Source organism: Gossypium hirsutum, chromosome D12, assembly GCF_007990345.1.
Source record: "Gossypium hirsutum isolate 1008001.06 chromosome D12, Gossypium_hirsutum_v2.1, whole genome shotgun sequence".
NCBI lineage: Eukaryota > Viridiplantae > Streptophyta > Magnoliopsida > Malvales > Malvaceae > Gossypium > Gossypium hirsutum.
The window spans coordinates 52112326-52184414 of record NC_053448.1 but is presented as its reverse complement, the minus strand read 5'-3'; the positions used below and the strand labels follow the sequence as shown (position 1 = coordinate 52184414).

The 72089-nt window shown below is 34.7% G+C and overlaps 2 protein-coding genes across 4 annotated transcripts; both read left to right on the top strand.

Moving 5' to 3' along the window:
* The first annotated feature begins 43819 nt into the window (after positions 1-43819).
* On the top strand, positions 43820-45959 carry LOC107946489 (protein NUCLEAR FUSION DEFECTIVE 4). The gene is made up of 2 exons (XM_016880837.2): positions 43820-44497; positions 44632-45959. The coding sequence occupies exons 1-2, from the start codon at positions 44018-44020 to the stop codon at positions 45742-45744; spliced, it is 1593 nt and encodes a 530-aa protein (XP_016736326.2). The 5' UTR covers positions 43820-44017; the 3' UTR covers positions 45745-45959.
* Positions 45960-47264: 1305 nt separating this feature from the next.
* Positions 47265-55338, top strand: LOC107946488 (DDT domain-containing protein DDR4). 3 transcript variants are annotated; one of them, XM_041107056.1, is made up of 12 exons: positions 47265-48139; positions 48243-48353; positions 50122-50208; positions 50302-50339; positions 50417-50498; positions 51085-51191; positions 51352-51508; positions 53139-53231; positions 53335-53458; positions 53722-53764; positions 53881-54063; positions 54139-55338. In XM_041107056.1, exons 1-12 carry the CDS (start codon positions 47717-47719, stop codon positions 54869-54871), a joined length of 2181 nt encoding a protein of 726 aa, XP_040962990.1. In that variant the 5' UTR covers positions 47265-47716; the 3' UTR covers positions 54872-55338. The 3 variants fall into 3 exon arrangements, with proteins under 3 accessions (XP_040962990.1, XP_040962992.1, XP_040962991.1); XM_041107058.1 differs by having other exon boundaries at positions 48000-48139; positions 48220-48353; XM_041107057.1 differs by lacking the exons at positions 47265-48139; positions 48243-48353 and adding an exon at positions 49982-50006.
* The last annotated feature ends 16751 nt before the right edge of the window (positions 55339-72089 follow it).

Sequence of the window (72089 nt, the reverse complement as noted above, 5' to 3'; positions counted from 1 at the left end):
TAGTTACAAGTAAAGTTTATCGTGGATTAAATCCTTATTAGGTTGATTTATGATTTTAATATTATACGCGATTGTTTTAGTTTTATTTGAACTAAAATATGAATATCAAATTTTGTCTATGATCGGTCATCTTTGTAAATGATCAATTTAAAACTATTTAGGCCCACTTATTTTTGTAAATATAATTATTTTAATTTAATATTTAGTAAGTATAGGTAACTTCTGTAAGGCCCAAATTTTGCCCGGGCCTATTATGGCCCCAAAGCCCAAAGAGAACAACCCAAGCCCAATTAACAATACTAGCCCAAGGCCCAACGAACTAAAAAATTTTACAACAAAAAAACCCTAGCAGGAGCCTTCAGTGCCGCACGCTCTAGCCTAGTCCCCTCGACGCCGCAACCACCACCGGCCTATCACCACCACGCGTCTGACACCTGCAAAGAGAAACCAACAAGGCAGAAAACAACAAACAGACAATCCAAATCACAAAACAACAAAAATGGATATTAGGAGTTGTTTAGATCAGCTTTAAAAGCCAAAAATCTGGTGTTTTGTAACTCTTCTTCCCTTTTTACGAAACTAAGAAATAAAAATAAAAAACTAAGGTGATTCGAGACCTTCATTTTTCTGTTTTCCTTTGCATGCGATTTTCTTTTTGTTATTATTATTATTATTATTATTATTTTAAAATATTTTCGAAATATAAAAAGGAAACGGGAATCATACCTGAATCGACCCTTAGATCCGTCGTTATCGGTCCTTCGCCACCGTCTAACTCGGGCTTAGGGAAGGGCTAGGGCCTTTTCTTTATCTCCTTGTTCCCCCGTCTAAGATTTTGGTCTTTGGACGCGTTGATCGGAGACGTCCTCGTGCGGCGCCGGCCGTCGGCCACGGTGGCGCGAGCGTCGGCCCTGTTGGCCGGATTTGGGAGAAACCGAGAGAGACCTCACTCTATCTGTTTTTTCTAAACAACTAAAGGAAATGAATTTTCTTTTATTTCTTTTGTTATTTATATAAGCTACAACACGGCGTCATTTTGGGCCTTAGTATTGGTGGCCAAAACGGCGCCGTTTTAGATTTGACCCGAAGACCCGACCCAACGGGTGCTGAGGATCCGCGTGTTTCCTTGGGGACATTTGCGCATTTAGTCCCTCGCTTTTGTGAACATGTTCAATGTAGTTTTTGTCTATTTTTGATTTCGGCTCTAAATTTTATTTACATTGTAATTTGGTCCTAGAACCATGCGCATGCACCAGTATTGTAAACGGCGTCGTTTTGTGCCGAATGAAAACGGTTATTTTTGCGGTTAGTCCCTCCGCTTTTAATTCAGTTCTTAATGGCGTCCTTTTTAGTTTTAAATTTTCCCATGTAATTTTGTTAACATTTCATTTTCGTTCCATTTAAAGCGGTGCGTGTAAGGGTCAGGGATTAATTTCCCGATTAGCCCCCGCATCGTTGCGCGTGTTCCAATCGACTCCTATTTTTTTATATTTCAAATCTAACCCACTGATTTTATTTAAACTCCAATTCGGTCCTTAATAAATTTAAGTTCAAATTTCATTTTTTTTTAAAAACGGTTACTAATTTTATTTTATTTATTTATTTTATTTGATATTCGTTTAATTATTTGTTTTAAATTTCCAATTAAGCTTATATGCCTTTTATTTATTTATTATTCATTTGCTTTATGTTTATTGGTTGACGTGTATTATTTGTGCCTTTATTCTCGCTATCTATTTATTTAATAATGTCAAATGCTTCCAAAATTTAGATCTATTAGTATTATGTGCATTGTCGTTGTTAAGTTCGTAGTATTATACATGCCATTGTATTATTATTATTCATGCACATTGATACTAGAACTTTTAAATATTAAAACATTTGAATTTTACGATGTATGTTAGGCCTTTGTTTCAAATGCATGTTGTATTATTATTAATAGCCATGTACAATTCCTTTTGCATATTAAATGATTTCTCTAAAAAACCTAATAAATTAAATGCGTTTTTTTTTTAACTTTTCACTATTCTTTTACCTAAACTCGTAACAAATCTCAAAATAAGGCAATATTTCGCATTTGAAAATTCGACAAAACGTGTCCTAACGTGCTGGGTTTCGATTTTTCGTTCGACCCAATAGTCAAATATCCTTTTAAAATTTTAAAATAATAAAGGCAATATTCCGTATTTGGAAATTCGGGAAGTCGTGCCCTAACTTACTGGGTTTCGATTTTTCTCGCGTTGAACCTAAATAACCGAATATCCTTTTAAAATTGAAATAAATGAGGTTTAAATAAGAAAATAAAAGGCAAGCTTACTCTAAAAAATACGAGGTGTGGTGTCTTAACTTACTGGATGTGACATCTTGTTACTTCGAGATAAGAAGGCATTTTCCATTTGGATTTATTCGAGTAATTTTAAAATAACATATATAAAGAAGGATCGTATTTTTAAATTATTTACGAGTTTTTAATTTTCGACACACAGACACTAATTAATCAACTAGGTACCAATTTTGGGCGTTACGAGGGTGCTAATCCTTCCTCGTACGTAACCGACTCCCGAACCCATCTTTCTGAATTTCGTAGACCAAAAAGCGTAATTTTAATAAATCAAACTGTTTATTAAAAATAGTAATTTTCTAAGGTGACCCGATCACACCTCATCAAAAAGGATTGGTGCCCACTTTCGTTTTTTTTCCAAAATCCAAGTCGACCCCATTTCATCAAAAAAATGGTGTCAACAACTTCTTTTACCATTATATATTTTTAAATAACCTATCGTATTTTTCAATCTTTACATTATAGTACAGTATAATTAATAAAAATATATATTATAAACTTGAAAATGGATCATGTTAAGTCACTCTTAAATTTTAAATATTAAAGTTCGAGCGTAACCCATATTTCGAACAAACTTATTTTTTTATTTAAATTCATTTTTAGTTTGTTTGTCTAAATATTCTGAAATTTCAAACAAATATTTAAGCGTGGGTGGGTAACCTAACCTTTAATGAGGTATAAGTATGGTTGGGTTTTTTTTTTTTTTTTGAGTGGGGGAGAATGATGAAAACATATTCTATAAGAGAGGGGGGTGACATTGAAATTTTTAGTTTATCCATTATTTATTTTTAACGGAAAAGGTATTATCATCCTTAAAATTTGATGAAAATTTCAAATATTTTCATGACTTGGATGATACCATGTGTCTTCTTAAAAAGCAAGTGCTAAGTTTTGTATGATAAACTGGCATATATGGTGGGTGCGAAACGAACTCATGGAACAATGGTGAGGTTCCTTTTTCGATTATTTTATCACGATCACCTATTTATTTATAGGAGTGACAAGCAACAAGAAGCGGTATTCAAACTTATGGTGATCCGATGAGAAATGGTCTCTCTGTTGAAGGACTGAGTGCAGGAATAGGTGTGCGGGAATGCTTGATTGATGCTGCATTGTTCGCGCAGGAAGCCAAGTGTGGTGCCGATGTTGTGATAAAAAAAACGGATGTGTCTTTTCTAAAGCCCCTTTCTTCGGTCTCCAAGCGATGGCATTAAGGTGCGAATTGCAATGGATAATTTGGAATCTACAAGGAGTTGTTACCATTTTTGAACTAAATTATATAAATTGTTACTCCACTATTAGAAAATTTATTATTAAATCACTCAACTTTAAAAATTATAAAATAATAATTTAATTTATCATTTTATTTTATTTTAGTTCAAAATCATTAAAATACCAATACTAAAATGACATGTAGTTTTTATACTTTAATTTTTTTCGCATAATTTTAATTTCATTTTATATTTTACATAAAAAAACCTGATTTTAAACTTAAAACCCAAAACGCTCCTTTGGGTGAAGCTCCAACTTATCTACTTTAAACAAATTGACTCACAAGTCAAAACTATATCCACTTATTTAGATTAGCTCATAAGAGAACCCATTAAAGCAAATCTAACTATTGTCTTATTTCACTGAAAGAGTCCAGACAAATCGTTTAAATGGAAACGAGAAAAAAACTACCTTCTTTCTGTCAGTGAGCAAGTATCTTCCATGAGCATTAAGGGTCAGGACCATACGAGTCCACTCAGAAAACCAACTGACCTTTACAATCGTAAACAGTGAAGCCATTGTTGGTGAAGAAAAGCGAAGTTTTAAGCACAGTTAGATGTTTCTCTTTTTCGTATACATAATCACCATCCACCTCCCAGGCCCGATCCTTGGGTAGTTTGGGAGTAGAGTTGTCCAGGGTCCAAGGTCGGAAAGGGCCCAAAAAATTATTTCTTCAAAAGTGAAAAGAACTCTTCATCTTCTAAGCTTTTTGATACGTTACAGACAGAAAAAAACAGGGGAGTTCATTGCAGCAGGAAAAAAAAAGAAAAAAAAAAAGAGACTTTCAATTCTTCCCCTTCATCTCCAACTCCTTGACTTCTCAAACCTCTTTTGGTTACTAAATTTCAACTCCTACCATTAAAGCTAAAAACAATTTCATCCCCTCCCAAAATCAACCATTACTAGCATTGTTGCAGGTATAATTCATTAATTCTCCCTCCTTCCTCTTTGTAACTTGCAGATTTAAACAGAGCACATCACTTTGTTAGTTTGTTATGCCATCAGCATATGGTCATTATTCATGTTATTTCTGGGCAATTTACAAATAAAAGCCTTCTTTTTAAATTTACCGAAATGGGCCCAGTATTTTAATTTTTACCGGAATGAGCCCTTTTCCCCGAAATCACGTCCACGTCAGCGCGATGTCAGGGGACGTTCCAGGAAATCACGGCCACGTCAGCGCGCTTTGCTGACATGGCAACAAATTGCGTCCTCTGGAGCGCGATGTGTCTACGTCAGCAAAGCGCGCTGACGTTGCCGCGATCTGCCCTGCGCGTGAACAGTGCAACGGTCAAATTTTTGGTCATTGCCCCCTCCCAACGGTAAAAAAAAAACTATAAATACCACTCCACCCGTTTGTTTTTTTTCACAAACTAATCCTCTCTCAAATTTCCTCTCAATTTGCTCTCAAATTCCTTCAAAATTTATATCAAATCCATATTTAATTTCAATTTGCTCTCAAGTTCTTCTTAAATTTCTCTTAAATCCCTATTTTTAAATAATTTTAAATAATTTTATTTTTTTCAAATTTTTTTATACCGTAAAATTTTGTACGATTTCAGCAATGGCCAGAGAATTGAATCCTCTTGATAATCATCACATATCGGTGGAACAAATGAAAATGGTAAGCGTTAAATATTATTTAAGAATTTTTTATTTATGTATTTTTAGATAATTGTTAATTTATTATTTGTTATAAAAGTCTATAGATTGGGTATTAGAATGCAATATCCGGAATATGCATGCTCCTCCATCACCGTTGGTAGAGATCTACCTGCGGGAAGTGGGTTTTTGGCACGTGGCGATGGTAGGCCGGGGATGCAAGGTGGAACCGAAACTAATCAGTGCGTTGATCGAGAGGTGGAGACCCGAGATGCACACATTCCATCTTCCATGTAGAGAGTGCACTGTCACTTTGGAAGACGTTAGCCTGCAATTGGGATTCCCGGTGGATGGGTACCCAATCACGGGGTCTGCCCAATCTAGCGATTGGCTAGCGGTGTGCTACGAGCTTCTGGGCGCTATCCAGGAGAAAATAGACGGAGGTAAGATCGAGATAGGCTGGTTGCGAGACACATTCCCGGATCCGGATGAAGATTCAACAGAAATAGAAAGAATCCGATATGCTAGGGTATACATTCTTTAGTTAATTGGAGATTATCTAATGCCGGACTTGTCACGGAGCCGCGTACATCTAAGATGGCTGCTGAAACTCGTTGATTTTAGAGCAACCAGTGAATTGAGTTAGGGGTCTGCCGTATTGGCCACATTATATCAGGAGATGTGCGGGGGGACGTGACCGAGAAAAGTAAAAATCGGAGGCTGCCTATTACTACTGCAGTCATGGGCACGGTTTCGCTTTTCATTTCTACGTCCTCGAGTGGACTACCCATATACATTCCCACTTATAAATGAGGTAAATTTTATATTAGAATTTACAATTATTATGTAGACATTTAAAAATAAAAGTATGCTGAAATTTTATTTAATTAGGTGGAACCATCCGACAAGTCATGCTCGATTACCTACGGAACTTGAAGATATACGGCTTCTGTTAGACCAACAGTCGGAAGTGTAACAGCCCGATTTTGGGCCTAGTCGGAATAGTGGTTTCGGGACCACAAATTCGACGAGGGAAAATATGGTTATTATTATATTTTTATGGTCTACAATTTCACGGAAAATTTTCGTAAAAATTTCGTTCGAAAATTTCGACGTTTGGGCACTCAATTTAGTCAAAAGGACTAAATTGTAAATAGTGCAAAAGTTGAGTTCTATATGTAGAAGTATCTAATTGATATGAAATTTTAAATTGGAGGTCTTTATGTGGTAATTAGACCATTAGTTAGTTGATGGACAAAAATAGACATAAGAAATGAGAGAAATAGATTTTTTTTAAGTGGGGGCATATTAGTCATTTGGTAATAAAAAAAAATAAAATGGGAAAAAGATGACAAAAATCATCATCTTCCTCATTAGTTGCTGCCGAAATTTGAAGGAAGCCATAGCTAAGGTTTCTTTGCTTTCTCAAGCTCATAGTAAGTGCATCCTAGCCCCGTTTTTAATGTTCTTCGCATTTTTGGAATCCTCGTAACTCGGTTTAGCTTATTCTAGCAATAATTCGTGTTAGGGCTCATATTTGGAAAAATACCCATAGGTGAAATGTGTTTATTTTGCTGTTTTATGGTGGAATATGAAGCTATAAATTATGTTAAACAACTTTTGCTAAGCGATTTTAAGCGAAAACGGGTAAATAGGCATAATCGGTAAAAATAATTATTGTTCATAAGTGTATGTTAGAGTGAGAATTTGATGTTGCCATAGAAGGGAAAAATGTTCAGCATGTCATAAAACCTAAGAATAAGTGATGAAGTTTAATTTCCGAGCTTGGGGACAAAAGTGTAATTATGCAAAAGTTTGGGGGCAAAATTGTAATTTTTTAAAAAGTTGGATGGTGGATTATTTTAATGAATGTGAACATTAAATGAGTTAAATTTGCTATTATAGATCAAGAAAGACGTGAAGATTATCTCAAACGAGGAAAAGAAAAGATAGTGGAGTGAAGTGCAAAATTACGATATTTTGCACCGAGGTAAGTAAACACGTGACTTGATGTATTATTTTGACATTAATTGATATATGTTGAGATTTATTTGGAATTAAAATAAATGTTTGGCCATATCCTAAAAATGTTGTTAAATCGAGAAAGGTGGTAAAGGGTTGCAATATATGATTTATGGGTTGAACACTCGGAATAAGCCGAAGTATGTTGTACATAAAGGGGTTGCTGTGTGCTGATTCCCCGATTCATTGGTGGTGCTATGTGCGATATCCACCGTATCTTTGAAATGTGAAAGGGGGTTGCTATGTGCTGATTCCCCCGAGGGGTTGCTAAATGCTGATTCCCCAGTTCATTGGTGGTGCTAAGTGCGATATCCACCGTATCTCTGAAATAAAAAGGGGGTTGCTATGTGCTGATTCCCCCAAGGGGTTGCTATGTGCTGATTCCCCCAAGGGGTTGCTAAGTGCTGATTCCCCGATTAAGTGGTGGTGCTAAGTGCGAGATCCACTAATAACGGTTAACATTCCGAGTGCTCAACGAAAAAGTGTGGAAGGTGAATATTGCCATATGGTGGAAATTTTTATGGGGCAAATATTGAGTTGGATACTAAATCGATCCATGTATGAGATGGGAGAAAATATCAAAAACGAAAAAAAGAACGATTTAGTTATAAACTGTGTTGAACAACAGCAGATGGGTAACTTTGAAAAATCACCATAAATGGTGGAAAATGAATGGGAAGCTGAATAATATATGAAATTGAAGCTGAATGTGTCTATTTTCATATGAAATAAATAGAATAAGCAAAAGAGTTGTATTTTTGGAGATATCTGAATTTTACTGAAACAGGGCTGTATTGATTTCGGGATCCCCTGTTCTAACTTTGGAAAATCATCAAAAATTGTACAAAAATAATTATGGTGTGAAATTTATATTCCTGGATTCCTTATTGACTCTATTTTTAATAGAAACAAGCGAAACCATTTTTAAAATTTTGTACAGAGAGTTAAGTGAATTTTTTTGAGGAAGGGTCAGAACCGTTGGGCAGTGAAACAGGGGAAGTTTTAATGAATAAACTGTACTAATTGGCTGGGTAAAAAATTCTGAAATTTTTATGGTGAAATGGTATATGAGTCTAGTTTCAGGGAAAATTTACGAAACTCAATTTGGAGCCCTGTAGCTCCGGATAAAAATAAATTAGCGACTATGATGCAGAAAAACAGTTTGCTGGAAATTGCCTAAACAATGAAGTTATTCATGAATAAGTTTATATTTTGGTGTAGTTATGTGAGTAATTACTTATTTATCATGTGTTTACTTACTAAGCTATATGCTTACTCGATTTTATTTTTTTCCCTTGATTATAGTGACTTCCAACAACTCGGAAATTTGGAACGAAGTCAGACAATCATCCACACTATCCTTCACACTTGGGGTATTTTGCTACTATCGTTCCGGAAAATTATGGCATGTATAGACGACCTATGAAATATGGAATCATCATGTAAATATATGTTATGGTTTGATTTAAAATGTGGTGTTCATTAATAGTTAAATTGTGAGTATTATTATAAATGAGTTTGGTTAATATATATATATTGGATTGTGATTTAAATTTGCAGGAGGTTTAAGCAAAATTAAGCAGAAATGCTGTCGAAATTTTTTTAAAAAAAAAACTTAGTAATACCTTATACTCTGTTTCGAGCCGGAATACGAGTAAGGGGTGTTACATTTTAGTGGTATCAGAGCTACGGTTTAGTCGGTTCTCGGACCAATAAAATATGTGTGAAAGTCAGTCTATACATGCCATCAATATATTGTGATAGTGTGATGATTTCTGACAATTTAAAATTTTGTTTTATATAGTAAATGGATCCTAATCGAAGTATGGCAGATGATGTTGAAAGTAACACGCCGGTTCCCGCACAAGGGACCGCGCATGAAGAGAGTAGACATGAGACACATGGACAGGATGAGGCTCGAGAAGCCTTCCTCCGAATGATGAGTGATTGGTATACAGAATATGTCCGTGTAAATCCGAATGCTCCACCTCCTCCACCCCCTCCTATTCCTCCGCCGGTCCCCGTAGCTCCACGAAGTGCTGAATTGGTGAGATCAAGTAAACCACCCGTTGATAGAATTCGAAAGCATGGGGCTGAAGATTTCAGGGCCAATGTTGATGATGATCCGGAAAAAGCCGAGTTTTGGCTTGAAAATACTATCCAGGTATTTGATGAATTATCTTGTACTCCTGAGGAATGTTTGAAATGTGCTGTGTCTTTATTGAAGGATTCGGCACACCGTTGGTGGAAAACATTAATAACGGTTGTTCCAAAAGAAAGAGTTACTTGGGACTTCTTTCAGGAAGAATTCAGAAAAAAATATGTAAGCCAACGGTTTATTGATCAGAAGCGCAAAGAGTTTCTCGGATTGAAACAGGGCCGAATGTCAGTAGCAGAATATGAACGGGAGTTTGTCCGGCTTAGTAAATATGCCCAGGAATGTGTACCTACGGAGGCTATTATGTGTAAAAGATTTGAAGAGGGGCTAAATGAAGACATCAGATTACATGTTGGAATTTTAGAGTTAAAAGAATTTGTGGTATTAGTTGATCGTGCTTGCAAAGCTGAAGAGCTGAGTAGAGAAAAGAGAAGGGCAGAGATGGAAGCTCGAGATGTAACGAAGAGGTCAATGGGCAGAACATTTCAATCTCACCCGAAGAAGTTTAAAGGGATGGATCCACGACCAACCGGTTCAGTTGGGTATTCACGCAGAGACCGAGGGAGGTCATATTCCGGAACTACAACTCGAGCTACCTCAGTGGCAAGTGTGGGTAATGTAGGAAACACCAGACCTGAATGTCAACAGTGTGGCAGGCGACATACTGGTGAGTGTTGGGGATTTAAACGAGCTTGTTTCAGATGTGGTTCCCAAGAGCATTATGTAAAAGACTGCCCTGAGAGAATAGAAGAAGAAAGATTACAAAGAGCTGGATCGGGTGATGTTGTCAGTAGAGGCAGACCACCGAGAAATGTGGGAAGCAAAGCCAGTGGTAAGAGTGTGATAAAAGATGCAGCTGGAGGATCAGAAACTAGAGCGCCTGCCAGGACTTATGCTATACGCGCTCGAGAGGATGCCTCATCTCCCGATGTGATTACTGGTACATTTTCTCTTCATGATATTGATGTTATTGCTTTGATTGATCCCGGCTCTACTCATTCATATATATGCATGAATTTGGTGTCTAGTAAGAAATTGCCTGTTGAAAACACTGAATTTGTAGTTAAAGTATCAAATCCTTTAGGCAAATATGTCTTAGTCGATAAGGTTTGCAAGAATTGTCCCCTGATGATTCAAGGTCACTGTTTCCCGGCTAATTTGATGTTGTTACCATTTGATGAGTTTGATGTTATTTTGGGGATGGATTGGTTGATATTGCATGATGCCAAGGCAAATTGTAGACAGAAAATTCTTGAATTAAATTGTGAAAACGGTGAAATTCTCCGGGTTGAAACAAAGGAGCCGAATAAGTTGCCTATGGTGATTTCGCACATGTCTGCTCAGAAATACTTGAGAAAGGGATGTGAAGTTTATCTTGCTTATGTGCTGAACACGGATATTACTGGGTCGAAGCTTGAATCAGTGCCGGTAGTTTGTGAATTTCCAGATGTATTTCCAGAGGAATTGCCTGGGTTACCTCCGATTAGAGAAGTTGAGTTTTCTATTGATCTGTTACCTGGTACTGCACCGATTTCTATTGCACCGTATCGAATGGCTCCGACTGAGTTGAAGGAATTAAAAGCTCAGTTACAAGAGTTGACAGATAAAGGATTTGTGAGACCGAGTTTTTCTCCTTGGGGTGCTCCTGTGTTATTTGTGAAAAAAAAGACGGCTCTATGAGACTTTGTATTGACTATCGTCAGCTCAACAAGGTGACTATAAAGAACAAGTATCCTTTGCCGAGAATTGATGATTTATTTGATCAATTAAAAGGGGCAACAGTGTTTTCTAAGATTGATTTGAGGTCTGGTTACTATCAGTTAAGAGTTAAAGAGTCTGATGTGCCGAAAACCGCCTTTAGAACAAGGTATGGACACTATGAATTTCTGGTAATGCCTTTTGGGTTAACAAATGCTCCAGCTATTTTTTTGGACTTGATGAACCGAATTTTTCGGCCGTACTTGGATAAGTTCGTGGTGGTGTTCATAGATGATATTTTAATCTATTCTCGGGATGAATCTGAGCATGCAGAACATTTAAGAACTGTGTTGCAGATTCTGAGAGAAAAGAAATTGTATGCTAAATTCAGCAAAAGTGAGTTTTGGCTTCGTGAGGTTGGATTCTTGGGACATATAGTTTCAAGTGAAGGTATTCGGGTTGATCCAAGCAAAATTTCAGCAATTGTTGATTGGGAGCCACCAAAGAATGTGACATAAGTTAGAAGCTTTCTGGGCTTAGCTGGGTATTACAGACGCTTTGTCAAGGGATTTTCGATGATTGCTTCTCCTATGACTAAGTTACTGCAGAAGAATGTCAAGTTTGAATGGACCAATAAATGTCAACAGAGTTTTGAAAAGTTGAAGGCATTATTGACTGAGGCGCCAGTGTTGGTGCAACCTGAGTCCGGGAAGGAGTTTGTAATTTACAGTGATGCATCGTTGAATGGTCTTGGGTGTGTGTTAATGCAAGAGGGCAAAGTAATAGCTTATGCTTCGAGACAATTGAAACCGCATGAGAAGAATTATCCGACGCATGATTTAGAATTGGCTGCCATTGTTTTTGCTTTAAAAATTTGGCGTCATTATTTGTATGGTGAAAAGTGCCGAATCTTCACTGATCATAAGAGTTTGAAGTATTTGATGAGCCAAAAAGATTTGAATTTGCGGCAACGAAGATGGCTCGAGCTAATCAAAGACTATGAGCTAGTGATTGATTATCACCCCGGGAAAGCTAATGTGGTTGCTGATGCCTTGAGCAGAAAATCTTTATTTGCTTTGAGAGCTATGGGTACGATGTTAACTTTATCTGATGATGGCTCAATGTTGGTTGAATTGAGAGCTAGACCATTATTTCTTCAGCAAATTCGGGAATCTCAAAAGAATGACAGTAAATTGCAAGCCAAGAGAGCTCAGTGTGAAGCAGGTGTTGACTCAGATTTTCAAATTGGTTCAGATGATTGCTTGATGTTCCGGGATAGAGTATGTGTACCAAGAAATGATGAGTTAATTCAGACCATTTTATGTGAGGCACATAGTGGTGACTTGTCAGTTCATCCGGGTAGTGTGAAAATGTATAATGATTTGAAGAAGTTGTATTGGTGGCCAGGCATGAAAAAGGATATCTCGGAATTTGTATCAAAGTGTTTAATCTGTCAACAAGTGAAGGCTGAGCATCAAGTACCATCGGGTTTACTTCAACCGATAACGATTCCAGAGTGGAAGTGGGATAGTATTACGATGGATTTTGTGACAGGATTGCCTTTAACTCCAAAGAAGAAAGATGCTATTTGGGTAATTGTTGATAGATTGACAAAGTCGGCTCATTTTATTCCGATACGCATTGATTACTCACTTGACAGGTTGGCAGAATTATATGTTGCTGAAATAGTGAGATTACATGGGGTGCCTAAATCTATTATATCGGATAGAGATCCGAGATTTACTTCGAGGTTTTGGATAAAGTTGCAGGAAGCCTTGGGTACAAAATTGAATTTCAGTACTGCGTTTCATCCGCAAACTGACGGGCAATCGGAAAGAGTGATTCAAATTCTTGAAGATATGCTCCGGTGTTGTATTTTAGAATTGAAAGGCAGTTGGGAGAAATATCTACCATTGGTTGAATTTGCTTATAACAATAGCTATCAGTCAAGTATACGAATGGCACCGTATGAAGCATTATATGGGCATAAGTGTAGAACTCCTTTATATTGGACTGAGCTCGGTGAGAACTGGATTCATGGAGTCGACTTGGTGAAAGAAACTGAAGAAAAGGTGAAAATAATTCGTGACTGTTTAAAGGCTGCCTCAGATCGGCAAAAGTCGTATGCGGATTTAAAGAGAAAAGAAATTGAGTTTCAAGTAGGTGATAAGGTGCTCTTGAAGGTGTCTCCATGGAAGAAGATTCTGAGATTTGGTCGTAAAGGCAAACTAAGTCCACGATTTATTGGACCATATGAAGTTACCGAGAGAGTTGGCCCTGTAGCATATCGGTTAGCTTTACCACCGGAGTTGGAAAAGATACATAATGTGTTTCATGTGTCGATGTTGCGACGTTACCGTTCGGATCCTTCACATATAGTTTCCCCTACAGAGATTGAGGTCAGACCAGATATGACTTATGAGGAAGAACCAATAAAGATTTTGGCTCGGGAAGTCAAGCAGTTAAAGAATAAAAGTGTATCCTTAGTAAAAGTACTGTGGCAAAAACATGGGATGGAGGAAGCTACGTGGGAACCGGAGGAAATTATGAGGAAACAGTACCCAAATCTCTTTTCCGGTAAGATTTTCGGGGACGAAAATCCTTAAGGGGGGAGAGTTGTAACAGCCCGATTTTGGGCCTAGTCGGAATAGTGGTTTCGGGACCACAAATCCGACGAGGGAAAATATGGTTATTATTATATTTTTATGGTCTACAATTTCACGGAAAATTTTCGTAAAAATTTCGTTCGAAAATTTCTACGTTTGGGCACTCAATTTAGTCAAAAGGACTAAATTGTAAATAGTGCAAAAGTTGAGTTCTATATGTAGAAGTATCTAATTGATATGAAATTTTAAATTGGAGGTCTTTATGTGGTAATTAGACCATTAGTTAGTTGATGGACAAAAATAGACATAAGAAATGAGAGAAATAGATTTTTTTTAAGTGGGGGCATATTAGTCATTTGGTAATAAAAAAAATAAAATGGGAAAAAGATGACAAAAATCATCATCTTCCTCATTAGTTGCTGCCGAAATTTGAAGGAAGCCATAGCTAAGGTTTCTTTGCTTTCTCAAGCTCATAGTAAGTGCATCCTAGCCCCGTTTTTAATGTTCTTCGCATTTTTGGAATCCTCGTAACTCGGTTTAGCTTATTCTAGCAATAATTCGTGTTAGGGCTCATATTTGGAAAAATACCCATAGGTGAAATGTGTTTATTTTGCTGTTTTATGGTGGAATATGAAGCTATAAATTATGTTAAACAACTTTTGCTAAGCGATTTTAAGCGAAAACAGGTAAATAGGCATAATCGGTAAAAATAATTATTGTTCATAAGTGTATGTTAGAGTGAGAATTTGATGTTGCCATAGAAGGGAAAAATGTTCAGCATGTCATAAAACCTAAGAATAAGTGATGAAGTTTAATTTCCGAGCTTGGGGACAAAAGTGTAATTATGCAAAAGTTTGGGGGCAAAATTGTAATTTTTTAAAAAGTTGGGTGGTGGATTATTTTAATGAATGTGAACATTAAATGAGTTAAATTTGCTATTATAGATCAAGAAAGACGTGAAGATTATCTCAAACGAGGAAAAGAAAAGATAGTGGAGTGAAGTGCAAAATTACGATATTTTGCACCGAGGTAAGTAAACACGTGACTTGATGTATTATTTTGACATTAATTGATATATGTTGAGATTTATTTGGAATTAAAATAAATGTTTGGCCATATCCTAAAAATGTTGTTAAATCGAGAAAGGTGGTAAAGGGTTGCAATATATGATTTATGGGTTGAACACTCGGAATAAGCCGAAGTATGTTGTACATAAAGGGGTTGCTGTGTGCTGATTCCCCGATTCATTGGTGGTGCTATGTGCGATATCCACCGTATCTTTGAAATGTGAAAGGGGGTTGCTATGTGCTGATTCCCCCGAGGGGTTGCTAAGTGCTGATTCCCCAGTTCATTGGTGGTGCTAAGTGCGATATCCACCGTATCTCTGAAATAAAAAGGGGGTTGCTATGTGCTGATTCCCCCAAGGGGTTGCTAAGTGCTGATTCCCCGATTAAGTGGTGGTGCTAAGTGCGAGATCCACTAATAACGGTTAACATTCCGAGTGCTCAACGAAAAAGTGTGGAAGGTGAATATTGCCATATGGTGGAAATTTTTATGGGGCAAATATTGAGTTGGATACTAAATCGATCCATGTATGAGATGGGAGAAAATATCAAAAACGAAAAAAAGAACGATTTAGTTATAAACTGTGTTGAACAACAGCAGATGGGTAACTTTGAAAAATCACCATAAATGGTGGAAAATGAATGGGAAGCTGAATAATATATGAAATTGAAGCTGAATGTGTCTATTTTCATATGAAATAAATAGAATAAGCAAAAGAGTTGTATTTTTGGAGATATCTGAATTTTACTGAAACAGGGCTGGATTGATTTCGGGATCCCCTGTTCTAACTTTGGAAAATCACCAAAAATTGTACAAAAATAATTATGGTGTGAAATTTATATTCCTGGATTCCTTATTGAATCTATTTTTAATAGAAACAAGCGAAACCATTTTTAAAATTTTGTACAGAGAGTTAAGTGAATTTTTTTGAGGAAGGGTCAGAACCGTTGGGCAGTGAAACAGGGGAAGTTTTAATGAATAAACTGTACTAATTGGCTGGATAAAAAATTCTGAAATTTTAATTGTGAAATGGTATATGAGTCTAGTTTCAGGGAAAATTTACGAAACTCAATTTGGAGCCCTGTAGCTCCGGATAAAAATAAATTAGCGACTATGACGCAGAAAAACAGTTTGCTGGAAATTGCCTAAACAATGAAGTTATTCATGAATAAGTTTATATTTTGGTGTAGTTATGTGAGTAATTACTTATTTATCATGTGTTTACTTACTAAGCTATATGCTTACTCGATTTTATTTTTTTCCCTTGATTATAGTGACTTCCAACAACTCGGAAATTTGGAACGAAGTCAGACAATCATCCACACTATCCTTCACACTTGGGGTATTTTGCTACTATCGTTCCGGAAAATTATGGCATGTATAGACGACCTATGAAATATGGAATCATCATGTAAATATATGTTATGGTTTGATTTAAAATGTGGTGTTCATTAATAGTTAAATTGTGAGTATTATTATAAATGAGTTTGGTTAATATATATATATTGGATTGTGATTTAAATTTGCAGGAGGTTTAAGCAAAATTAAGCAGAAATGCTGTCGAAATTTTTTTTTAAAAAAAACTTAGTAATACCTCATACTCTGTTCCGAGCCGGAATACGAGTAAGGGGTGTTACAGGAAGCACATGTAAGTATTAAATAAAATTGATATTTCCATCATTTGCTAGTCGATTGGTAATTAGTAATTAGTAATTAGTAATTAGTATTATGTATATAACGAATATTTCTATAATGTTCATATAGTTTCAATGGACACCATACGAGGATCCGGCAATTCAAGCAGTAATTCCGGAAGAGTTCTTACAAAATTCACTAGCTTGGCATATGAAATTCGTGTTGATCAACTACGCAACCGTGGAGCCGCACTAGTCAGACAGAGTGCTACGACAGTTTGGATTCAGAGAACCGATTCCCGTGGATCCTAAGGTGTTTGACAATCAACACAAAGTCGACCTTTGGCAATTGAATTCAGATTGGACGAGATACTGGTCCGAGTATATGGAAATGTGGGAAGACCGGTATAAATATATACCTACTCGGGAACCAATCATCATTCTGGAGTTAGCGTGCGTTTCGGAATACATGCCATGGTTTAGTATCCATGGCAAGCCGTATATACTGACGCTAGAGGAGAGGCAGCGGCAAATACGTGTCCAAAGGGAAAGGTGCGGGCCTCTAAATCCAAGACGACAAGACGATGAAGACAGCCCCTCAACGAGGCCCAGACATTCACCCGGCTCATCATCAGCGGCCATACAATCACCAGGCCCAACGAGAGCACCGACACAGTCACCCGATGCCACAGTTCAACCGATGATACCCACGCAACCGCCTTTTCAGATGATGCTAGGTGCGTTTCCTAGCCCTTATATGTATCCTAACCCTTATATGTATCCTTTTTCGAGTCCTATGGCAGGTTGGAGCCAAATGCCCGGTTCAACTCCATTTCCTGTTATGCCGAGTGGGACTGCCGATGTATAGGCCAGAGGCTCACGAGGGATAGCAAGAGGGGCTGTCGGGGAGCTCTCCTTTTTACCAATCCCCACCAACGTATGGGTTTCAAACACCGTCGTTGTTCGTGATGCAAACACTTTCACATACACTATTCTTTGAAGGTGGATCATCGTCCCAAGTCCGACAACCAGATGCCGTACCGGAAGAACCAGAATCCCCGCTGGAAGAACAACAATCGCTGCCGGAAGCTAGACGAAGGAGGAATCCAGCGCGTAACCGTCGACCCCCGCCATGTGGCACTAAATCCCCCGAGCGTAGACATTGATTGCCGTATTTAAATTTATTTGTACAAATATTTTGAATATTTTGATATTATTTTATGTAATAAAATAGAAATTTTTTTCAGTTATTTTGATATTATTTTATGTAATAAAATAGAAGTTTATTTGATGTAATAAAATAGAAATTTTTTTGAGTTATTTTGATATTATTTGATGTAATAACATGAGCTTAATTAATTTGTACAAATATTTTGAATATTTATTTACAATTATCAATAAATAATTGAAAATATATAATTTATTTACAATTACATTCAACTATTCCGATTAGGGCATGAGCGGCTTGTATGGCCTGGATTCCTACACCATCCGTACAACTTCTGTTGACTGGCTGTTTCTCGGATATCCATATTGTTACGTATTTTAGTCAAGCAAGGTCGACCCTTTGGCTTACGACGTAATTCTCTATCCTGTAACAGCTTAAAAGGAGCAAGAGATACAGGCGACCACTTACGTTCATTTGGGACCGGTGGGAAAACGTGTCTCCAGACGCTGTACAAGTTTTCTAATTTGTACACTTCGTTCACATAGCTCATCGGATCCAGACGGAGATTCTGACAAGCTACAATAACATGAGCGCATGGATAACAAAGTGCATCAAACATCCCACAGTCATAAGTCCTATTTCGCAAGTGTACACGATATTGCCCGCCAACAACACCTTGGTGCGGTCTGTCAAACTCTGTCATGCGAAACCATAAATTGTCTCGATCGTGACACACTGTGTGCATGGTGTTTGCCATCGCCTTGGCCTTGTTAATTTCTTGAACTACCTTACTGCACCATACATGGCCTCCCTGCATCTGGCCTGCATAACTTGCTGCTCGCTTTGGAAATAGCGCCGCCAAACGAAAATATGTCTCTCGCACAACCGATGTTATCGGTAGATGGCGCGTTCCTTTAAGAACAGAATTTATGCATTCAGCCAGGTTCGACGTCATATGGCCATATCGTAGGCCGCCATCGTATGCTTGTGCCCACTGTTCGAAACGTATGTTACAAAGGTAGTCCGTCCTTTCTCCGTTAATTGAACGTAAAATTGCCAACATCTCGTGAAAACAGTCTTTATTTATTTCATACCCTGGTAATATAAGATCATAGCGAATAATTTATACCACTTCTACCAATAAAACTAATTCAAATTGACAAACGAAATAACAAAGATATAGACTAAATACTCATGTTGGTCACTTATCGTCGTTCGCTCTTAGATGGATATTGCCTGTAGTAGTTCGAAGCAACGTGTCTTAGGAAATATCTATGGTGTGTGCGCTGCCATAAGCTTCCCTGTCGATCAAATGCAGCTAGTATACCGACGCCTCGATCTGAAATAACACAGATATCAGGTTGGGGGCACACATGCCTCCTTAACCTAGAAAGAAAGAAATCCCAGTCATCAGACAACTCCCCTGGTGTTATTGCAAATGCAATTGGAAGAATTCTCCCACCGCCATCGTGTGCCACTGTAAGCAATATCCGATGAGTATACCTACCGAACATAAAGGTATCGTCAATTTGTACCAACGGCTTGCAGTATGGAAATGCGTCTCGGCATTGCTTAAAGGTCCAAAACAGGCGTTTGAACACTTGGCATCCACGTAGCAATCGGCCGTTGTAGTACGCATGTTCCGTTTTAAGGTCTGTGATAGCACTTGGGACGTATCTCTCTAGCACTTGACACCACAACCATATTTCATTATATGAGGCGTCCCACCCACTATACATCTTCTTCAACGCCTTTTGTTTAGCTATCCAAGCCTTGCGGTAAGAAGGCGTGTACCCTATTTGGCTACGAATATTGGCAATTAACACCGGCACTAAAGTCATAGGATCTGCTTTAACCGTGGTCAGTATCAAGCTAGCTAACATAGCTGAATCCATCTTGGGATGATATTATGAAACACCTATAAACCGAGTACATTAAATAATGCAACATTGCATAATAAAAGTATTAATCACAAACCGTCAATATTGTACCTACAGCACATGTATGTGGACCTTTGTACTTTTTAATCTCCCACAAACCTGTCCTTTTCCTTAACGAGGCGTAGATTTTCCATGAACATGTGCTGTCTTGGACCGCACACTTTGCCCTAAACTTATCAGATTTGGATTTAACGACGTGGTAGTTAACGTCGTTTTTGATGCTATGTTGTTTCAAAGCACCAATAAAAGTATCCTTGTTGGTAAACTGATTACCAACTTCAAATTCACCAGAATCTACACCCGAACTTGTACGATCACGCAACTGGTGTGGTAGATCTGAAAACTCTAACGCATCATCTGCAGATAGATCGACATTATGCATGTGGGCTGGAGGTGAGTATGCTCTGAATCGTGGATTTTCTTCTTCATCTGAACTCCTTTCAGCATCTTCAGATTCTGTTGGAATAGGCTCCAGTTCAGAAAATAAGCCAACTTCTGTACCATCCGGCCCGGGCTCTCGTGGTGGATCCACATCGGAGTCATCTTTTAACCCATAATCATCTGTAGCGTACGAGGTCCCCTCACCGGTTGACGTCGTAGGGAGTACATCATCCCTTTTTTTGGGCATTTGATAACGTTCCCAAATGGATGTAGATTGCCACCCACTAGAACTTGATGTCGTTCCCCAGTATGTATTTCCAGCATCAAACATCGAGCCACCGACGTACATGTCTCATCCACCGACAGAGTGTCTTGCAGGGGATGTGCATTCGACACCGCTACCAAACATGGGCTGTTTCGTATTTTGTAACCTGCTAATCGAGTGTCGGCTAGGGGTCGTGTATACATCTTAAACACCGGTCGCAAGTACATCATTTGGCGATGTAAATTGTACATATAACTCAATATAAGGTGCTCCACTAGCAAGATGAGTCTGCATCATTGCCTCCAAGCTACGGGCACCTTTTATGTTGAACGAGTCATATGTCACTGGATCAACAGAAGAACAAAATCGATACGTGATAGGCAAAACTTTCATTGGCGTCGTTTCGAAAATTTTGCCCCTAATTCTTTTACGAAGTTCTGTCAAATCTATGTTCTGGTTAAAAACCAGTCGCACCGTATTCTCTGACAAAAAAACAACACCATTCTCGATGTGGCAAACCTCACCATCGTAGTAAATAGCTGCACTAATACGTTCACTCATATTTGAAACTCTAACCTTCTTAGCCTCTCTAAATTTTTTCTGCTGTGACTTATGCATTCTGAGAACATTTTTTCCTCATTTATAGCTTCAGCCCAAGCATGCTACTGTAGCAAAAGCGCGTCCACGTGGACGCGATTTCACAAATTCTTCTCATAAAACATCCTGGTAGAAGCGATTTTATACCATTTGCTCAGAAACGTCAACTCAAAATTATTTCTTCCAGAACCAACTATAGCAAAAGCGCGTCCACGAGGGCGCGATTTTAGAAATTCTTCTCAAATAGCATCCTGCTTGAAGCGTTTTTTGTACTATTTTCTCAGAAACGTCAACTCGAGATAATTTTTTCAGGACCTACTGTAGCAAAAGCACGTCCACGTGGGCGTGATTTAACAAATTCTTCTCATAAAGCATCCTGGTAGAAGCGATTTTATACTATTTGCTCAGAAACGTCAACTCAAAATTATTTCTTCCAGGACCAACTGTAGCAAAAACGCATCCAGGAGGGCACGATTTCACAAATTATTCACGTCCACGTAATTTAATTTTAATTAATTAATTAATTTCTCTCCGAAGCCCTAAAAATCTGAAAAATCCTAAAAAACCTAACGTGGGAAACATCGCGAAATCGCGTCCACGTCAGCGCGCTTTGCTGACGTGGACACAAATCGCGCTTTCAAGGCCGCGCTTTGTTCCCATGTCAGCAAATCGCGCTGACGTGGACGCGATTTGCTAACATATCCCCTAACATCGCGCTGACATGGACGTGATTTAAGGGAAAAGAGCTCATTCCGGTATATAATAAAATATTGGGCCCATTTCGGTAAATTAAAAAAAATGGCTTTTTTTGGTATTTTGGCCGTTATTTCTGTCATTGATTTTAATGCATTTTAGCTATCTTGAATTCTGGGTTTTCAACACAGTAATACAAGCTATCGTATTTTGGTTGATGTATTAAGAAGTAACTAACAATTTGCTATTTTATGGGATTTCTTGGAAGAAATTAGAGATGGTAAAATGAAACCCGAAAATTTTCTGGCTTGTTTTTAAAAGCTTATTACCCTTCTTTTCCCTCTACTTCTACCTCTACCTCTACAGCTTTTTATGATGACGATGATGATGATGGTTGTCACTTCTAAGCTACAACTTGGGGTTCATAAAACCTATTGAACTTGAAACCAAGCGTCAAGTTTTGGACGGAGTTCTTATGTTTATATACTATTATTTTCAAATAAAAAAATTGAAACTATGGAACGTTATGAAATTTTGAAAGATATCGGGTCAGGGAACTTTGGTGTGGCTAAACTGGTTAGAGATAAATGGATAAGAGAGCTCTTTGATGTTAAGTTCATTGAGAGATGGCAGAAGGTTATTATCTTCATACCCTTTTTATTGTTTGTTGAATCTTTTCGATTTCTTTCTTTTTTCCCCCTGCTTTACTTCTCTTATAAGTGTTGAATTTAGTTGTGAGATTTTTTTACATTTCTGATAATATTAGGATGGTATAAGTGTTGAATCTTACTAGCTTTGCAATTGTCTGTTGAATCTAGTACCAAATTTGTTCACTTACAATTATATTATCAAAAAGCTTTGCAAGAATGATAAAATTGATGAAGCTTACCAGCTTCTAACTGAGATGATTGAGAGGAATATTAATCCAGATACATGGAGTTACAATGTGATCTTGGCTTATCATTGCGAACATTCTGAGGTTAATAGAGCTCCTAGATTAATTTCAAAAATGCAGAAAAATGATTGGTTGCCAGATAAACACACTTACAATATGACATCAGTTTCACTTAATTTTTTACTTAGAGGCTATGTTTTTGTTACTCATTAAATTTTTTATTTGCATTTCATTTAATTTTTTAGTTAATTAATGCGTCTATTTGTAATTGATTATTATAATTATATTTACAGAATTTTAGTGACTCGATTTGACTTTTGGAATTAACAAATGTGAAAGCAGTATTCAACTTGGAATTCTTCTATCAGCTACTATTGTTTTATTTTCTTGCGTTACTCGAGTGTCTGATTTATCTTTTATATATAATGTTGCCTAAAAAGCATTTATTTGGAAGTGAAAAAAGAAAAAACAGAAAACATGCTGAAGAGTTAAAAAAATCACAGCAATATGCTATTGATAAATTTATTTTTTAAAAAGTAGTTTTAATGAAAATTTGAATCAATCAAATGAAGGTTTGAATAATGATGTCAATGAGAATGGTGGAATTAATCATCTAAATGAGCCTAATGATATTCCAAATGTATCCAATATTAAAAATCTTGGTCCTAATGAAGAACAAACAATTCCTCCTGATATTGGCATTGATGAAGAACAAACAATTCTTTATTTGGATATTTATGATATTAGAAATTGGGCTAATCTTGATAACAAAATAAGAGACATTTTAGTTGAAAATGGGCCTATAAGAGAAATGAATCTTGATTTTCCTCTCGATAATAATAATAGACATTTTTCTTATGCTTATTTTTCTAGGAAGTTGAGCAGTGGTAAGAGTAGCGATAGAAAATTGTTGGTTTATTCCAAACATGTTGACAAAGTGTTTTGTTTTTGTTGTAAGTTATTTAAATCTATTAGTAACAAAAGTTTGTTAGAGGGTTTAAGTAATTGGAGGCATAGTAGTGACAGACTCAAACAACATGAAAATAGTGCTGAGCATATGACTAATATGAATACTTAGAATGAAATGAGAATAAGGTTGGATGAAAATAAAACAATTGATAAAAGCTTGCAAGAACAGCTTATGAAAGAGAAAGAGCGATGGAGGCAAGTTTTGCTAGGAATATTTTCAACTGTGAAATGTCTTGCTACTCATAATTTGGCTTTTCGAGGATCCACTAAAAAACTCTATCAAGATAGCAATGGTAATTTCTAGGGATTGATTGAAATGATTGTGAAATTCGAAGTGATAAACAAGTTCATGTTAGACCCATTCAAAATTGTGAAATTTATTATCATTACCTTGGACATAAAATTCAAAATGAATTGATCTCCCTTTTGGCTGATAGTGTTAAAAGTTCTATAATTAAGATCATCAAAGAGGCGAAATATTTTTCTATAATTCTTAATTGTACCCCTGATATTAGTCATAAAAAAACAAATGACTCTAATAGTACGATGTGTGAATATGTCAACTAATAAAATAAAAATTGAGGAGTACTTTTTAGAGTTTTTGAAGGTAGGTGATACATCTAAATTGAGACTTTCTAATGAATTACAAGATGTTTTGAAGTCTCTTGATCTTAATGTTGATGATGTAAGGGGTCAGGGTTATGATAATGGTTTCAATATAAAAGGGAAGCACCAAGGTGCTCAAAAGTGATTTCTTGAAATAAACCCGAGAGCATTATATATGCCTTGTGCTTGTCGCAGTCTGAATCTTACTTTTAGTGATATGACACATTCTTTGTAACACCCCTAACTCGTATACATTATCGGAACAGGGTTACGGAGCATTACCAGAGTTTACAGATCATATAACAGGCATTTCATATAATTTAACATTCATATCAGAAACCAAGAAAAATCAATCATATTGTCCCTTACATGAGCCTTCGAGGCCCAAAATACACATTAGAAACAAATCGGGACTAAACTGGGTACTCAATTTTTTTTTCAAAAAGTATTAAAATTTTTCAAAGGTGCAGGGGACACATGCCCATGTGGTCAGGCCGTGTGGCTCACACGGTCAAGAGACACGCCCCTTGTCTTAGGCTGTGTAGGTATTCGAATTAGGGACACACGGTCATGTCTCAGGCTGTGTCCAAACTTGGGAGCTCTCTGAATTAGGTCATACAGCCAAGCCACACGCCTGTGTGCTAGGCCGTGTGAGCACACTGACTTGCATGAATAAGGTGCAAGGGTCATACGGCCAAGCCACACGCCCGTGTGCTAAGCCGTGTGAGCATTCTGTTTTGTGAAAATCTAAGATGTAGGGGACACACGACCGTATCACTTGGCCGTGTGTTACACACAGCTGAGACACACACCCGTGTCTCTGCTCGTGTGGATGAAAATAGGTCATTTCTAAGCCACATTTCTCACCTATTTTGGCATCAACCTAAGCACAACATTATAATATATCAACAAGCCACAACAAAGCAACCAAAACAAGCCAAAATCATGTCTTAAACATGACATATTAACACATATATCCAAATATCCAAACTTACCAAATTAACCAAATACACATATATGCATATTTTACCAAATATACTATCTCAAACCAATCATCAATATGCCTATATGTTTTTCCATTATTTAACCATTTCAAACACATATCAAACATGTTACGACTGTATATACATATCAAAATATATCAATCACAAGCCATACCAATAGCTAGTTTCAACCAAACATTTACATGCCACCATTGGCAAAAATTTTGCCTATACATGTCATTATAACCAAAATTGATTTACTATATATATATCGAAATGGGCTGACGGATAGTGTGAGGTATCTTCGACTAGCTTCTAACCTTAACGAGCTTCTGAGTTACTATAAAATAGAGAAAATAAAATAGAGTAAGCTTTTAAGCTTAGTAAGTTCGTATAGCATGAAATTTAACTTACCATTTATTCTCATTCTAGATAAGCAAACTAAACATGCTCAAACTAATTTGGCCAAAGGCCTAACACATATTCTCAACATGTTAGCCATGTAAACACATATAATAATCCATAAACATGGATGAACATAATCACCAAGCATGTTTCATATACATGCATATCCCATTTCATGGTTCAATATATCAAGTAAATATCAATTCCATGTATTTCAGGTATATACAGATAATATTTCATTTCGTACTCAAATTGTTTCATATCAGAATTTTACCCGTTGAATCATTTATAAAATCAATGGATACATGGGTAGCACACACGAAGTCTACAAAACTGTAATCTGTCAATTCATATACATGTATACTCATACGAGCATGTAAACAGGAAGCTTTTCTGAGCCATGTAACGGGAAGCTCATGTGAGCCATGTAACGGAAAGCTCATAAGAGCCGTAATCGGGAAGCTCATGCTAGCCAATATCGAGAAGCTCTAGAGAGCCATTAATCGAGAAGCTCATGAGAGCCAATTATCAGGAAGCTCGTGAGAGCCAAATAACAGAAAGCAAAAGAGAGCCATATATCGGGATGCTCATAAGAGTTATGGTGAGTCCGCAACACATGCAGGACCACAACCAATTGGAACCCTTAATGACAATGTCATTTTTATCCATTGAATTTCTTAGGTTCAAATGGGACTTAGTACTTGTCAGATATCTTCAGATATGTGATCAATACTTATACATGACAATTATACATTTCACATACATATAATTCAATTTAGGCTCCGTTTGGTAACATGTAAAAGCTTTTTCGTAAAAGCTTTTCACACTTTTCTGATGTTTGGTTGGCTAAAAATGATTTTCTATGGTAAAATATTTTACAAAACACGGGAAAATGAGGTTTTTTTCTTAGGAAAATGTCTTACCCTTTTGAATTCGGTAAGATATTTTTCAAAAAATGACGCATTCTTCTCCCCTTTCCCCTTCCTTTTGGGTTGTAAATCAGTTTGGTCAATGACCTTTTTCGGTTCCTCCTTCACCCAGGTAAAGCTCCTTCTCCTTCTTCCGTTCTTCATTTTCTCTTCCAGGTAAAAGTCCGTCGCATATCTTCTCTTCTCAGCATATTCTGTTTCATTTCCTCTCTTTCTATTAGGGGTGAGCAAAACTCGATTCAACTCGAAAAAATAAAAAAAATTCGAATTTCGAGTTAAATGAATCGAGTTATTCGAGTTAATCAAGTTATTCGAATCAACTCGAATTTTTTTCGAATTTTGAGTTCGAATCGAGTTGAGTTTTCGAATTCGAATAACTTGAATAATTTGAACATCAAACAATAATATTTTACATTTTTACCCTAAACTCCCAAACTTTTTTACTTTTCCCTCAAAACTTTTACTCCTTCCCACTTTCTCCCTACAACTTTTATTCCCCTCCTCTCCCAACCCCCCAATCTACCCAAAATCCATTTCCCACAAAAATTTTACTCTTCCATTTACTTTTTCTCAAAATTTTACTCCCAAAAACCCTCAAAACCTTTTATTTTCCCCCAAAATTTTTACTCCCTTCCACTTTTCCCCTAAAACTTTTATTCTCTTCCCATCCCACCTCCCATCTACCCCAAACCCTCCCCCTCCAATTTTTTTTTAATATTTTCCCTCCAAAATTTTACTCCCCCTTTTCCCTCAACCTTTTATTCCCCAAAACCTTTTATTTTCCCCCTAAACATTTACTTCTCACCCTTTACTCTCAAATAAAAAATCAAAATTATCTAAAAAAAAATCACTAAACATAAATAGTAATAATTTTATTTATATACACCATTTATATTATTAAATTAAATTTCACATTTTATATTATTTATATTATTGAATTGTTTAGTCATATTGAATATTTATATTAAAATTGAATTCTTAATTATGCCATAAAATACTCGTGTTAAAATTTTATATTGGTATCAATTTCACATTTTATTTTTAAAATAACTTTTATTAAAAAATCATATTTTTATATTTAATATATTTTTAATTCCAAAATACATAGTGACAAGAATCTGAAGATAACTGAAACAACTAAGCAAACAAATAAGCTAACCAGTATATAAAAAATTAATAAATAAATTATGAGGTGATGAAAGTTAATAAAAAATTTGATTAAGGTGGACAAATTTTATTACGATGGGTGACAATAGTTACAAGGACCCAAAATTATTTTTTAAAATTTAACTCGAACAAATATATTCGATTCGATTCGATTCGAATTCCATCTCACTCGACTCGATTCGAGAAAACTTCAAATAAAGTTAGGATGATAAAATGAGATTCGAAAACTCGATTAACTCGAAAATTTTCGATTCGATTCAATCGAATGCTCACCCCTACTTTCTATCTTTCTTAGGCAAATTTACCATGAATTCTTTGCTGGGTCTTGGCTTAAGGCGATGATTGTTCTTTGATTTCTAACATTTTTATTTTAATGAATTATGCTGATTGTCATCAAATTGAGAGAAAGTGTAGTAGCCGATGAAGATTACATATTATCTATTGGGTTATTCGCCTCCTATTTGGGCGACTTTTGTTGCTAAAGTTTTTTCAGTCATAACAATTTCCCTTTCATTGTTTCCTATTTTCATGCACCTTTCTTTATACAAGAATCCTGCAGTAAGTTTTTGTGTTTTTTTTTTCTAATTGAAATTTTCATTTTTTTCCTTATTTGGTTTTGCATTTTTTTTAAAATTCTGTGTTCTTGGATTGACAGGAGTAAAAGTTCTTGATCAGAGTTGTTCTTATGGTTCCTTGCTATTCTGTAGAATTGGTGAGTTTATTTGTATTAGTTGAATGGAAGCATTTGAATCTTATAGATACATATTTTATGTAATTCAGATTGTGACACTCCTAGTGTTTTGCATTAATTTATTCTATATTATTGATTAAAATAAAAGTCTCTAATAATGTAAGGTTAAAATCATTATAACTTAAATTTTTTTACAATGCTTGAAATTGTTGTTTATTGTTGCTCAATTTTATGGATCGTTAGGTGATAGTTGGTCCTTTGGCGATATAATGAAATGCACGTCTGAGTGAATTCACTAGCTAAATTTTTTATGATCAATGCTGCAAACTTTTGCTTCTAAAGATGCTTGCAATGGGAATTTTTATTGTTAGACTCCTGTGACTTCTTTTACGACTCTTCAACAGTCTGATCTGATATTGCTAACATACTTATTTGAAGCTATGAAGTTAATCTACAATGAAAGGTGTGGTTGTTAGTTGGATACGTTTGTTCATAAAAAAATTTACCTATATTCAACTTAGGTTACTATTTAAGTTTTGAGTATAGTTTTGGCACAGCATGCAACATGTTAATTTTGCACCATGCATCTGGTGTAATTATATGTTATTTTCAGTCTTACTAACCTGGATTATTTTTAACAGTTTGTATCATTGGTGCATCCATCAATTAGTGTTGATTGTTTGATACTACATGATTGCTATGAATCATTTGCAATGTATTGCTTTGGAAGATGCGTTGTTGCTTGCTTAGGTATGTTCATTTCAAAGACCTTGAACTTCAAATAAAGATTTTATTTCTTATCTCTAGATCAGCCTTGCACGATATTTCATTTAGTTTACAATTTATGTGGTGACATTGTCTTTGTTATTTGCTTTGCTTATGCCCTTGAATCTGAATTTTGGACACCTATATATTATTTTCAATGTCATTGAATAGTCAATTCAACACTCTGCTTTTTCATATATTTACTTTTTAAGAATATATAGGTTCTTCTGATGTCTAACATACCATAATCATAATTCCCCTTAATGCACTAAAAGGAATATGCACTACTTTGTTAGTAAGCAAGGTATAGGATGTTGTTGAACTTTGACCTGCAATGCAACAGGAAACCAGCAGCAAACCAGAATGCAGACTAGCATCCAAGCTAAACCAGAGAAGCATCAGCATTTTGTTTATTTTGTTCATTTGTAACTTGATTTAGTTCCAATGCAATTTTTACTTAAAGTTAGTAGGAGTAGTTGTTGATTTATGTTTGATGTTATAGCTGGTATGTCAGCTACATTTTGTGTGTAATTCTATCTAGGCCTTAGTCATGTATTAGTGGGAGCAGTTATACATTAAGTAACTGCCATATTTCATTGTAACATAAATGCTTCTCAAGTCAATGAAAAAGATCTGATTTTTGGAGATCAAATCCAGATTTCTTCTTGTTCAAACTTCATTGCATTCGTTTTTCTTTTTCTCCTTAGTTTTCTGCTAAAAAAGCCAACACATGTAATCCGGACTACTTATGTATATGGCACATTGCTTATTCAAGTAATGAAGTTAATCTTTACATCATCTGGGTTACCTGCTTCTATTTTCTTCCTCTGCTGTCAAAACCCTAACAGATGTGATTTGCAGCTTTTCCCTTTAGCATTGATGACCAACTCAAGGCTCGTCATTGCACGTTCTACATGGTGGCCATAGGCTGTTTCAATTACTAGCCGATGGTTGGTTTTAGTTTTAAAGTTATTTGGTGCTAGCAATGTCTTGCATTGAGTTACTGATGACAAACATTTGAAATAACATGCATTAAGGTACACAGACATTGAGAAAAAGGGTATTGTAAATATTTCATTAAAGAGATTTGAAAGAAGAATGAATAGTTCTGTACTTATGTCAAACTTCTTTACACATGCTTTTTTTCTCTTCATGTATTTGGCATTATGGATCTAATTGTAAGAATTCATAAATTAAAGCTAGTCCAAGATATATGAATTTATGGTTTATGGAATTTTCAAAGCTCTGTCTTACAGGACATGCGTCGAAATGCAGTAATAGTTTTTCTGTGCTTTGACAACACAGGTTAATTTTAAATATTTCACATTTTGCATTGTTCTTCTCCCTTTTATTTTCTAATGTATATTCTAGCTTAATAATTGAGTATTATTATATATTTAATTTGATTTATTTATAAAATAAATAAATCATTGCAATATATGTAAAAATAGCTCTTCTAGAAAATATTTTCAGGAAATATGCCAAACAACAGAAAATATGTTACACAAATTCATCCAAACACCAAAAAAGTAAATCATTTCCAGAAAAGTAAATCATTTTCTAGAAATTATTTTTCAGAAAATATTTTACTGGCAAACAAACGGAGCCTTAAACATATAAATATACAAATTAGTTACACGAACTTACCTCGACAAATATATGTAGATTTTGTAAACTACTAATCCTATACTTTTTCTTTTCCTCGATCCAATTCCGTACTAGATCTATCCGGATCTATACGAATGAATTTAGCTCAATTTAGTACAATCCATATTCAATTCAGTCCAATACACATATTTGGAAAAAATATTATTTTGCCCCTATACTTTTTATTAATTATGATTTTGTCCCTAGGCTCGAAAAATAAAATTCATACAATTTAATCCTTATTCCAAGCCTAGTCGATTTTCATATATAACAATAGCAGCCCATGAATTTCATAAAATTTGGAATTTTTCCATAAATTTTACATCTTTTCAATTTAGTCTCTAAGTCATAATTTAATCAAAATTCTCTTTACAAAGGTTGTTTATCTATCAACAACCTTTCATTTTCTACCATAAAACTTTATAATTCAACTATAATCATCCGTGGGAAAACCCTAATACTTTAATAGTTTTGCAAATTAATCCCCAAGATAGTTAGATTAAGCTATTACGATCTCGGAAACATAAGAATTATTAAAAACGGGACAAGAATACTCACATAATTAAGTAAAATAAGCTTGCTAACTTCAAGCTCCCATGGCTAGGGTTTCCATATTTTAAACTTAGGAAAGATGAAAATGATGATATTTTTATTATTTAATTCATTTATCATCTTTTATTTAATCATCTTTTCAAAATTAACCTTAGTAATTTACTAATTTCCAATGATGAATAATCATTCTTATCTACTAACTCCATTAAATGATCTATTTTCCATATAAGGAACTCCAATTTTGAATTCCATAGCTATTTGATACCTTTAGCTACTAGAATTCAACTTTTGCACTTAATGCAATTTTGTCCTTTTCATCAAATTAGACTTGTAATCAGTAAAATTTCTTAACAAAATTTTTATACGATATTTCCATCATAATGTAGACCATAAAATAATATTAAAATAAAATTTCTTCTAACCTCAGATTTGTGGTCCTGAAACCACTATTGCGATTTTACTGAAAACGGGCTGTTACATTCTTGCATTAGAGCTATTTCATTTTTTGGAATTGTTCAATGCATATATTCATTATTTTCGAGTTGTACAAAAAGATGGAAAATTTTGCTTGATAATGTCCATGAATTAATAGTGAAATTTTTATCTAATACTCGTTGGGAGAGTTGAATTAAAAGTGTTAAAGCTATTAGATTTCAAACTCCCCAAATAAGGTTGGCTTTATCGGAATTATATGAATCTTGTGATGATGCAAAGTCAAAGAGTGAAGTGAAGGGTTTGGTCAATGCACATGAGAGTTTTGGTTTTTTGCTTTGTATGGTAATTTCGTATGAAATTTTATTTGCTATAAATATTGTAACACCCTTAACTCGTATCCGTCGCCAGAATAAGGTTACGGAGCATTACTGGAGATTGCATTTCAAAACTATCCAAAAACTTTAAAACATTTAATATCACAACATCAATCTTAGCAAAGTCAATCATTGACATACATATTGTCCCTTATACGAGCCTTTGAGGCCCTAAAAACACATTAGAAACAAGTCGAGACTAAATTGGAAACATATAGAATTTTTCAAAAAAAGATGAAAATTTTCAAACTGCAGGGGTCACACGGCCGTGTGACCCACACGGTTGTGCGACCCATATGGCTGAGACACACGCCCGTGCGACATTTGAAGTACGGACACAAGGCCGTGTTCCAGCCCATTTCTGTGCCCGTGCAACTTTTTGCCTTAGGACATACGACCAAGCCACACGCCCGTGTGTCAAGCCATGTGCTAGGCTGTGTAACTGCCTTACTTGCAAGCCTTTGTACACTACAGGGTACACACGGCCGTGTCGCCTAGCCATGTGTCACACACGGCTGAGACACACGCCCGTGTCTTAGGCCGTGTGGACATGAAATTGGTCAAATTTAAGCCATTTCCATGCCCAACTCCAACATGTACCCAAAAGCATTTTTTTCCCACATTAAAGACCTCAAAACAAACCAATTCATTCATGAAATAATCTATTCAATATACCAAAAATTCATCCAACCAATATGCCCACAAGACACCTCAAATTCAAACAATTAACCATTCATTTAAACATGTCAAAGACTTATCAAAATGAAGCATCATGACTTATTATAAACTAAGCTAATTCACATAGCATACTTGAAGTATTCAAGCATCATCATTTAACACCAAAAGATTTATACATTTTTTACTTATATATGTTCCAAAATGTTTACCTAATTATGCACACAAGTTATCTTGTACTAGTAACAAGCATAACATGTTAACTTTCAATATTTAAATCCATACAAAATATCTAAATGCTAAAGACCATTCCTAATACATGCCACTTAAACCAACTAGCAACAACCAAAATGACTATTGAGATGTTGACGATAGTGTGTGAGCTTCCGAGTCGATCCAATCAAAGCAACGATTCCAAAGGTCCTACAAGAATAAATCAAAATAATAAGCATAAAAAAAACTTAGTAAGTTCAGCATTAACTTCATTTATTAATTAACTGAAAATGACCAATTTAATGTAAATTTTCAATACACCGGCACAGAGCCCGAATAACACCGGCACAAAGCCTACTAGGCACATAGCTCGAATAATTACCGGTACACATCCTGCTAGGCACATAGCCTGAATAATCACCGGCACACAGCCTGCTAGGCACATAGCCCGAATAATTATTAGCACTACTAAATATTTTCATGACATAGTTCTCCAATCATCAATTCATAATGCCATACGAATTTGAAGTACATATAATAATGATAATTAATATATAAACACAAACTATATAATACGACTTACCAGAGTTCGATAGTTGTGGAAATGAGACTATGTCTACTCAACGACCTTCTCTTTTCCCCGATAAACGATCGACGGAGTTGATTCTTGATCTAAGTATAATAATTAATTCAATTAATGTACTCAACCATCTTTAAAAAAAATCACAAATAATTCACATAGCTAACCCTTCGATGAAAGTATACACATTTAACCTAAACTTTTGATTTCATCCCATTTACCCCTCTCTCTTAAACCTCCCAATTTAATAACTAAGCTAGAGGAAATTATGCTGATTTTCTAACAGTCCTTATGTAGTTTAAATATTAGCCTCTAGTCATTGAATTTCCTCATTATCACAATTACATCCTTAGCTACAAGACTGACAGTACCTTTCTAAATAGTCTAAAATCATCACAAAAATCAAGTATACATCTATTAACATAAAAAAAATCCAATTTCCAACAATGGCAAACTCTTAAACATTTGATAATTCTACAAATAGATCCATAAACTAACTAGATGAAGCTTCCAAGAGTCTAACAATATGAAAATCAAAAGAAATGAGCTTCAAATTACCTACCATGCAACCCAATTGTGCTTGGCCGAATGTTCTTTTAATTTTCATGGAGGTTTCGGCGTGGGGGAGTTGAAACAAACAAGTAATAATAATAATAATAATAAAGTGATGTGTATCTTTTTCTTTTTCTTTTTCTTTAACTATCTTATTTAATTAATAATAATATAATTATCACATATAATAATCAAACCAAGCACTAACCGAGCATACTACTAAGCTTTGGCATAATTGCTATAAAAGCCCTTGCAACCATACTAAATTAATCTTTTAATACCTTTAACTTATAGTAACCAACTTTTGTAACTTTTTAACAGTAGTCCTTTTTAATTATTTAATTAACTAAACATTAATATTTCTAAATCAAATTTTAATACGACTCTAATGACTATAAATATTCTAAAAATAATATTTACGAGTTGACACAACGAAAATTTGTGGTCTTGAAGGCACTGTTCCGTTACCACTAAAATCGAGCTGTTACAAATATGGTAAGTAAGAAATTGCAATCTAAGTCTATGTGCATTGACACCACCATAAAGTAATTAGAAGGTGTATTGTCATATTTTGAAAAGTATAGAGATAAGGGCTTTACTTCTAGTATGAATATTGCTAAAAGTATTGCACTTGATATGAATGTAAAGCCTACCCTTCCAACAAAGCGTCGTGTTATTACAAAAAAAACAACTTGATGAGAATAATCAAGAGGATGAAGAAATTCAGTCAGGTGATGAATTATTTAGAGTTGATTATTTTTTAGTTATTGTTGACATGGCAATTACTTCTTTGAAGAGCAAATTTGAGCAACTAAAGTATTTTTGGGTTTTTGTTTAATTCAAACAAGTTAAAGTCATTGAATGAAAAGAAACTGAGAAAATGTTGTGTTACTTTTTACTTTACCTTTTCTCATGGTGATTCATCAAATGTTGATTTAAATGATTACTTTACCAAATGAATTAATGTCAGCCACTGAAATTCTTGAGTTTGTCAAATCTACAGATTGCTATCCGAATGTTTCAATTGCTTATATAATTTTTTTTAACGATCCCTGTGACTGTGGCATTAGCTGAAAGAAGTTTTTCAAAACTAAAGTTAATCAAAATCTACTTGAGGTTGTCAATGTGACAAGAACAGTTGAATGGTTTGGCAATTTTATCAATATTCAAGAAGGATTTTTTGGAGAATATTGATGTTGATGTTATCATTAATGATTTTGCATCTCAGAATGCTCGTAGAACCCATTTTTTTTATAATTTTTTGTGTTTTTGTACTTGATGACATAATAGTAGATTGAATGAATTTTTTTTAAAATTTTGTTAGAAAATATATTATTCGCTTAATGTCATAAAACATATTATTTTAATGAAACTACTAGTATATATTTTTATTTTATTATATTATATTTTATAATTTTTTTAAAAGGGGCCCAATTTATTGTTTGACCTAGGGTCCCAAAAATGTCAAGAACGGGTATGCCACCACAAAACTTGGTTTCATTTTGTTATACTATACGTCGATAATGGTAGTAGGAATAGTCACAAAGCAATAAGAAAAAAAAACACGCAGATTTTATGTGGAAAACCTTTATCGAGAAAAATCATGGGAAGAGAAAGAGAAATTCACTAATGTTGAAAAACAAGAATGCAAGAGGTTTTCGGCTATGCGAAGTTTTTAAGGGTTAAACAATCCTTTTTTTAATCAACCTCTAATAGAAGAAATATAGTCCTATACGGATTAAACTTGTGCGGCAAAGTCCGTACAGGCTCAAGGCCGTAGCCCACCACATATCCTAATTTTGACTCTCTATTTTATTTCTTTAACAAGTGAGTTGCACCTCAAACTTTTCGGGCCGGATGAAACGGGATTCGGATCAAACAACTTTAACCCATTTCTTTTCTCTAAAATACAATCAACCCTTCTCTTCTTTTTCTTCTTCTTCTTCTTCTTCTTTTCTTTAGATTCCACAACCTTTGGATTTTGTAGCAAAAGAAAAACTAAGAAAAATGGAAAACTTTTCTGGTGAACTGAGGAATGGAAATTAAAAGGTAGACGTTGAGGAAAGGTAAAGCGTTTAAGGGAAAATTTATAGTTTATAGTGTTTTTTCATAAGAAGATGAGTATATATTTGATTTTCATGTGTTTTAAAAACTTTGGTAACTCGTTAATGGAGGGTTACCACTTGTGACTCAACTCGTTTAAAAGAAGATAAAGCTTGAGTTTCAACAGATAGTTTTGGGTTTAAATTAATTTTTTATATAAAATATAAAATAACAGAAAAAATTAATGAATAAAAATTACATGTCATTAACTTAACAATTATTTCAACAAATTGTTAGTATTTTAATGATTTTGGACTAAAAAAATAAAATGATAAATTAGGTGACAATTTTATAACTTTTAAAAGTTGAATGTAAGTTCTATTATGTGATTGACATTCCATCACCTCAATTTAATCTCATACAATGGTTCAAACTTATTCCATAAATTAAATCTCTTATCGAAATAATATTTTCAATTTAAAATTTTTGAGAAATGACCTAAATGCTCTTTCGTGACAATCTATCATTTTGTCCTTTTTTTTACTTTTTCAGCTCAATTTTTTTTTACATCGAATAGGTATTTTATCAACTCAATTCTCATGAATCATATTTAACTCTTAATAATAACCCTTGGATGGTGGAAATTATATTTTTATCCTTTTTCTCGGTAGAAATAGAAAATTTACAATCTAGTTTATGTACTTTTAGATCTTTTTCAATTTAAAAGTCACTTTCATCACACCAATACATATTCTAATTTATTCTCACCATCTGTAATCTCTTTTCTTTATCTGATCATATTCTAATTTTCTCGAAAATTTATCGTATTTGATCTCGGAAGAGTGTAAAATGTTTCTAAAAAATTTTGGAGTATTTCACAAATTATGTGAAATCTAAAAAAAATATGCTTGATGGAATTCAAACCCAAAACACCATAATTTTCATTATCTTTACCATTTCAACTAAAATTTTATTTGGTCCTTAATAAAATTTTTTGGTCCTAAAATCATTTTTTTATGAATATATTTGTTACATAAAATGTGTCATTATCTAGTATTTTATTAATAAACTAAATTATAAATGTATAAAGATAAGAGTAAAGTATACTATTAGTCACTCAATTATTAGCGTGTTTCTATTTTGGTCATCAAATTATAAAATTTTCCAATTTCGTCACTAACGTTTTAGATTGTTTTTGCTTTATTCACTCTACGTTAAATACTTAACAGAATTGACGACATTGATTGGTATAATAACACAGTTAATCCTCAATACTTACATATTCTATTAATTTAATCCTCGAACATATATAATCAAATAGAAATATAATTAAATGATTACTATATATATGAAAAAGTACAAAATATAATATTATTTACATATGCTTGTAAAGATGGGGATTCCCTTGTAGATTTCATTGCAAAGCTTGGTCAATTGCTGTAACACCCCTAACACGTATCCGACGTCGAAATAGGGTTACGAAGCATTACCGGGCTCTAACTCAATCAATCAAACATTTCATGTACATTTCTCATTCAATTCAAAAACCATTCATAAACATTCATATGGTCCCAGATACGAGCCCTCGAGGCCCAAAATATACATTAAAAGTGGTTTGAGACTAAACCGAGTACTCAAGAAATTTTTTAGGAAAACATAGAAAATTTTCAAAGTGCAAGGGACACACGCCTGTGTGGCCAAGAGGCATGCCCGTGTCTCAGGCCATGTGGGTATTCGAAATGAGAATACACGGCCGTGTCCCAGCCCGTGTTCAACCCCATGTAACTCACCGACTTGGGTCACAAGGCCAACCCACACGCCCGTGTGCCAGGCCGTGTACCCTTCGAAATGGGCTCACACGGCCGTGTGCCAAGCTATGTGCTAGGTCGTGTGAAAACTGGAGGGTATACTGACTTGTGCCACACGGCCAAGCCATACGTCCGTGTGCTAGGTCGTGTGAAGCTACTGACTTGATTTCTATAGAATTATCAAGGGACACACGACCGTGTCACCTGGCCGTGTGTCACACACGACTGAGACACACTCCCGTGTCTTTGCCCGTGTGGACAAAAATAGGCCATTTTCCAAGCCATATTTCTCACCCAAATAAGTACCAACCTTGACACCACAATATGCATACAACCTTAGCATAAATAGGCATTAAAAACCAACCAATATTAAGTTTATAACATGCAATATCCACACATACAACATGATATTTATAAGCACATCAATTAACCACTTTAAAACATGTCAAATATACTTCCAAAATATACCTAAATGGTCAAACTTATATACGAGACATTGTGCCTAACTTAGCATGCATACCACATTTCAATTTCAACCATTTGGTATCCCAAATACCAATTCACAAACAAGACATTCACATAGCAATTATACTACACATATCACAAGGTCATTTACACCTATTTACATATCAAACATATACCATTTTCAAGCCAACTCAAAATGGCTAAATACACAACAAAACATATAGGCTATAATTAGCCAAAATGACCTATACATAGCATTTAACCAAAATATATAAATCCAAAGTACCAAAATAAGCGTTTGATAGTGTGATGCGGTCTCCGGCAACTTTCAATCTAAACGAGCTTCTGAATCACTATAAAATACGGGAAAAATAAACAGAGTAAACAATTAAGCTTAGTAAGTTCATATAATATAGAATTAAACTTACCATTTAACCATAAATTTAGGTAAGTAACTCAAAGCATAACATAATTCAATTTGGCCAAAGCCTATCACAGAACCATTAGCCAAGTTAGCCATGTATTCATATAAAACTGAGAATCATGTCTGAATCCAACAATTATTAAATTCCATGTATATGTACCATCTATACCGTGTATCCGTATATCATATATAAACCATTTCCATGTAAATACCTATACTAGTTTGTATTGAACTTGTGTAATCTTGTAATAACAATATGCCCGTTAAACCACTTAGAATATTGTTAGATATGCGGGTAGTACACACAAGGTGTACTGAACTGTAATCCATCAATTCTTGTACATGTATGCTCATACAAGCGATAAACGGTAAGCTTCTCCGAGCTGAATAACGGTAAGCTCATACGAGTTGTAAATTGGTAAGCTCTCACGAGCTAAAATCAGTAAGGTCATACGAGCTATGGTGTGTTCGCAAAACATGTAGGACCACAACCAAATCGGTAACCCTAATGACATGTCATTTGTATCCTACAAATTCCTAAGGTTCAAGCGAGACTTGGTATTCTTCGTACATTGTCGGTTATGCGCTCGATAATTATACATTTAAACCATTCACGTACATATAATTAAATTAAATAATATAAATACATAATTTAATTACATGAACTTACCTCGAACTCGTATGACAGAAATACGATCGTTTAGTCCACGACTTTATCCTTTCCCTGATTTAATTTCGAATGTTGCTTTTCTTGATCTATATAATCAAATTTAACTCATTTAATCTTTAATCTATTCAATTCAATCCAAAATTCATATTTTGGAAAAATTACTATTTTGCCCCTGTACTTTTACTTCTTTACAATTTAGTCCCTAGGCTCGTAAAAATGAAATTTATGCAATTTTTCCACACCCAAGCCTAGTCGAATATCCTCTGTGCTCATAGAAGCCCATAAATTTTACAATTTTACATACTTAACACATACTTTTTCATATTTCTCAATTTAATCCCTATTTGACAATTTCATTAAAAATCACTTAACAAAAGTTGTTTAACTAACAACAAAGATTCATTTTCATCCATTAAACTTCAAAATCATATTATATTCATCAATGTAAAAACTCAAGCTATTCAATAGTTTTTCAAATTAGCCCCCTAGTTAGCTAGGTTAAGTTACAACGATCCCGAAAACATAAAAATCATTAAAAACGGATTGATTTTCACTTACATGCAAGAGATTTTCTAGCCAAAAGTTTCAAACTCTCCAAGCTCCCCTCTTGGCTGTAAAAATCGATTCATGCATGAATGGAGAAGATGACCATTTGTTGTATTCTATTTTTTATCATTAATTTACCTAATTACCATTTTACCCTTACCTAACTTTAAAAATTACTCAATTACCAAGCTATGCACATCCACTATCACATTTAATGGTCTAATTGCCATATAAGGACCTCCACTATAAATTTTCATAGCTATTTAACACCTTTAGCTAATAGAACACAACTTTCACATTTTATACGATTTAGTCATTTTCATCAAGTTGAACATGTAAACGTTAAAATTTCTTAACAAAATTTTTATACTATAATTATATCATGCTGTAGATATTAAAATAATATTAAAATAAATTTTTAACTTTGAATTTGTGGTCCCAAAACCACTATTCCGATTTCACTAAAAACGAGCTGTTACAATTGCTTTGTGGGAAGTCCTGCGAAAATTGGCTAGGCTCGTTGCAGATGTTTGCGTGGCTTTAACATTCTTTTGTAGTTGCAATTGGTGGAACATTTTCAAAAAATATATAGTGTTTCAATAGTTGTAAATAAAAAGTTATAAATAATCAAAAGTTATATCAATTGATTATTAACTAAGAGTTATCATTGTTGGGGATCAACCCAATTAAGCAATGAACAAGTAAAAATAGTGAAAGAAATTGAGAAATTGAACACACAAATTTAACGTGGAAAAACCCTTCAAAGAGGATAAAAAACCACGGGTAAAGATAATTTTACTATAATGACAAAAGAACAAAGAGTATAAAAGATGTAGATAAAAACTAAACCCTAAAAACCTGAAAACAAAGAACCCTCAAAACGTAAACATAAAATTCTCTAAATGTGTTATGAGTTCTAATATCTAATGAGTGTTTTTCTAAGGTTGTAAAAGAGCCTATTTATAGGCTAAATTTATAGGTCAAATAATAATAAAATAATCTAGACTAATCAGAGTTTGATTGAAACAAATAAATAGAGTTTAACTAGAAGATTATTTATCAAATTTGACTGAAATAGGAGTCATACTTAATAAATCTCCACCTTTACTTATATTTCAACAATGCCATCGTTGCCAAAGCTTGCTACGGGCCCATCTTGAACTATGCAGAGAATTAATTGAGTCGAATCTGTGCTTAAAAACTGAAAGACTTCTAGCCTTCGACTTGTACACCGCCAAATTAAAACTAACTCGAGTCTGATTTTCACGAACACAATGCCCTAAATTTTCAATACCTACATCCTAAAAAGAACCCCTCTTCAACAAAACGGTCATACATTTTCCCTCCTATGATCAAGTTGCCTCTGCTCCAAACGAGTTGACTTCGATTCCGTAATGGACGAGGGACATCAGATTTCACTGGTCATTGTAGAACCTTCCAGAATATAAAGACTGTCGATTCTTTTACCTTTTAACAAAATGAGAGCTCTACAAGATACTTTAATGCCGCTCGACTCAGTGTTGATTCTGCATCCTTTCAAGTTTAAAATACTCAATGAGATGTGATTCTTTCGTAAATCAGGTACATACCTAACATCTGAGAGTGTCCTAATCGTCTTGTCGTGCATCCTAATTTTAACAACACCAATACCAATTACCTTACTGGATGAATCGTTTCCTATGCACACAACTCCACCTTCAACCGAATTGTATGTAGAGAACCATTCTCTATTGGGACACATGTGGAAAGAACATCCTGAATCTAGGATCCACTTGGACGTAAGCTTAGAGTTATCAATCATTGGCACTAACAAAAAATCATCACCGTTTTCATCGGCCAAATTAGCACCAGCTACATCTTCCTCGTTACTTTCAGCAACTCTTTTATTTCGCAGTTTATAACAATCTGCTTTGACGTGACCTAACTTTTTACAATAGTGACACCTTTTGTCTCATTTCTTTGATGCTACCCAAATGGAAGCTTGCCTATCTACCTTGCTATCCAAACCAAACTCATTGTCGAGTTTGTCTTTACTCAACAAATGACCCTTCACATCTTCGAACGAGAGTTTGTCTCTACCATAAATCAGAGTCTCCTTAAAAGACTTGTATGAAGGGGGTAAAGAGCACAATAATAGCATAGCCTGATCTTCATCGTCAATCTGAACCCCAACGTTCTTTAAATCATTTAAAAGAGTAATGGATTGACTGATGCGATCTCTGAGAAGCTCACATTCGTTCATGCCAAACGTAAATAGAGGTTGTTTCAACACTAAACAGTTAGCCAAAGACTTAGTCATATAAAGAGTTTTTAACCTTTTCCATAATGCGGATAAGGTATTCTCCATCAATACCTACTGTAATACCATATTTGCAAGGCACAACTGGATTGTAGACAATGCCTTTTCATCAAGTTCTTCCAATTCCGTTTGATTTAGATTCTCAAGCTTTTTTCTCGATAACAACCTTTTTCAAGCCAGTTTGAACTAGAATTGCCATCATCCGAACTTGCCACAGATTGAAATTTGTCTCACCATCAAACTTCTCAATTTCAAACCTTGTTGCTGCCATCTCTAAACGGGTTGATCTATGAAAATTAAACTAGCTCTAATACCACTTGTTGGGGATCGACCTGATTAAGCAACGAACAAGTAAAAATAGTGAAAGAAATTGAGAAATTGAACACATAAATTTAACGTGAAAAAATCCCTCCAAAGAGGATAAAAAACCACGGGCAAATATAATTTTACTATAATGGCAAAAGAACGAAGAGTACAAAAGATGGAGATAAAAACTAAACCCCGAAAACTCGAAAACAAAGAACCCTCAAAATGTAAACACAAAATTCTCTAAATGTGTTATGAGTTCTAATCTCTAATGGATGATTTTTCTAAGGTTGTAAAAGAGCCTATTTGTAGGCTAAATTTATAGATCAAATAATAATAAAATAATCTAGACTAACCAAAGTTTGATTGAAACAAATAAACAGAGTTTAACTAGAAGATTATTTCTCAAATTTGACTGAAATAGGAGTCATACTTAATAATCATATTTGATAGTGGTTAATTATGTCACTTAAATTAAAAAATTATATCACTTTATTAATAATAATAAATCATGATTATTCAAGGATACATTTATTGAATAATTATGTTTATTGTTAAAATATGTGACTATCAATTTAGATAGTTGTGTTCCTATGAAAAAACATGAGACCTCCTATAAATAGGAGTGAACTTTCATTTGTATGACGCAAACAAAAAAAATAGAAACAAAGTTTCTTTTTATTCTCCTATCATATTTTATATTTCTAGATTGTTTTATAAAGAATTACTGAAAAAATTGATGTCCTTAGTATGCTCTGGTTAGTGGACTATCTCCGTCAGTGCAAAATGTAGACAATCATTAGATTTTATTGTATCCTCGAGGTTCATTTGTCAGTAACTTATTTACATACCATAATATTAGTGGAGTCGAATAGAACCTTAAAAAAATGAAATTTATACATGTCTTGAAGCTTTCATTAATTTATTATAAATTTATGTTTATTGTTAAAAATGAAATATATTTTAATTAACATACATGATCATGTCATCTCGTGTAAAATAGTTTATAATACTATTCAAATTTTAATATTTTTTCCACAAAATTTATTCATGTAATACATTCAAAATATTATAAATATATTATATAAATTAGTAAACGTGTGGTTCTCACCAATAAAAATATTAATTAATTATATTATCAATATAATTTTAATTTCACCTTTTTTTTAATTTTTAAGTTAAATTTAATAAATACTTAAATTAAATTAATTAAAAAAATTTCAAATCAAATTAAAATAAATTACATATTAACTCAAAATTTCTGGACATAATTCAATGGTATTGACGTGTTAAGGGTACCAAGATGTTTTTTGAGGTGGCACGGCTGAAGCACAATCTACTTACAAATATTGCAAAGAGACAACATATCAGATAGAACACTAAGAGTCTAGGGTGAATTTGGATAGAAGATTAAGTGCTATACCTATAACTTATTTTTTATCTTATGCTATAATATCGCTAGAGTATATTTAACCATCACCAGTAGTTAAAGGTACCGCCCATCCAACACAAGAGCAGATAAGAGTGACGGATGATTGATTACTCAATCATAAAAATCGATCAAAGTTAGCAGCCGATGGAGAGGCTGAATCTGAAACACAAGCTCGGCGATAAATGGATTTCAACCCTAGCCAGCATATGGATCCAGTGCACCAGCGGTTCACTCTACACCTTCTCCATCTATTCCCCAATTCTCAAATCCACCCAACGCTATGATCAGTCAACCCTCGACACGGTTTCCGTCTTCAAAGACATCGGTGCCAACTGCGGCGTCCTTTCCGGTTTCCTCTACACTTTCGCCACTCCATCTAACCGCCGCAACGCTTATTTTGGTGGACCCTGCTTGGTCCTCGCGGCTGGTGCTATCCAATGCTTTATGGGCTACTTCCTCATCTGGGCTTCCGTGGTTGGATTGATCCCTCGCCCTCCGGTTGTAGGGATGTGCTTCTTCGTGCTTTTGGCAGCGCATGCTCAGACTTTCTTTAATACTGCTAACGTGGTCACTGCTGTGCGGAACTTCCCTGATTATAGTGGCACTGCTGTTGGTATTATGAAGGTATGATTCTGGCTTTGGTTCTCGGATGCTGTTAAATCTTGAAAATTTCAATTTGGGTCTTGGATAACTCTGATGTTCTTTCTTATTTATTACGCTTTTCAATGTTGCACTTCTTATCTTCCCCCTTTTGATAGGGGTTTGTGGGTCTGAGTGGAGCAATATTGATTCAATTTTATGAGACTATATTCCACAACAAACCCACTTCGTATTTGCTGATCCTGGCACTGTTGCCTACCATCAATTCTTTGCTGCTTATGTGGTTTGTGAGAATTTATGACACAAAAGAGCAAGAGGAGAAGAAGCTTCTCAATGCCATTTCATGTGTTGCTCTGCTACTTGCAGCTTATCTTATGGCTGTAATAATAGTGGACCACCTCTTTACTTTCCAATTGCTTGTACGGATCGCTACTTTTGTGGTGCTTCTACTGTTACTTTCATCGCCACTGTGCATTGTGCCGAGCCTGAGAGCAAGGGAAAAAGATTCTTCCGTGATTCATCAGAGTTTGATTTCTGAGGGGCAAAGGTTTGATCAAGAAATGGAGGTTCATGATACGAGGGACTCACTGGAGGAAGACAACCTTAATCTTTTACAAGCCATGGCCAGTGTGTACTTCTGGATTTTGTTCTTTGCCATGGCATGTGGCATGGGGTCGGGGCTTGCCACGGTGAATAACCTTGGCCAAATAGGAGAATCTCTTGGTTACTCCAACTTTGAGAACAACACTTTGGTTTCCTTGTGGAGCATCTGGAATTTTCTAGGCCGGTTCGGGGCTGGATATGTATCGGATCATTTCCTGTATGTTAAAGGATGGGCAAGGCCATTGTTCATGGTGCTAACCCTGTCAAGCATGAGTGTTGGTCATGCTGTGATCGCATCTGGTATGCCTGGTGCCCTTTATGCTGGTTCGATACTGGTGGGTGTTTGTTATGGGTCGCAGTGGTCTCTGATGCCCACGATTGCTTCAGAAATATTCGGGGTGAAACATATGGGAACCATATTCAATGCCATCACGATAGCCAGTCCAGTTGGATCGTATATTTTCTCGGTGAGAGTGGTTGGGTTTATTTATGATAAGGAGGCGTGGGGATCAGGTTGCAGTGGAACTCATTGCTTTATGTTATCGTTCCTTATTATGGCATCTGCCACCTTATTGGGTTCTCTTGCCGCTTTAGCCTTGTTTTTCCATACCAAAAACTTTTATAATCAGGTTATACTCAGAAGGCTGCTACATTCCTTGAGGGAGTAATTCACCTTAACATAAGAACCCTCTGGTTGAATGTTTTTGGATTGCTCTTCAATTAATTTAATGCCCCTACATAACATGAGTGCAGTGAAGAAGGGACATTGAAACCACTGTTTAATCCATGGCCCCAACTTGTAAGTTTTTAGAAAAAAATTCATGCTAATCCTTTTCAAAGTTTGCCATATCTAGTTATAAAGGATTGATGGTGGAAATTTGAATTTTGAGGCCTAGCTTTTGCTTAAAATTTATGCTTCACCCTAAATGGTGTTAAACTGTCTTAATCCACAAATTGAATTTAACTCAACTTGTATAACATTCTATAATTGGAGTTCAAAGTAAGAAAAAAAGAGAGAGGCTTTTGAGCCTCCCAAGCTTTGTAGTCAAACCTTTCCTTTCCTTATTGATATGGGGCTTCATCATCTTTACCTACTCAGTTCCTATGCATTTGATGCGACTCGTATTATCCACCTAGTCTTGTGATGCTTCTTTATAAACAAGACAAGCACTCAATCTATTAAGTGAAGAAATTGAATTCGAATTCAATTTCAAGTAATTTTATCTCCCACCTTTAATATTATATATATAACTTTACTAGAGTAGTTTGTATTGTATGCTTCAAGTTTATTCTTTAATGTCATTATTTATTTTTTAATTATTAAAAATTTGCAATTAAACCACAAGTCAACCACAAATGAGTTTAAAGTTAAACCTAAAATTGAGTTAATCATTTATTAGGTAATAAGTAATGATTATTTGAGCTCAAACCATTGATGGAATTGAGTTTCAACTTCAAATTTAATTTCAAACTTGAATTTTAAGTTGAATTTGAGTTTTTTTATAATATAGGATTACTTTGGTGCAACCTATCTAATCTATTCAATTGAAGCACTGTTATGGGTAACAAATCTTCAATCTCAACCGTTAAGTGCTACGTGAAACAAATACTTTATATTGCAAACCAAGTTAGAGGCCATTGTCGATAAAAGTTGCCATCCGACTTTACATAATATATATAATCAATGTAATAATGTGAGTTTAACCATTATATTTTATTTTTGAGGTTTTTTTTATATTTAAAATCTGAAATCGTTAATTTGTTGAAATAATAAATTCATCGTTAGTCGAGGGTGGTGATAGGAGTAGTGAGTCTTTGATTATAGTTGGGACGCCAAGAGGTATGTGCATAATGATTGTGGTTTCAATGTAAATGTGAAGGCTTGATTTTTTAAATTTTGGTTTTATAATTTTTTAAAATAAGGAAAATGATTTGATGCAATAAATCAAAGGTTTGCTTTTATAATTTAAAGAAACAAATGAATTAGGATAGTTTAAATTTATTATTATTTCAATTTTAAAAGTTACCATAAAGAGTTTTTGAGAAAAATGAGACAAAGGTATGATATAAGGTAGGGGTGGTTTTGTTATTGTTGATTATAACTGTTGGAATTAATAATAATAATAATAATAAATATATATTTAAATTAAAAGTACGTAATATTAAACTGAATTTTTTGTTTTAACTTCAGGTGGGTGGGTAAATAATGTAAATACAAATTTCTCTAAGGTTAATAAACCCGAAACAGAAGATCCAAGCAAAGACCCAGGCTTTTGTTCATCCCCAAATTTCTCCATCCTCGCTTTCTATTTCTCCATCCGTTTCTCCTTCCAACCAAACAGAAACTCCCCTGATTTATTTGTTTATTTAAAACAAAATGGAAAATACAAGTGAATGGAAGGATGGTTGGGATCTAGGGTTCTCCTTTCTTCTTCACTCCTCTTAACCCAAGCAAGCCTCCTCTCAATAAAATCACCCTAATTCTATTTCTTTTCTTTTTTCACTCTTTTTTTTTATATTAAATAAACAACAATAAACTAATTTCCCCTTTTCTCGCTTTCTTCAAAATGGAAATCTCCTACACTTAATCCCACCGTAACTACCCTAAAACCCTCGTTCCGATCTCACCCTTTCCCCACCATGTCCCTCGATTCTTCCCCTTCCCTTCCGATCCCTTCCGACCCACCTCAAAACGATACCCTTCCTCCCCAAAACGACACTCCTTCTACCCAAACCCCCGACGCAACCCCGATCCCACCCTTGACCAGGAGCAATCGTCCCTCCCGCGCTTGTACAATCCGAGCTTCCCAGAGGCTCTACGCCCAGCAACAGCAAGCCGCCATCGAGCGGCGGCAGAAACAGGCCAAGAAGGACCAGCAGCACAACCACCACCAGCCCAAGCAACTCAAGGACGACAGTGATGGTTCTTCGTCGCCGCAGCAGCAATGTGGCGGTAATAGCAAGATCGTTACACCGTTAGTGGCTCCGCCCGAGCCATCGCAGTTGCCTAGGTGGACCATTCGGTCTATGTGGGAGTTAGCTTCCGTACTTAATTTTTTGCATGTAAGTTTCCAATTTGTTGTCTTGTTTTGTTCTGTTCTGTTTCTATTCATTCATTATGTGGCTTTGCTTTTTGTTGGGAGCTTACGGGCTTTGAGCGTAATAGGTTTTCAGGCCGCTTTTGAATATAGCTGTGGAGTTCTCAGCGGAGGAGTTTGAGACAGCGTTGATTACTCCTAATTATACTTTGGCAGATATTCATATTCCTTTGTTGAAGGTTTCTTCTTTTTCTCTTCATCTATTCAAAAGTATGATTTTATTGTTGGGTGCTTTAAAACGTACCCTTTTCCGTAGAGGTTTTTCTCTCTCATGCTTCTTGGTATTACTTTAGTTCTTATTGAGCCAATTTGGTCTTTGTAGAGACTAGAGTCCGACTTTTCTCTTAGGCGATTCTTTATTAGTTTGAGTGCCATTTAAGTGTATAGATTAGTGCTAAGTGTTTCTGAACATGGAAGAGTAATAGGTGGATAGTTATGTGTTTCAGAACATGGTAGAGTAATAGGTGGATAGTTATGGAATCTACTTCTTGAAATATGGCTTTCTTCAGCTAAGAACTTTATTTATTTATGAAGCTATTGGCATGCAAGTCTTTTCATGGGATGCAGTTATAGGAGCTATTTTACTTTATACTCAAGGATCTGTTTTACTTTTATATTCAAATGCTAGGATTGGGCTCTCTTTGGGTGCCATAGGTGGTGTTGAGCCCCAGGAAATGGTTGAATAAAACATGAATAGACATTTTTCTTCTTTAGGCTGGTCTTCCTCTTCTCAGTTCTCCGATGTGTTATATCAGATCAATGAAGTTAAAAAGAACATGGACACAGTTATATGGATAAGTTGTCTTCTTTGGAATATTCATTATTCAGGATATAAGTTCTCACATGATAACATTTGATTTTTCGTCAAAAAAGGATGAACTCTGTGTTATTGGTTGAAATCCCAGAACATGAACTCTGTCTTTTTCTAGATCCTGGAGTATGTTATTTGCTTAGAGTAGTATATGTCTTGGCTTACAAAGACCTAGGGTATGAAGAAAGATTCGTTAAGCCAGCTTATCTGGATTGGGTTTTTTGACATGAGAAAGTTGGATGAAGTATGGTGAAACATCAACAAAGAGAAGTGACGTCATGTTACCAATGGTTCTATTCAGCATTGTCTTTTTTGTGGATTTATGGCTTGATGACACTTTGGAAGCTTATGAATGAGGTGACACTCTAATGGAAGGAAACATGGTGAAATGTGTCATTGCTTTGAATGATGATACCTGGAGTCAGTAAGTGGGTGGGAAGGAGCTTCACTGGGTTTTATGTTCTTCAAAGGTTAGCCGTAGCTAAACACTGATTAACTGAAGACTTTTCTGGAAAGGAATGCAGGTGGCCTCATGTATGAAAATTAAAAGCCTTAAGTGACATGAAGTAGGTGCTTGATGGGAACTACTGCTGGTAACTGAATTAAAATTGCCAGTGATATGATTCTAAATCCTAAATTGTGTTCATCTTTGAGTTGCATGGAAATTGTTTATAAGTTGTGGTAAGTTGTATGAATTATTGGACTCTCATAACATGTAGTCTGATTGTATGGATCCAAACATATTTTGTAGTTCCTGACTTCCAGCTGCCTTGTTTTGGTTGCCTGTAGCCATTGTGTCTTCCATCTGTATAAGACAGTTTTTGGGGCAAAATGTGCATCAGAAATTTGTTTGTAGTTTGTGCAGTTGAGTTGTTAAAAGGAGATACTTTGCCCAATGAGTGACTGTGAACCTAAAGCATTGTGGCTCTTTACATTTGTCTGTGATTAGGGAAAGGAGTTCTAGGTTGGTACTTATAATTACCAATGGACTTGTTGGCCAAGTAATATGTAATTAATGTGGGTAAGACTATTTCTACTGGATTTGTTAACTTAAATGGCTTGCCTGAAAACAAATACATTAAAAATATTTTTATCTGGAGCTGCAATGAGTTATCAATATCCTTTCTCCATTTCAGGCAATCCCTCCAATTACTCGGATGCCCCTTACACGTGATACCTGGGTTACTGTTCTTTGCAGAAAATTAAGAGACTGGTGGCATTGGGTAACTTGTCATCTCTAGTCCTTTATTCATGTTTAATAATATGTGGCATGCATGCTTACTTATATATACACACATTGTTTTGGATTTTTGCAGGTTGCTGATGGGGATCTTCCCATTGTTGCTTCACATGGGTGAGTTGCTATGTACTTTTGAAATATTCTTTAACATATAATGCTGTTAGTGTTTCTAATGAATGCTAATTTGTTAGGACGGAGATTGAATTATACAAGTCGCTTGATCCTGGAGTTCGTGTTGTGATCCTGAAAGCACTGTGTGACATTCGTGTTGAGGTATGATCATCATCAATAAATTGTCTTTCTAATCCCATTTGTAAATGCTTGATGCTTCTCTTATCTTGATTAGGACTTTGATTTCTATTAGTAATATATTATAAGTTTGAGGGCAGCATCAAGTCTATACATGTAATGTTGGGGACACAAAAATCTAAATTCGCTATTATCACAAATAAGTCCCGAGTGGCTGAATTCCTTAGCCCAGGTTTGGATGGTTGGACACCACCTGTGGCACAGTTGGATTTTATCGAATATTGATGCGGTAACATACTGGTCTGTATGGCTTTTGCTGTATGTGTCTAGAGTTGTTATCATGAAGTTGAAGGCTTCCTTCTCTTTTAGTTCCTCATTTTGTTGAAGGAATTTTGATATCAACCTAAGTAGTAACTCCTTGACAATGACTTTCAGATCCAAATGTCTGATTTGATCTTCTATGTTATTTAAAATGCTTCTTATAGTTAAGTTGTACAGCCTTTTCTGAATGGTTCATTACTTGGAGGGATTGCTTTTTTTTTTTTCCAATTCTGTGTGATCATATCTTTGGAGCTTACTGAGAGATGAAATATCTGTTGTCCTTTTGCAGCAAGATGACATTCGAAGCTACATTGACAACTCACTTAAACATGGTGTTCAACTTTCAGCCTTTCGTAAAGAACGTATCGGAGGCGATTCTCAGGGAATTAATTACTGGTAATGTCTTGGGCTTATCAAAAAGCTTCTATCTGTTACCCCTTTGTAGCTTGTTTGGTTTGAGTGTTGCACTTGTAGACTACTTATGGCAGTTTTTTGTTGTGAATATTTCTCTGCTGGCATTGTTGTGTAAGCAATTTTTTTTCTGTTGTTTGCACAGGTATGAAGATGATGCTGTTGTTGGTCATCGCTTATACCGTGAAATAAGGAAAGTTGAGTTGAAGAAAGCAAAGATGAAAGGTTCCCATGTTCTTAACAGTGCAACATATCTGTGGGAAACAGTTGCAACAAATTTCGAAGAATTTCAAGATATTTCTGTAAGTTGTGTGTGTATTTTATATAAGTCCTTTTATGTGTTTGTGGGTTTATTAGGCTGTTCATAATGCATCACTACATTGAAACTTATAGAGCTTTCTTTTGAGCAGTCTTTATTGAGTTTGCATGGTTCATTATATCTGATGCTTCTTGAAAGTTACCAGTATGATGAACATTCTGATGGGGTTTTCAAATAGAAAAAATGGCCATATAGATTCATGCACTGGAATGTCTATTTGCAAGGGGAACTTGGCTTAAGCATTGATGTTAGACCATATTGTTTCTCTCTCTCTCTCTCTTTCCCTCCACGCGGCTCAAAAATCCAAGCTGAGGATGGTACATGTCTTTGTAGCAAACAAAACCTTCATAGTAGGCAGGTGCCCTCTGTGAAAAACCCTAAAGTTGCTCATTTAAGGTAGGTGCAACCAGATCATCACCCTCTATAACAATGCATGCTAACCCTATCATCTAGCAAAATCCAAACTTTTCAATACAGTGGCAATTCCATGTAAGTTGTTCATTTAAGGTAGGTACGGTCAAAATATCACCCTACGCAACGGTGCATGCTAACTCTATAATCTAGCAAAACTCAAGCTTTTCAATACAACAGCAACCTCATTGAGTTGGGTCTCTGGGGTACTGATTTTTGGGACTAACTTTGCAATGGAAATTTGTGGAAGAAATGGATAAGGAAATTTCCACTGACATTGACAAAGGATTTTGAAGTAAATAGCTATGTTATTGAAGTTTTATTCTACTAACTTTGAAGTGGTTTGAGATCCACTGGAAGAAATAGTCATTAGAGAAGGATAATGGTTTAAACTATAGCATTAACAATATAGAGTAGGGCACTGGGTGTTCAGTTGATATTATGGGCTTCATAAGAGTACTCTGTTGTTCTGCTTACTTCCGAAGTTAGATATAAGGTAGGAAGCAGCCCACATTCATTTTACTGAATGCTGTTTTCAGACATGTTTTCTGTGACTCCTTGTTATCCAATCATCTCTTGTTGCTTTATTTTAAGGCCATAACAAGCATAATGATAATAGTATTCTGCTCTACAATAAATCCAAGTTGATGTTTACATAACTACCTTGTGGTCCTTGCCTACTTGTACAAAATTTCTGAGGAGTTTTCGTTCGTAAGTTATGTACTAGGCTAGGTTATTGTTGGGGTATATGTTCTATAATTATAGATGCCATTATCAGCTTTGATCCATGCATGTCATTGGCACCGAAGTTCCCTGAGCTTTACCTTTGCTTTTCTTTGTGGAGTGGCACGGGGATCATAACAGAGACAATTCTGATTGAGACGAAAACTTTCTTTTTCTGAGTCACTTGCGTTGCCTATATCTTTCTCAAGACCTCTAAGCAATAATGTTAAATTGTTGTCATTGAAAAAAAAAATCTTTAGTGGCATATTGGACGTAATCTTATCTATTATGACATGGTCATACAATTAAATTTTGTCATACAGAAGTTCGGATGACAAAGATGTTCCGTCCAGTTCTACTGTTGAAGAACAGACTGAGTTTTGTGTCAATCATCTGTTTTTATTTGCTAGAAATGCAAAGCTTCTATAGCGTTTATTTGGTCCTTTTATTGATATTATCTGTTTCATGTGCTTCCGCAGGAGAAACTTTTTGCTAGTAAAAATAGAACAGAAGCTTCACTAGGGAAGAAGTTAAAGAACGACATGCTTCCTGAGATTGAAAAGGAACACAAGGTACATAAAAAGTAGCTTATTATCATTTGAGCAGCATCGCAAAACTGTTATCCTTCTCTTGAGGTAAAAATTGTTTCTTAATCCAATTCTTCCTTTTGCCCAGAGGAAGGAGAGGTTACTGAAAAAACAACATAGGCAAGCTCTTCTTCTTGATAACTTCTTGGCTGTTGATGGGCTTGGTCCAGGACGCTCCCTTCGTGACAGAAAACCTGTGACTTACACATTTGGTAAGGAACTTTACTGTCCAACATGCCTTTCAATTTTTAACTGGATTTTTGTCATTTAGTAACCGGAGATTCAAGTTTTCCGGTGGTTTTTTTTTGGTTCCTAGCCATAAATACTGACAGTATTAAACTGACTTATCTGGGCTTGTTAGTGTTCAGATTCTGGGTAAATGCGTTTATCTGAATTGATATAATTTCTTATAATTGTGCGTTTAGATTTTGATAAATGCTTTTCTAAGCTGACATAGTTTCTTATAATCTTGCAGATGATTATGATCGGTCAATAAATGAGGCTATTAAGATTACCAAGTATGTAATATATAACGTAGACATATTCCTGAATACATTGATATGATTTCCTTGCAATGATCTGGACTTGTTTCTTCTGTCTTGTATGTGGTTTCTCACTGTTGACCATGTGTCAGGCGGAAAGCACCATCACCGGATCCTCTCAATGGAAGAGATGTTGCCAAATCTGAACCTTCTGTGAACGGAAAATTGAGCGGTCCTTCACATGGCTCTGAACAGGACAGTTACAATCTACCGTCCCCCAAATCTCCTGAATATGATGATTTTGATGACAATAAATCTGGGGAATTGGATCGTAGGTATGATACTTTATTCTTGAATGTCTCCTATTGATGCTGTAAAGTTTCATCTAATTTTTGTATGATCCTTTGTAGCAATCGACGGAGGCAGAGACCTCAACGATATTCAGCGAAGGAATTCGTTGAAGCTGTTTCGGATAATGAGGCTGACTTTGACAGTGATGATGATATAGTTGGAGAAGCAGTATATGATGAGGAATACCTAAGAAAAAGAAAACAGAGAAGGCAATCCAGCAGCTCAGAAGGAGACGAGGAGTACCGTTGGGACGAAGAAAATGCTGAAGATGAGGAGGAGGAAGAAGAGGATTCATTAAGTATCAGTGAGGACAGTGATGAGGCCCCAAAAGTCAAGAAGTTGCCAGGCCGTACTCGGAGGGAAACTAAGCTAAGGTCAGTGGATGAGCTTCAATCAGGTCTAAGGCGTAGTAAAAGAGCCACCAGAAATCGTATTAATTATAGACAGTATGAGCTGTCGGAATCTGAAACAGAGTCAAAACCTGAAAAGTCGAATCCATCAGATGAACACTCGGATGCAAGTGAGAAAGAGGAGTTTTCAGAAGGAAGTCAAGATTCCAATGGCAGTGATGATGAGCAGGAAATGAAAGTTAATCCAACTATGGAAGGTAACTCTGATCCAGTAGAGAAAGAGCAAAGCCAGGCACCTGAGCAATCTAGTGGCAGTGGGCAAGATGAAGCAGATGGTGCACAAAAGCGACGCTTCCTTGACCTAAATGAGCTTGCTCCAGGTTCTGGTTGCGACGATGGTCCAAATACAATAATGAAAGATGAGGATAGAAATGATTTCTAGAGGTGGTGTGGTGGGGAGCAAATGTTGTAATTTTCTCCTGGGGGAAGCGAATTGTATGATAGTAAAATTTATAAATTTTGCGAAAAGCCTATCGAGGAAATTATGTTGGGGCGTTCCTCTGAGGCTTCTTCACTCCACCTGGATGCATATCCCTTGAGGGCTTGCAGCAGGGAAGCAACACGCTGAGAGTGAGTGAGTGAATGAGAAAGAGATGTGTAGATTAGGTAGTCATATTTTAGCATTTGTCTACATTGAAGAAGAAAAAACCTACGGCAGTGTGGGCGACGGGGGTTCAGGAGATTTTAGCTTTATCCACTTGATGTACAATAACCCTTGACAAATATTTGTAACTGAGAGAAAAAAAATGGTTTTAGATGGGATGGTCTAGCCCTGTAGTGTGATTGGTTTTAGTATCCTTTACTATTATTATTATTATCATCATCCTAATGGAACCATCTTTCGTCTTTTCTTCTTTTTTTTCTTATTATTGTAACGGAACCATCCTCTGACAAAGTTATTTAGAGTTTCCTCCTTCAAATTCCCTGTTTTGTTGTTTTCTTAATAACTTTCCAGCCTCAAATTGGAATGATGTTTGGAGGAGCTAAGGTAGATCATTGTACCTGCGTCCGTTTGAAAGGTTTTCAAAAAATGAGCGTGGGCTGGGAAGTTTGAAAAATGAGTCAACATTTAAGTCTCTTCAATGTATTTTTTAAGTTTGTAATATGTTTTATTATATTTTTTTATAGTAATATATAATAGTGTAATGTAAGTATTTTTAAAAAAAAAAGTTAAGATGTTTATCTATATAATTTTAATAAACGAAAAATTGTATAAAATTATTAAAGATTAAATTAAAAATAATATAGTTCTTTTCTTTTCAAAAATTAAAAAAATAATGACAGATTTAAAATGAACTTGGGTAATTATTTACAAATATGGATGGACTTGGATAAATTTTTAAACTCATATTTTAAGCTAGACCAAGTTTGATAAGTATAAAGTGTGTCAATATTATGTTTAAGTCTATCTTGAACCCGGCCCAACTCAACTCATAAATACCTTTACACTTAGACGATTGTATTAAATTTGATAAACCTAAAAGAATAACATGGGTATGAATAGACAAATGTGTTAAAATTTATGTGCTAATTTTTTAAGATATATTATACAATGCATATTTTCTCCTTAATTTAAAATTCTCATACCTCGTTTAGTTGTATAATAACATAAGGAAAAACTTATTCATTATATAAGTGTTAAAATGACTTGTTATAACATAAGGAATAATTAGTACAATGCCTGATAGATATTTTGAATTTATCACATATACATTCTACTTCCCCGAAACAAAACCTCTCTTTCTCTACTTCTCTAAGTCCTCAAAGAGCTCCAATTAGCCTACTCTAGTAGCTCATTCTCCATCAATAAATGATAATTTTTTTAGGACAAACTTGAAGATAACATCTCTATCGCCAAAGGGTGGCTCGAAGTTTCCCCTTCTTTCTCCTAAAAGGCAAATGTATGACATTAGCTTAAGCTTCTCTCATGACAACAATAACTTTAGGAGAAGGCTTCAATAGGACTAAGGCACGAGAAGGATTGACAAAAGCCACGCTCTTTGCAAAATAAGAAGAAGATGCTAGAACAATGGAAAGAAAAAAATAAAAAAAAATAGGCTTAAATGTACTTTTGAGTTTATACAAGGCTTTTGGCGACATACCCCTCCCTTACTCTAAGCGACATACCAAAGAGCTCAGTGTTCAAGTGCTCATACACATGCTAAAGAATGAAATCAAGAGGTTTCTTCTTCTCTCCAAGCATAAGCTTCATTAAAGAATCCTTACTTTGTCACGACCACATATTATGTGACTTGTGCCAAGTGCTAATATTTGGCATATAGAAAAGCCTACTCACTTCTTTTTGGGTCACACCATTGGGACTACAGTTATTAAAACAAAACCTTCAAAAGTTACTTAGAGACCATACCTAGTTGAATTTTAAAGGCTCTGTCTTTAGGCAACGAGTTTATTGAATGAATGAGCCAAAAGTCTTGCATATGAAGGAATGGTCCACTTAAAGGGGAAAGAAAAAATCTTTCAACTTGTTCTTTATCAAAATGTACTTATGATGATAGAAAGAAATTCTTTTAGGGAGTTTATTCACCTCAAGATTAAGACTATCCTATGTCTCAAATGACCTATGCAAAGAAAATCATCAAAAGTAGTGGCAAACAGGTTCCTAAAACTAATTGAATAAGGTCTTTCTTAACACTTCTTACAATATAAAAAATACAATACTAATAAGCGCCAAGAAGTCTCAGATATATGTACAAAGGAAACATTATACAACCGTAACATCTTTACAAACCAAAGATGAATGGGCAAGTGAAAGCCCGCTTCAAATAAATGGAAAAGGAGATGGAAACTTCTCTCATTGGTGGTGACTTCAGAAAATCCAGTGGGGTTCTAACAAAACTAAAAATTAGTATTTATAGTGAAGAGGTTTAACATATCACAATAGCATCATGGCAGCCATTTTTGTCATAATGGTGGTGCATATTGTGTAACACTCATAACCTAAATCCATCGCTAGAACAGGGTTACGGAGCATTATCGGAGTTTACAGATCAAATAAACAGACATTTCATATCATATAACATTTATGTCAGGACTTGTTTCTAACGTGTATTTTAGGTTTCGAGGGCTCGTATAAGGGACAATATATTTAATTTTGATTGGTTTCTGACATGAATGTTATATGATATGAAATGCTTGTTTATTTGATTTGTAAACTCTAGTAATACTCTGTAACCCTATTCTGGTGATGGATTTGGGTTAGAGGTGTTATATTTATTAGTATCAGAGCTACGATTTAGTCGATTCTCGGACTAACATAGCATATACGAGTCTAGCTATACATGTCATTATTTAACCTGTGATAGTGTGATATCTCCTGACCGTTTAAAACATGTTTTCATATAGCAATGTCATCTAATCGAGCTGATTCCGATGAAGTAGAGAATAACACTCAAGCCTCCGTTCAGGGAGTAGCTTTGAGTGGTACGAGGCCCGTACCTGAGGGCCAAAGAGGAGAGGCTAAATAAGCATTTTTTCAGATGATGAATGAATGGTTCATCGAGTTTGTACGAATGAACTCGATTGCTCAACAACCTCTACCCCTTCTTATTCCTCAACCAGCTCCTGTTATTTCTCAAAGTACAGAACCTATCAGAGTTGGTAAGCCTCTTGTTGATAAGATCTATGAATACGATGCTAAAGAATTCTGAGCTACAGCTGAGGATGATCCCGAAAGAGCTGAGTTCTGGTTAGAGAATATATCAGAGTTCTTGATGAATTATCTTGTTCACCAGCTAAATGTCTTAAGTGTGCAGTAAATCTGTTAAAATATTCAACTTACCAGTGGTGGAATACATTAATTTCTGTTGTGCCGAAAAAGAATATTACTTGGGAATACTTTTAAACTGAGTTCCGAAAGAAATACATTAGTCAGAGGTTTCTCGACCAGAAACGTAATGAATTCTTAGAGCTTAAACAGGGTCATATGGCAGTGTCTGAATATGAACGAGAATTTGTTCGATTAAACAGATATGCTTGAAATTGTATTCCAACTGAGACTGTAATGTGTAAGCGATTTGAAGATGGCTTAAACGAAGATATAAAACTATTAGTCGGGATCCTCAAGTTGAAAGAATTTTTTGTACTAGTTGATTGAGCATATAAAGCTAAAAAGCTGAGCAAAGAGAAAAGATAAGCTAAGATTGAAGCTAGAGATTCAAGTAAAAGATTGACGAAAAAGTCATATCAGCCAACATTGAAGAAATTAAAGAAATATCACGATCGTTCTACTACTTCTGCGGGATAATCTAGTAGAGACAAAAGTACCCGATGCTCCAATCCTAAATCTCAGGCTACATCTGTAGCAAGTGTGGGTAATGCTAGAAACACCAGACCCAAGTGCAAACATTGTAACAAGCTACATTTTGGTGAGAGTCGAATGAAAAATGGAGCTTGTTTTAGATATGGTTCATTTGACAACTACCTTAGAGATTGCCTGGAAAAATATGAAAAAGATAATATTCAAACTTCGAGGCTGAGAAACACAACTACGAGAGGTAGACCACATCGTAATCTCAGAAATGTGAGTGGTAGCCGTGGTGTGACGAAAGACTCTACAGTAAGGTAAGAAGCACAAATACCAACTAAAGCTTATGCTATTCGTACACGCAAAGATGCTTCTACACCAGATGTTATTACCTATACTTTTTCTCTTATTGATACTAATGTAACTACTTTAATTTATCTCGGTTCGATCCATTCATATGTTTGCACAAAATTAGTGTTTAATAAAAATTTACCTGCTGAGTCCACTGAATTCGTGGTTAAAGTATCGGACCTTCTAGGCTAGTATGCGTTAGTTGATAAGGTTTGCAAGAACTGTCCGTTAATGATTCAAGGTTACTGTTTCCTGGCTGGTTTGATGCTATTACCGTTCGATGAATTTGATGTGATTTTGGGCATGGATTGGCTAACTCTGCATGATGCAATGGTTAATTGTAAATGAAAGCTTATCATATTAAAATGTCAGAATGGTGAGATGCTTCATATTAAATAAGATAAATTGAATGGGTTTCCTATTGTGATATAAATTATATCAGCACAGAAATATGTGAGAAAATGTAGTAATGTTTATCTTGCTTATGTACTAGATACTAAAATATTTGAGTCGAAGCTTGAATTAGTGTCAGTGGTTTGCAAGTATCCTAATGTGTTTCTAGAGGAGTTACCTGAATTACCACCGGTCAGAGAAGTCGAATTTGCTATAGAACTTGTACTGGGAACAACACCAATATCGATGGCACCATACAAATAGCTCCTACAGAGTTAAAAGAATTGAAATCACAGTTGCAAGAGTTAACTGATAGGGGTTTTTCTCGACTTAGTTTTTCACCTTGGGGTGCACCGGTTCTGTTTGTTAAGAAAAAGGATGGATTGATGAGATTATGCATTGATTACCGTAAACACAACAAAGTTATGATCAAGAATAAATATCCACTCCCTCACATTGACGATTTGTTTGTTCAGTTGAAAGGTGCCACAGTGTTCTCTAAGATTGATCTTCATTCTAACTATTATCAGTTACGAGTGAAAGATTTAGATGTGCTGAAAACAACATTCAGAACTAGGTACGGACATTATGAATTTCTTGTGATACCGTTTGGTTTAACTAAATCACCTACAATATTTATGGATTCAATTAATAGAATTTTTAGACTGTATTTGGATAGATTTATTGTGGTATTTATTGATGATATTTTGATATATTCTCAAAATGAGACTAAACATGTCGAGCATCTGAGAATTGTTCTGCAGACTTTGCGAGATAAACAATTGTTTGCTAAATTTAGTAAATGTTAATTTTGACTTCAGAAAGTTGGTTTTCTAGGACACGTAGTATCGGCTAAATGCATTAGAGTTGATCCGAATAAAATTTTAGCGATTGTTAACTAGAAACCAACAATAAATGTATCTGAAGTCAGAAGTTTTCTGGGATTAGCTAGTTATTACCGGAGATTTGTAAAAGGGTTTTCGATGATAGCTACACCAATGACACGACTATTACAAAAAGATGTGAAGTTTGAACGATCTGATAAATGTCAGCAAAGTTTTAACCAGCTGAAAGCACTATTAACCGAAGCACCAATTCTGGTTCAGCCTGAATCGGGTAAGGAATTTGTGATTTTTAGTGACGCATCATTGACCAGTTTAGGCTGTGTTTTGATGCAGGAAGGCAAAGTAATAACTTATGCTTCTAGACAATTAAAGCCACATGAAAATAACTATCCTATACATGATTTAGAGTTGGCAGCTATTTTCTTTGCATTGAAAATTTGGCGACACCATTTGTTCGGTAAAAATTGTCATGTATTTACCGATAACAAGAGTTTAAAATATTTGATGTCGCAGAAAGATTTGAATCTGCGACAGCGTAGATGGCTTGAACTATCGAAAGATTATGAGTTAATTATTGTTATCATCCGGGAAAATCAAATGTAGTTGTGGATGCTCTAAGTAGAAAGTCATTGTTTGTTCTATGAACGATGAATACTCGACTGCCACTATCTAATGATGGCTTGATTTTAGCCGAATTAAATGCTAAACCAACATTTTTGCAATAGATCTGTGAAGCTCAAAAATGTGATAATGAGATGTTAGCTAAATGGGTACAATGTGAGTCGATTTTTGATTTAGAATTTCAAATAGGACCCGATAATTGTTTGTTTTTCAAAGGTAGAATTTATGTATTGAAAAATCCAGAGCTTATACAGAAAATTTTGCATGAAGCTCATAGTGGTATCTTACCTGTTCATCCGGGGAGTAATAAAATGTACAATGATTTCATACAAATGTACTGGTGGCCGGGAATGAAACGTGATATTTCTGATTTTGTAGATGTCTAATATGTCAGCAAGTTAAAGCTAAACATCAGGTACCTTCAGGATTGTTACAGCTAGTGATGATACTAGAGTGGAAATGGGATAAAGTTACTATGGACTTTGTATCGGGGCTACCCCTATCTCCGAAAAAGAAAGATGTTATTTGGGTTATATTTGATCGTTTGACGAAGTCTGTACATTTTATTTCGGTACGTACGGATTTCTCACTTGATAGATTAGCGGAGTTATATGTTTCGGAGATTGTCAGGTTGCATGGAGTGTCAGTCTCTATTATTTTGGATAGAGATCCGTAGTTCACATTGCAATTCTAGAAAAAGTTACTGGAAGCTCTGCGTACGCGATTGCATTTTAGCTATAGGTACACGATTACAAGCTCTAGGAGTGTGTGATCCAGATTCTTGATGATATGTTGCGGCTTTGTGTTTTAGAGTTCGAAGGCAATTGGGAAAAATATTTGTCGTTAGTCGAATTCGCATATAATAATTTTCAGTCAAGAATAAAAATGGCATCATATGAGGCTTTATATGGTCGCAACTGCTGAACTCTGTCATATTGGACTGAGCTTAGTGAGAAAAAGATATATGGGGTTGATTTGATTCGCGAGACTGAAGAATAAGTGAAAGTGATCCGAGATAGCTTCAAAGTAACTTTGGATCGTTAGAAATCTTATATGGATCTTAAACGTAAAGATATAGAGTTTCAAGTTGGTGACAATGTATTTTTGAAAGTTTCACCCTGGAAAAAAGTTATTCGGTTCGGTTATAAAGGAAACTTGAGTCCACGATTTATCGGCCATATCAGATTACTGAGAGAATCGGACTTGTTGCTTATCAATTAGCTTTACCGTTAGAACTAGAAAAGATTCACAGTGCCTTTCACGTGTCTATGTTATGATGGTACCAATCTAACCCTTCACATGTTATCTCCTCGACGGATGTCGAGATTCAGCCTGACATGACATACAGTGAAGAACCGATCCAAATTCTAGCACAAGAGGTGAAAGAATTAAGAAATAAAAATGTAACTTTAGTAAAGGTTCTCTGATAGTGACACAGAATAGAAGAAGCTACTTGGGAACCCGAGGAAATTATGAGAAAGCAATATCCGAACCTCTTTATTGAAAAGATTTTTTAGGACAAAAATTCCTTTAGGGGAGAGTTGTAACAACCCGTTTTCAGTGAAATCAGAATAGTGGTTTCGAGACCACAAATTTGAAGCCAAATTATGATTATTATATGGTCTACAGTATGATAGAAATACCATATAAAAATTTCGTTAAGAAATTTTACTATTTACATACCTAATTTGATGAAAATGACTAAATTGCATTAAGTGCAAAAGTTGAGTTTTAATAGCTATTGGTATTAAATAACTATAGAATTTGAAATTGGAGGTTCTTATATAGTAAATAGACCATTAAGGTGGTTAGTGGATAAGTATGAATAGTCATCATTGGAAATTTCATGAAATATTAAGGTTAATTTTGGAAATTAATGATTAAAGTTATAATAAATTAATAAAATAAACAAATATCATCTATTATCATCATCTACCATAAAAAAAAACCTAGCCATGGAAGCTTGAGATATCATCAAGTTTGTTTTGCTTAATTAGGTATGTATTCTTGGCCCGTTTTTAATGATTTCTATGTTTCTAATATCGTAGTAGCTTAATCTAGCTAACTCGGGGATTAAATTACAAAAAGATGATAAATTTATGGTAAAATTGTGAAATTTTGAATTATGTGGGCTGCTATTAATATGTATTAAAAATATTGATTAGGCTTGTGTAAGGATTAAATTGCATGAAAGTCATTTTCTGAGCCTAGGGACTAAATTGTAATAAATTAAAAGTATAGGTGAAAATAGTAATTTTGCAAAAAAATGTGTGTTGGACTAAGTTGAATGAGAATTATATTGAACTGAGTTAAATTTTTTAGTATAGATCCGGTTAGATCTAATACGGAGTTAGATAGAGGCAAAGGAAAAATATTGGATTAGTCGCCTTCGTATCTAAATACATTGTCGAGGTAAGTTCGTAATTAAAGTGTACATTTATCTGTGTTTAATTGAATTATTGTTTGTGAATTGTATAATTGCCATAAATAAATACTGATTGTATATTTGATAATTACCGATCCCCGTTTAAACCTTATGAAATTCGTAGGATACAAATGACATGTCATTAGGGTTACCGATTTGGTTGGGGTCCTGCATGTGTTGCAGACACACCATAGCTCGCATGAGCTTCCCGTTATACAGTTCGCAAGAGCTTCCAGTTATTTAGCTCGCATGAGCTTCCCGTTATTTAGCTCGGAAGAGCTTACTGTTGACAGCTCGTATGAGCATAGATGAATATGAATTGATGGGTTATAGTTCAGTACACCTCGTGTGTACTACCCGTGTATCCAACGATATTTTAAATGGTTCAACAGACATAGTTCTGTTATGAAATCATATGAGTTTGATATGGACTATTACCGGTATATACATGAAATACATGAAATGTGATTATTTGATGAACTCAACCATGTGTGTTGGATCTTACATGTGATTTTCATGGCTAATATGCTGATGATCACATGTTTAGACTTTGGCTAAATTGGTTGAGATATGCTATGTTTACTTACCTATTTTATGGAAATATGGTAAGTTAAATTTTGTATTATACAAACTTACTAAGCTTAAATGCTTACTCTGTGTTATTTTCCATGTTTTATAGTAATTCGGAAGCTTGTTCTGGTTGGAAGCTGGTCGGATCTATTTCACACTATCCATCGGCTCTTTTGGTACTTTTAGCAAATAAATTTTGGTTATAATGGCATGTATAGGTTATTTTGGCCAATGTTTGCATATAAAAGTTTTGTTGAGACTAGCCACTTAAATGGCTTGTGCTTGGTATATTTTGATGCATATATATAAGTGACTTTGTCATGTTAGATGTGTGAGTGATATGGCAGAATGAAAGAAAGTAAAATGTGGCTTGAATATGCATACATGATTTTGGTTATCTAGGTATATAGGGATATTTGCTTGACATGTTATTAATTTTTCATTTGAGGTGCCTAAGGGCATATTGGTTGTATGTTATGATATTACATGTTTAAGACTTGATTTTAGCTTGTTTTTAATGTCTTGTTATGGCTTGTTGATATGAAAATTGTTGTTTTTAGGTTGGTAGCAAATTGGGTGAGAAATGAGGCTTGGAAAATGGCCTATTTTTGTCCACACAAGTAGAGACATGGGCATGTGTCTCAGCCGTGTGTGACACACGACCAAAGGACACGGCCTTGTGCCCCCTGTATCTTTAAAATTGCACAAGTCAGTATGCTTAACACGGCCTAGCACACAGGCGTGTGACTTGGCCGTGTGACCCAAGTCAGGGAGTTACACGAACACAGGCTGGGACACGGCTGTGTGTCCCTATTTCGAATGCCCACATGGCCTGAGACACGAGCATGTCTCCTAACTGTGTGAGTCACACGGCCTGGCCACACAACCGTGTATCATCTGCAACTTTGAAAATTTTCAATGTTTTTCGAAAAAGAGTATCCGAACTAGTCCCCACTTGTTTCCAACGTGTATTTTGGGTCTCAAAGGCTTGTATAAGGGACAATATGTTTAATTTTGATTGGTTTTTGACATGAATGTTATATGATATGAAATGTCTATTTATTTGATCTGCAAACTTTGGTAATGCTCTATAACCCTGTTCTGGCGATGAATTTGGGTTAGGGGTGTTATATATTATTATTCACCTTTCATTGAAGCATTATTAATGTGAAATATTGAAGGATCAACATCTATTTTTGAAGAAAAGACGTCAAAATTAAAAAGACAAAAGATAATAAGTGATTTCACAATAAAAAAAACAACAAAATAGGATTGAAAGAAAAAGAAGAAGATACGATCCCTAAATGTTAGGATTTTATACTCTTAGTATAGTTATTTCGTAATTTATGCTTATAATTTTTTGAATAAATTGGTTAATAAAATTCCATAATTAAATTATTTTCTTTTGTATAAACAGTCCCCACTAGTTTTTGCACAAAAAATAAAGTGAATAAAACAAATATTGGCTCATTAAATACCTAAAAATTAACTAATACTAAGTTGGATCATAAGGTCAGATTATGATGTAGGAAGACCACTTACATTAGTAGGTAATTTAAAAGGTTCATAGTTTAAGCAATCAAAATTGAGCAATTGATTCAATGAACTATTATATTGTCTATCAAGTCCAATTAAGGAGATATATTGTCTTGAATATCGGAGCAAGTGACTCCCAGAAAGATAGAGATATAGGTGTTATCATTTGGATTAACAATACATCAGACATAACATACGTTATGGATCTATTCACATGTGGCTTTCATAGTACGACTTATCTTAATCTTAAGTAAGTGACTAATTATGTACATGTAATTTATACGCTTTGATATATTGAAAGCTTGTACTCAATTGGTATCAAAGCTAAAAGTTTGTTCACAAATAAAGAGTATTCTTTCACTGGCATTGCATGGATTATGAAAAATGAACGTGACCATAAATCATTCATCAAAGACAAACAATTGTTGTTACTATTTATTAGTAATAATCTATTTTATTGTGGAAGTTGCAATAGTAACCATGAGATAAAATAGGATCATATTAGGTAAACGAATTTAATCCAAAAACATTAAGGATATCCTATAAGGGCAATACATTGATGACAAAGTCATTGGGCAAAGCATAAATCTAAGTTTCTTCCATAATGATGTATAATGGAGAGTTCACTTATGGTACTTTTAGTGGATTGACTTCATGACTAAATAATGTTGTAATTAATAGACGAAGATTCAGAACTTAATTTCCCTAATTATATATGTTTAATCGATCCCTCTGCTAGCTCAACAGAACCCTATATAGATTGCACAAAAATTGATATGTTGAATGAATGAAAACAACCAAAGAGAAATAGATTACATGAATTATCATCCGTAGTAAATGTATTTTCTCAAAAGAAACATGAGCTGACTTGGAAATTAATTTAAATTCTTTGAATTATTATTTAATTTATTATAAATAAATAATTGAAGTTCAAACTAAAAATTAAATTAATCAATAAAAATTAAATTAATCAATCATCATGAATATATTAAATATGACAAATTTATCTACTCATAGATTTTTATATGATAAAGTCGACATGGTTTTAACAGAATTAAAATTGGGTTGATAAAATAATTTAATTGAATAAAATAATATTTAGAGAACAGAAAACTAGTTATTAGGTTGAATAATTAAATGAGCTTGTTTTAATTAGAAACTAGATTGCATATATAATTATACTCAATATATGAAAAAGGTCCAACAAGCTCATTCTTACTATGGGTGGGCTATTGAAGAAACCTAGTATATGTGCCGCCCACTATAATGGGTCTTAGTGGGACTTTAAATTTTGCTATTACATGTTTTTTTTTCTTTCCCTTCTTATTCAAGTAAAACTATTGTGATTTTTTTTCTTATAAATAGGGACTATGGAATAGCCAAGTACAAAACTTTGACATATATGGATACTTTGTCAAATTTTAGAAAAGTTTATTTAGCTACAAAATAAATTCTAAATTCATGAGTACTCGAGTTTGTGTTTTTTCAGTTTTGGTTAACATAAAGAAAGTAAGTTTTTTCCCATTGGAAAGTTAGAATTTTCATTCTATGTTCGACTCGAAATAAGAGCCCGCTCCCTTAGCAATCGATGCTTCAAGGATAGTAGATAATATTATTTGGTAGAAAGCTAGGAATCGACAAATCTCGCTAGTCCAAAAACGTAGGTATTAAATTTGGTAAAATTTATTACCATAGATAAAACAATAAGGGTTCAGTTTTAAGAAAAGATTTAAATTTCCTCAATGTAACAAAACTATTTTCATATATAATATTTCCAACATTAAATTCACGAATAAGCCCTATTTATAAGTATTCAGGAGGGAAACTGAAGTGACACTCTAAAAGAAACCACAATAACAAAGAAACTAACATATTTTGAAAAACCCCAATCAAAGGCAAACACATCTTCAAAAGCAATTAATACAATGGTACAAAAATCAAGACAAAAATCATGACATTTTAAAATCTCTTAAAGTCTCACCAAAACTCTCGAAAGCCCTGCCTGGGATTCAATTGAACCCAAGTCACTTTCTAACATGCCTTTAATATACTAGACAATTGTTATACCCTTATTAAACGACACAATGCCTATGCTTAAAGGTAAAATTTGGTGACACTCAATCTTGCGGCTTAAGCAGAAGGATAGTCCTAGCCTCGCATCGTTAGAGCACCACATCACATAAGGTGGGCCCATACAATACTCAAAAGATACATATGGAAGTGCTCTTACCAACATATACCAATCCAATGTTGGATCATCAGTATGCCCGTGGCGCAGTGTAAAAATTACTCTGATGATCGCAAACCAAGAATTCACGTGCGAGGAATGGTTCAGGTTTCTAAATCGAAAAATAATGGTTCGAAATTATACCTCCGCAGAGGATGTGTAAAACAGTTTGATTCTACATAGTAAATTGTTTCACGAACCACAGCCGCAATAAAAAATTCTAGCCTTCACATAATCCACTTAAGTGGTCAACAATCAAGATAAAAAAAACCCAACTTTTAGAGAAGTTTCTTGTTTTTTGATATTCCCCTTAGTCTGCTAGAACTTTGTGAAATTCATGATAAAAGAAATTGAGATATATGTGGAGTTTTATTCAAAGTCTCTTATGTTGGAAAAATTGATTCAAAAATAGTTTTCTTGTACTGCGAAAAATTAAAATTTTGAAAACCGGGCCGATATGTGATATTTATAGTAATGAACCATTTATAGAAAATAAACTTATGTTTTCAACTAGACGGATCCTTGTCGTTCCTGGCTTTCAACCGAATGTCCTTCTTTCACTATTCTCATACCAGGAATTGCTTCGAGTATAGACTCAAACGAATTCGAATCAAACACAGAACCAGAAATACTTTCTTTACTTTTAGTGGGAAAGTAAATCTCTCTTTAATAGAAATTGGTAGAACTGTTATTTCGAAAAATAGATTTTATACTTAGAAATAAATTCTCACGATTTTCAAGCAGAATAAAAACATCTCAAAGTTGTGTATAACTTACTTGTGTATTTAGCCTTACTGGTGCCATCTATTTATAGGGAGAATAAGTAAAACATTATTGAATTGTAAAAGTTTATTTCAGTAGAAAAATTAAATTCTAGTCTAACTAGGATTAGGGGGCTCAACCCTAGTTAAATAAACCAGGGCTTGTCATCCTATGTACCGTCATGAGAGGTTTTTGGACCTCTTCCATATCAGGTTTAATTATAAGTATTTATTAAACTTTTAATCTGGTACTTTATAATTCAATCCAATCGAACACTTGTTTTTTTATTTTCAAAATAAACAGCATAAATTCATTTAAATAAATAAATAAATTTCCCAATAAAATAATTTTTTTAACCCAACTCTAATTTCGTTAAAATCATGACGATTTTACCGTAAAAAAATCTATGAGAAAATATATTTAATATTTCTACATTCAACTGATTCACTATGACCAATTAATTTATTTCTATTTTCGAACTTCAATTATTTAATTAATTAAATAATAATTTGAAAAATTATAAATTCATTTTCAGGCCATTTTCATTTAAAGAATGTTTCTCATTTCTCTAACTTTACCATTTCTATATATTTTTGTTCATTTGGTTCAATATGCAATTCATTTATGGTTTCAACGAGCTAACAGAGGGACTAATTGGACATATGCAATTAAGGGTCAAATAATTTATAATTAAATTCCAAATTTTCGCCTATTAATTATAAACTCATTTAATCATGAAGTCATTCCACTATAGTATCATAACTGAGCTCTCCCTAATGGCATACCATTACGAAAGCAACTTGATCAGTGTTCACCCAATGACCTTGTCATAAGTGTGTTACCCTCATAAGATATCCTTAATCTCTTTGGGATAAATCTGATCTCCCAACATGATCTTATTTTATCTTATGGTAATCATTACATCTTCCTTCATGAAAAGTCAATTACTATCAAATAGTAATTAAGTCATTCATCACAAAAATGAACAACCCATGACCATGTTTATTTTTCATTTACCATATAATGCCAATAAGAGGATATCATTTACCCATATCTCGAATTTAGAATTTCACTATTGTGAATGACGCTACATACTGTATAAGTCGTATACCTAACACACCATCTTTCAGTTACTTATCTATTTGAACTCAAGCTTTTACTCACATCAAAGTATACGATTCACACATACATAGTCTGTCATCCACTCAGGATTAATGTATGTCACACTTTGAACATCACAAGTGAATAAATCCATAAACGAATTCAATACCCATTATTCTTAGGTCCAGTCCGATGTATTGTTAGTCCACTCAGTCACATCTATGTCTTTATTTTTTGGGAGTCATCCGCTCCAATGCCCAAGACAATGTATCTCCCCAATTGAACTTGATAGACAACATATTAGTCTTTCAATCGCTTTGCTCATTTCTGATTAGAATAAAGACATGTTTAGGTTCATCTACTAATATAAGTTGTCTTTCCATACTATAATCTGACCACGTAATACCGTTTAGTATTTGTTTAAACATTAGACAATCAATGAGTCAATATTTGTTTCTATTTTGTTTTGCATGCAAAAGCCACATGAGGACATTATACAAAGTATATTAATGTAATCCATGAATTATTTTATTAACCAATTTGTTCGAAAAAATTATAAGCTTACAAACGAATATACTACACTTAGAGCATCAGATCAAATATCTTGTTAGAACAAATTCTCTCTCGTAGAGTTTAGAACCAACCTTATTACTTCATACTGAATCTGAAAAAATTAAGTTAAATGTGATATTTCCCAACAACCGATATCCACGTTTTTAACTTAAGTTCCTTAATCTATCAACTTAATTGTTTTATTAAATACAATATTTAATCAACCAGTCAAGTTAATTTTGCCCAATTAAATATGTGTAGCACGTGACAGACTGACTTAAGTGGATCCTCTGCATTTGTACATCAAGCATGTACATTAATAAATAATTTTTTTCAAATTAAATTAATTATAGACATTTTCTATTATTATTTTAACTTGTGGGTTGAGTTAAATATATTAGCTAATTTCTTTTACAATATTCCAATCATCTCACCCAATGGGTGCAACCCTATAGGTTCTTGTAGCATTGGTAATAATATTAGAACACTTTTAATGTTAAAAGTAATGAGTGACATCTGCAATGCATCATTGCTACCCAAATTACAATAAGTCATGATTTGACATAACCATTACTATGATAATATCAATGTGTAGCTTATCCATTTATCCATGATATCTAGATTGAACATAAGTTATGGAACAATTACACTTGTATAGTCTCATCTGTTCATTTCTTGATTCCAAGTAGAGTAACATAAACAAATGAGTCTGATATCCCATATCAAACTCATTTGAGCACGACCATGCATTTCTAGTCTCATTTGATCAAAAGGCCTATGATATCGCTGCCACTATGTAGGAGGAATAAATCCTATCTTGATCACTCTCATTCCACTACATAAATTGCGACATACCCAACAACCACCTTTATAACACAATCATTTACGGAAGATGTTTGACTGTGTCAAAAATGTGACATTTAATGTTGGAACTATGATGGCCTCAAATCTAAGGATTATATTCACTATCATCACTATGAGAATTGTTGTGATCATTACATAATAATCCAAGAAGCATTCTCATGATGGGTCAATCCAGTACATCTATCTTTAGCATGTTCCTATGTATTGACTCGACATCTTTATATCCATGACAACGCTTTGTCATCAATCAATGCATATTAGTCTTAATGCAGATTGTAGTCTAAACCCACAATGGTACTTGACTAAGGATGTTTAAGAATAACTACATTATTCTTTGGACTTTATTATTAACAATTTATTTAAACACAAAAATATAAATTGAAAATAACAATGTCAATGTCTTTTATTAATAATATTGGTAAATACATATGCAAAATGCAATTATACAACACCTCTAACCCGTATCCGTCGCCGAATTAGGGTTACGAGGCATTACCTAACACAATACAGTCTAACACAGTCATTTATTACAATTCATGTCTACTAATCATATATCCTATACAAACCATACATCTTTTCCGTGCAAACTAATTTCACAATGCAAATCATACTCTGAAATTTAACCAAGTCATAACCATTCTACTATTCAAATTTCGAACCAACTAACATACATCGAATCATATTACATTATAACAAAACACAACCACCAACTGAATCATTACTCAAGCCGAATCTTATAACCTAACATTATCATACATATATACCTTGAAACCTAATTCTCAAAAGAGCTTATAACATGACCGAATATACATAATAATTAGTATCTCTAACAAGCCATTTCGCATGGCAATTTATATACAATTCAAAATTTTGCCATAGTTTATACATGCCATATGTCATAATATCAAGCTTTCAAAATACCAAAATGGCGATTGATAGTGTGACGATAATCCTTAACGATCCCCGAGCTCAAGCTAGCTTTATATATCTATAAAACAATGGAAGGATGCACAAAGTAAGCTTTGGAAGCTTAGTTAGCCATAAGCAAATAAATCATCTCAATGATATTTATAATTCAATTCAACTAGG

Bases quoted from the DNA above. Each gene is read 5' to 3' on its own strand.
- LOC107946489 (XM_016880837.2), top strand. From the start codon at position 44,018: ATGGAGAGGCTGAATCTGAAACACAAGCTCGGCGATAAATGGATTTCA. The intron at 44,498-44,631 runs GTATGATTCTGG...CCCTTTTGATAG, and splicing joins CTGCTGTTGGTATTATGAAG to GGGTTTGTGGGTCTGAGTGG.
- LOC107946488 (XM_041107056.1), top strand. From the start codon at position 47,717: ATGTCCCTCGATTCTTCCCCTTCCCTTCCGATCCCTTCCGACCCACCT. The intron at 50,209-50,301 runs GTAACTTGTCAT...GGATTTTTGCAG, and splicing joins TAAGAGACTGGTGGCATTGG to GTTGCTGATGGGGATCTTCC. The intron at 50,499-51,084 runs GTATGATCATCA...GTCCTTTTGCAG, and splicing joins TGTGTGACATTCGTGTTGAG to CAAGATGACATTCGAAGCTA.